The sequence below is a fragment of the Myotis yumanensis genome, unplaced genomic scaffold, assembly GCF_028538775.1.
Source record: "Myotis yumanensis isolate MYYU_CA2020_CCGP unplaced genomic scaffold, mMyoYum1.0.hap1 SCAF_6, whole genome shotgun sequence".
Lineage (NCBI taxonomy): Eukaryota > Metazoa > Chordata > Mammalia > Chiroptera > Vespertilionidae > Myotis > Myotis yumanensis.
Window position 1 is genome coordinate 79,437,140 of NW_027223757.1, and position 72,089 is coordinate 79,509,228.

Here is a 72,089-nt window from a genome sequence, read left to right on the forward strand (position 1 = left end):
TTGTGGAGAAGATAGGAGACATATTCAGCATTGCCCACTTACTAGTAGATATTTCTATTATGCCAGGCAGCGCTGATCATGCCATTTTACAAAAAGCAACACTATTATTTATCACTTTCTTTTAAAAACTAATTTATCATTGAGAGAGAGAGAGAGAGAGAGAGAGAAAGGGAGAGAGAGAGAAACATCGATTTGTTGTCCCACCCATCCATTAATTCATTGGTTGCTTCTTGTATGTGCCCTGACTGGGGATCAAACACGCAATTTTGATGTATTGGGATGATTTTCTAACTGAACTACCCACCCAGGGCTATCAATGACTTTTTTATGGCATTTTACAAGTCAGGAATATCCAAAAAGTGTTCAGGACACTCATGTGATATTCCCACATTCTTTACCTGAATATTAATTTCTAACAATTGAATCTTCTGATTCAAAGTCAACAGCAATGATCCTTGCCTTCATTTTGACTTTCCCCCTGTTATTTCATTGAAAATCGTTTCAGTTTATCTTGTGATGTACTGGTATGCAAGCCTTCATTCCACTTTTTGCTAACTCTTCTTCATAAGAGGTCCAATTTCATCAGTCTACCTGTGATGAGTGCCTATTCGATGAGCTAGAGCCTGACACTCTCTTCACATAGTGTCCATACCCCAAGAGCAGTGAAGAGTGAGTAAGAGATATATAGGCCCAGTAGGCCATAATGCTGGTACCCTCCCATGCAGGAGACCAGTGGCCAGGATAGTTTTCAATTAGGCCTCCTACTCTTGTGAATATAAAATGAAAGAATGAATCCAAGAGGAGGCATCAACCATGGTGCTGTGGATCACTATATTTATAAACTTGTAATATAGGTTATAGGATAAGAAGACAGAAAAATAGACAATGATTTTCTGAGAAGCAGAGCTAATAGGTTATGTTATAGGATCTTGATGACAGAGAAAGTATGCATTTTAAGATTTATTTAACTTATATATTTCTTCACTCATAACCATGCTATTCCACAAAGGATCTGAGGTAGCTTAAAGGAGGAAGACAATAAAATAAAAATATAAATTAAAAAAATAACTTAGAAAAATATTGACACATAGTAAGGCTGGATGAAGGAAAATTTAGAAAATAGAGCAATTTGTGTTCTTCACCATCCTGAAGTTATAGGGCAAGAAGAAAAGCGTTCTTTGGTTCTTGTTACAAAGACTTTCAAGGTGTTAATGGGAAACTGGTACTCTGGGGAAGTTTACTGTAATTCACTTTACTCTCCCTAGTAAACCCATTTAATATTTTATCTTTAAATAGATAGAGCTTTTTGTTGCCTCCTTGTTTATTATCCTTTTTACTTATACTATTGAACTTTCTGATTACTGCAAGTGATATTTTTTAGCATCCAATTAAAAGTTTAGACCACTAGGGACTTTGTAGAGCACAGTTCTAAATCAAACAACTGGGTGGACAATATTCACACTTTTCCCTGTCTTTGTAAAACAAGCACTGAATGTGAAAATATAAAAGAAAGTGTCAGTTTCTATAATGGCTTGTTTTCTATCCTATTTCTGCATGCATTGAACCCAAGTGAACTGGAATGGTTCGTTATTTTTCTAAAAGTAGTTTCTGTTTGATTTTCTAAAATATAAAAATAAATGGAATAGAGAAAAAAAATCCTTTTCAACTATCCACCAGTTCTCCCAGAAATTAGAGAAAATATATGTTATCTATTTATGAATCATAATAGTTACCTCATTAATTATATCTCACAAATCAAAGCCCATTATTATATTTTAGCAGTACAAAGTTCTGCTATTTTGTGGATAAATACAAAATTATCATTTCAGAAGTCCCACCAGTGTGAATGAAAAATTAAATTGAACCTTAAAATATGTAATTATAGTGCTACTCATTATGCAATGGTCTTTCAAGTTGTTGTTTTTTTATAACTCAGCAGTACCATTAAGATATATTGTTTTTTTTTCAAGCTAAAAAAGCATGTTTTAGAAAAATGTTTAAAATATAGTCTTTTATAATTTTAAGGAAAATAATATCTAAATACTCTCTAAGGACCTTTTATATGATATTTATTTTTAAATACATACTATTTACATATATATATATATATATATATATATAAAATTTTGAGTTTCATATTTTAAGAAACATTTGTTTCTCTCATGTTGTTTTGTGTTCTCCATATTTTCCATTTTAACGATTGCATGATATGTGACTGTTTAATAATCCCAAGGTCTATATTCCTGCATTTTTATCATTAGTTTTTTGTCTTTCCTTTTTTAAATATTTTTATTGATTTCAGAGAAGAAGAGAGAGTAAGAGAGAGATAGAAATATCAATGATGAGAGAGAATCATTGATCGGCTACCTCCTGCATGCCTCCTACTGGGGATCAAAGCCTGAAATCCTGGCATGTGCCCTGACTGGGAATCAAACTGTGACCTCCTGGCTCATAAGCCAATGCTCAACCACTGAGCCATGCTCACTGAGCTTTCCTTTTTTCTTGATATATACGCCTGGTAATTTTTGATTGAATATCAAAATACTGTAGAGGCTCTAGTAGAGTATTACCTTCCTCCAGAGAAGAGCAATCATCTTAATTCAGTCAGGGTTTAAAATGATTCTAAGCTTTATTTCTATTTCCACCTTACCTTAATTTAGGCCAAGTCCTTTTGAAGCCTTGGATTATTTATCAGCATCCTTCCCAATAAGCAGACACGTAACTCCAGTTTTTATTTCCTCAGCACAATGAGATTTCCAACAGTATTGCTGAGATTTTAAGCCTCTTACCAGGCACTCTTTGTTGACTATAGACATTAAGTTCACTTTTCTGAGTCTTTCTTCTCTACAGGATTTTGGTTGCTCAACTTCTGATTGCATTGGTAGCTCTAAACTTTAAATATATCTTTCCAGCCCTTGAGACTGCTGAAAATTATACTTAAAAATTCTCCTGTTATCCAGTTTTGCTCAACTTCTAAACTCCTTGACCACATTACTTATGAATTAGCAAATGCCTTGAAGAGCAAAGCAAAGAGGAATGTCAAACTGCCCTGGTGGTGTGTCTCAGATGGTTGAGCATTGTCTCATGCACTGGGAGTCCCTGGTTGATTCCAGGTCAGGGCACATGCCTGGGTTTCAGGGTCAATCCCCAGTAGGGCGCATGCAGGAGGCAACTGGTAGATGTTTCTCTATCCCTCTCCCTTCCTCTCTCTCCAAAAAAAAAAAAAATCAATAAAAACATATTTTTTCTAAAAAGAATGTCAAGCTCACCACTGTGATCTCAGCCTCTTATGTCCCGGCTGCCTTGGTAGCATTTTGATACTCTCATTTAGATTTTTTGTTTGTTTCTTTGTTTTGCATTTCACAACCCCCGCACCCCATTTTTTTTATTCTTAGTGGGAGAATTGGCTTTCTCCCAGTTAAACCTTTATAGCTGGAAGAAGGAATCTTTCTAATCCATAGAAACTAGAATTTACCGGAGATTTTCTTCTCTTAATTACATAAAGTATAAGTATTTGTTTTAGCAAATCTAGATAGAAGACCCAGAACACATTAAAAGAAGTCATTCATCTTTCTGATGACTTTTAACATTGATATATGCCATGGGCTAAACGTTTGTATCCATCCAACATTTATGTGCTGATGCCTTATTCCCAATGTGATAGTATTTGGAGATGGGGCCTTTGGGAGGTAATCAGGGCAGGGGGCTGATGGGCTGGAAGAACTGCATCATCTGAGGAAACGTTTTGCTGCATTGAGGGTGGAAGCAGCTGAGACTGTCAGGAGGTAGATAACAAATGAGACAGCCATCAGTGTTGGAGACTGACAGATCAGATGAAGAGGAGTTGGAAAGGGTCAATGAAGCAGGGTGAATCAGCGATGAAACAGACACTGGAAAGAGCCATCAAAGAACTGGAGGTAAAGAGCAGCATTGGTGGGAGTAGCATGGCAATGTGACAGGTGCTCCTGTAATTGGAAGCCTGAGAAATTGAGAGGTGAGAGAAATGCAGGCTTTATCCCTCTTGGTTTTTAGCCCAGGCTCTAGATCCCCCCCTTCCCCCATAAATAATGTAGCTGAGAGAATCATATGGGTTTTTGCTGTTACTCATTTTATTCCAATTAACTTATTTTCCTCCACTTGGAATAAACATATTAACCATCAAGAAAATAGGGCCTCTTGCAAATTAACCAAGGAATCAGATTGCTGAATCACGCTTCTGGAGCCTTCTCCTAGAGCAAAATGGCTGCCCCTAATCAGGAAAATGCACAAGCAAAAAGTAAAGCAAAACAGACTACAGTTCAGAAGAAAGTTTCAAAGGTTAGGGAAAACATCTCTACTTGGGGAAGCTGAATATACCTCATGACAAGTGGCTCTTGAAATGAGCCATGAGTGGCATGTATTATAAGACTAATAATGGAAAGAGCTCCAGACCAAAGTGCATTTGCCAAAGCTTAGAGGCACAGAACATGTTGGTGATTAGGCATCGGTGAGATAATGGTTAACTGGCCCATAGGTTTTCCATAGGAAGTAAGAATCCGTTAGAAAGCACATTTGAGGCCATATAGCATGCCAGGCTGGAAAAACTGCAATGAAGCAGGAACTAGGGAAATTGCTAAATAATATTGAGAAAAAATTACTTTCTTTGATTTCTCAGAATAATAGTCTAAAATCTCCATCCTCGTTTTTTTCTTTAGACATTTTTCTTTGGTTTAAAAATCAATAGCGGACTATAGAACATTTGGGTAGAGAATAAGAATAGAAAAAAACAACACCCATAATTTTACTACCTGGAATGAACTTTTGGATGTATTTTTTTTCCTACAAATATTTATTTTTTACATGTTTCTGACATATTTGCATTCATAAAGCTTTAAAAGTTTAATATATATATAATGTTGCACTATATAAGTATTTCTTTATGCTAGTATACATTTTCATAAATACCTATTAATGACCTCCAGTGTTCCATGATATTGATGTATCATAATTTAATTAATAATTTGCTTCCTGTTGGATTTATGGGTTACCCCCTTTTTTGGGAGGGTAGTAAGCTGGAAAAACAGTAAGTAAAAAGATATTTGCAGCTTAGAATAATAACTAGAAATAAGAAAATTTAATAAGGATATATGTATAATCCTTTTAATAAATTAATTTATAATTTTAGTTTCAAAAAAAATAAAAAGTACCTGTAAGATAGCAGAAAAACTAACATGAAAAGGACCCAGGTGGTTAATTTAATTGAACTCTCATTGAAATGATAGTTGTGACCTGTGACATTGTGATTTATAATAAATATCTATTTGGTCTTCCTCACTCTCTGGCACAAGGCTCATAAAACCCTTGGGATTTCCTAAGTGATGACAGCAATAAAGGAGTCTTTTGTTATGTTAGTGAGGTGACTTTTGGAAAACCTCTAAGTCAAGCATGTCAAACTCAAAGGCCAAATAAAAGAGGTTTAAGTTTATGTGGGCTGCAAAAACACAAAAGCTTCAATTTTCATAGAAACAGGTTTATTTCAATAGAGACATACTAAATACAAAGGGCTGAAATAAATGAGTGATTGTTAGCATAAAATAATAGGACATCTATAATAATAAAAGCATAATATACTAATTAGACTGGCTGTCCTTCCTTCCAGACAAAGCTGCAGTGGGCGGGGGCCAGGGCAGAGGCGGCAGAGGCCCCCAGCTGTGGCCCGGAGGCAGCGGGGGGGGGGGGGGGGGGGGGGCAGGGCCAAGGCCCTTGCATGCATTTTGTGCATGGGGCCTCTAGTTTTAATAAAACTTAATATTTTTTTCTTGAACATTAACTTACTAGACCCTGAATAACTGCACAAATTAATAAGCGTAATGCAAATAAACCTATTTTTCTTGTTCTCCGAAAGCAAAATATTTCCTGTTGTGCACACCAAGAAAGTCAGTTACAAGACTAATGACATAGCAATCTGCTGCTAAAATATTCACTGCTAGTGTTAGTGGAGAGAAATGGTGTGCCTGTGTGTAAGGCACGCAAAGGAAATGAATGCAACACAATTATAGTAATCAGTCATTAGTGAACATTGTAGTTCGTTATTAATAACTAGAGGCCCAGTGCATGAAATTCATGCACTCATGGGGGGCGGGGGGGTGTTCCTCAGCCCTGCCTGCACCCTCTTGCAGTCTGGGAGCCCTCAGGGGATGTCTGACTGCCATGGAGGTGGGAGAAGCTCCCGCCACTGGCACTGCGCTCGCCAGCCATAAGTTCGGCTTCTGGCTGAGAGGCACTCCCCCTGTGGGAGCACACTGACCACCAGGGGGCAGCTCCTGCATTGATTATTTGCCCCCTGGTGGTCAGTGTGCGTCATAGCGACCGATAGTTACATTGTTCAGTCAATTTGCATATTAGCTTTTTATTATATAGGATTATATATAACAGGATAGTGTAAAAATTAAGTTACAAAATATTTATTAAAACTTTTCTTACATACTGTGATATTGGCTGGTCCACAAAAATATTTGTTGTGGGCCACATGTGGCTTGTGGACCGCAAGTTTGACATGCTTGCTCTAAGTAAACTAAAGATGTGAGCTCTTTGCCAATGGAGCTATCCACCTGATTAGAGGGTTGGAACTTTCAGTCAGCCCCACCCACACCCCTAACCTCTGGGATGGGGATCAAGGATGGGGGCTGGAGAAATATAGTCTTCTTGACAAAGGTCATATTCTAGCTAGATAACAAGCTGTGCTTGAAAGTAGATAAATATACCTCAAAGGTCTTTTTAATAACCTGGTTGAAATACAGGAGGTTTTCTTCCTTTAGTTAGTCAGAAAATTATTAATAATTTTGCTGAACAGGGTGCATTATAGGCCGAATCTCCTTTATTCTTCACTGCAACCCTGTACCAACATAGGCATTATGTTGTATCCCATTTTGCTTCTGGTGAAATGAGATTTAGAGGGTTTCAGTATCTTCTTTAGCTCACCCAGCCTGACCTGGTATTTGAATCCATTTTCTCAACTGCTGTTTGTTTTCTAATCATTCACACTTATTTTTTTGAGATGTGTGTGGGTGGATGCATATATATAATGATTGCTTATTATTACCTGACCACATATTCATTAAGCCTCACTACTCTCCTATTTTAAATTTGACAGCAAACCTTTCTATGCACTATTCTAAACATTTTGCTTTTATTAACTCATTTCATCTTAAGTGACTTGCCCAAAGGCACAAAACTAGTAAGTACTTGAGCTGGGATTTGAACTTAGGATGTAGGACTCATTTTGTTTTTTATTTAAATATATTCATCTAACATATAATCCTATCTAATAAACTAGTAATATGCAAATTGACAGTCACTCCAACACACAAGATGGCCACCCCATGTGGTCAAATATGGCTGTCACAAGATGGCCGGCAGGGGAGGGCAGTTGTGGGAAATCAGGCCAGTAGGGGAGGGCAGTTTTGGGTGACTGGGCTGGCAGAGGAAGGCAGTTGTGGGCAACCAGGCTGGCAAGGGAAGACAGTTGGGGGTGACCAGGCCTGCAGGGGCGGGGGGGGGGGGGGGCAGTTAAGTGCAATCAGGTCTGCAGGGGAGTAGTTAGGCGTCGATCATCCTGGCAGGGGAGTGGTTAGGGGGTGATCAGTCTGGCAGGTAGAAGCAGTTAGGGGCAATCAGGCAGGCAGGCTGGTGAGCAGTTGGGAGCCAGCAGTCCTGGATTGTGAGAGGGATGTCCAACTGCCCGTTTAGGCCCGATCCCACCGGGCAGTCGGACATCCCTCGAGGGGTCCCAGATTGGAGAGGGTGCAGGCTAGGCTGAGGGACACCCCTGCCCCTGTGCACGAATTTTTTGCACAGGGTCTCTAGTTATGTATAACATAATATTAAGATATTTAAGTAGACTTCTATTTAAATCTTAGTAAATCCTTCAATTCCTTCTTGAAGTCATCTTGAGAGGATTTTAGAGACAGGAGAGGCAGTTAGGGAATAGGGGGGTGCATGGAAATGAATACATACAGACAGGCAGAGACAACTCCAAGCCGCCAGATTGTTTTCTCTACATACACAGAGGAGAGAAGAATGTTACAAGAAAAGGGGAATAAGAAGAGGAGGGCACCAGGTGAGCTTTGAAACTGATACCATGCAGGGAAAAGGGGGAAAGTGGCTGATTAGGAAAAGCACGGGGGATATGAAATGAGGAAGCGTCCAATTAGAAAATGGCATGAACAGACAAAGAAGCTGCCAGCATTTATAAACCCTTAGCCAAAGAGACTCCTGATTTTTTTTTCCATTTTGGGGACTTCTCCCCAGAGAAGAGTGTGTATATGCTTATAGTAAATTTCCATGCTTTTGCTTAAAATCTTGTAATCCATGAATTTATATCCTTCAAAGTTCATAGGACAAGAACCTGGGATAGAGTTCCAGCTTGCCATTCGGCGCATCAGTCTCACCTATTAAGCTGTCTCCTACGGTCTCAGGCTGAGCTCCCCAGCCTCATGTAGATATGTAACTTACAGCACTGCAACCTTTCTGCATTGTTGTGTAGCTATTGCACTACACATGTTCATTTCTTTGCTCTTACCAGACTAAAAGCCCCTAGAAGTGAGCATCTATCACTGACATCACCCTAAGCCACTTCTTCTCTCCCTTCAATGTTTGTCACCTGGAAAATACTTAAGAAACATTTGTGTACTGACTAAGTTTCAATCATAATTACGAATATCAATTCATTATTATATGGTGCTATAGAACACACTGATGCTCCCAGATGCTACAACCATATAGAGAGCTGCTTATCTTGACTCTCAGTATCTCTGCATTTTAATGAATTCACTATTTTGCTTAATATATATATATATATTTGAGTTTCCCTTGCTGGCTTGTGGCCTGCAATCCCCTCTTTTTAAATTAATAAACTATTTTTTAAAGCAGTTTTAGTTTCCCAGAAAAATTGAGAAGAAAGGAGAGGGAATTCTCATGTAACTCCTGTTCTCACACATGGACAACCTACTATCAACATCTGTCACCACTGATGAACCTACCTTAACACATCATTGTGGGAGGCAGCCCATTGTTTTCACTTTCATAGAAGTGCAAACAAGGATCCCAGAATGCTGGTGAACCTTGAACCCATGGCAAGGGCCTGAGTCATGCAACGATTGTCTAGTCCTGACATTGAGAGCTCAAGCTATTTCTTGATCAAATAGTCTCAGAGCAAATCCTTCTAATATTTACTGACCTTTAAGATAGCCTGTCTGTTACTGCAATTACCTGTCTGAATAAGGGCTTTATGTTTAACCAAAGTTGAATAAAAGACTAGTGAGGCCTGGGCACCGGTGGAGGTCCTTCCCCTTGAGTTGGACTTGCCTGCCTGGCCCCCCAGTATTTCCAAATTATCTCTTGTCTCTTCTCTTTCATTTGTGTGCGGCTCCTCTTCCAGATCCTGAACCCTGAACCACGCGGAACATGGGGGAATACAAAACACACATCATGATCATCTATCTTCCATAACTGACATTAGGGTTCATTCTTGGTGCTGTGCATGCTATGGGTTTTGACAAATGTATAAAGTTTTGGCTGCTTCCAAGTCACGGCAATTATGAATAAAGCCGTTATAATTCTGTATACAGGTTTTTGTGGGAATGTAAGTTTTAACTCATTTAATAAATACCAAGCAGTGTGATTACTGGATCTTATGGTAAGGGCATGTTTAATTTTGAAAGAACTGCCAAACTATCTTCCAAAGTGCCTATTGCTTTGCTTTTGAAATACATTTTCTCTGGTTATAGAATTCTAGGCAAGTGTCCACTCTACCACCCCATTTAGCGCTTTGGACACTCTGGTCCATTGCTTCTTGTTTCTGTCTGTGACATCTCCAGTTTTCCTCTGAACTTTGTTTTTTAATGAGGTAACACATAACACGAGATTATCCACTTACAATTTTAAGTGGACAGTACAGTATTGCTAACTATACACACTTTGTTGTACAGCAAATACCTAGAACTTTTCATCCTCTGACTATTTAAAGAACATATCCTTGGATAAGGATCTTAAAAATCTAATGAATAGAGCAATAAGAGTTATATAAAATAGGTAAATTAAATCTATTGTTCCAATATCATTAGGTAGAGGTCCCTCATGCCCGCTATCATTAGCTGACAAGCTGTCATATTTATGCCCTGTTGACATGAGAGAGGCTGGAAAAATTTTGTTTGCTGTTAAAATAAATTTTGAGGGTTGATGTATTTTTAAAATTTGGTCCTCATGTTATTATAATATTCTTCTCATTGCAAGAAAGTGTCACCTGAGTGGTTCTCAAATTATGTCTGAATGAAAATTTCAGTTGCTACTAAAAATAACTATTTCTTAAAATATCATCTACTTCACCTTATTCACTTTCCTCTCTCTTTGAAACTTCCTGTGAATGGAAGTATATCTGCACTTTGCTCCCTGTAAATCTCCAGAGTTAATTCAATGAAACCTTACATAAATTCCATTCAAAACACACCCACACAGCTGGTTTTTGAGTTTTCTTATCTGACAGGCTCTATGTTTCATTTGATCACAACATTCAGCATTTGCACACTTCCCAGGCTATTAGACTAGCGTTCATGAATGTGCCCAGTCATACTACAGCTGGTTTTGACTCCTTGTCTTCCTCACTACCTCAATGGGCAGGAAGCATTGCAGAATGAAGCACTGGGTCTCCAACTGATCACCCAACAGTAGTTCATGGGCTTGTATGGGTTCAAGCAAAGAATAATAACTTTTAATAACCTAAAATATGGTTGTGATGAGCTTTCTTGGCTTGTTGACCTAAGATGTGTATTTGTCAGTTACCAGAGTTGTGGTTTTTTTTAATAGCATGTGAACCTGACAATATTATACTTCTCTCTCTTCACTCCTAATTTTTGTAATGTTTTCATTTGCTTTGTTTTTATATACACTGTACATCCCATATGACATTTTATTATTTTGGCTTAAACAGTTGCATTTCCAGAAGATTTAAATAATGAAAAGAACATTTACATACTTACCCACATAATTATATTTCTGTTGCTCTCCAATCCTTGGTGCAGATTCATACTTTGTGCAGATTCAATGACTGGCATCATTTTTCTTCTGCCTTAAAGAATTGCTTGAACGTTTGTAGTGTGGTTCTGCTGCTGCTGAATTCTTTCGGCTTTTGTATGTTTTAAAATGTCTGTATTTACCTTTGCTTTTGAAATACATTTTCTCTGGTTATAGAATTCTATGGAAATGTCCACTCTACCACCCCATTTAGCACTTTAAACACTCTGGTCCATTGCTTTTTCTCTTGCATTGTTTCTGGTGAGAAATTTCCTGACACCCTGTATTTGTTCCTCTGTGTGTGATGTGTCTTTTATCCTCTGGCTCCTTTTAATTTTTTTTCTTAATTACTGGTGCTAAGCAAACCAATTATGATGCACCTTGATGTAGTTTTGTGTGTGTATGTGTGTGTGTGTGTGTGTGTGTGTCATAGTTGAAGTTTGTTGAATATCGTGCATCTATAGGTTTAGAGGGTTAGTTTATTTTAAAAAAATGTATTTTTATTCATTTCAGAGAGGAAGAGAGAAGGAGAGAGAGATAGAAACATCAATGATGACAGAGAATCATTAATCGGCTGCCTCCTGCATGCCCCCCACTGGGGATTGAGCCTGCAACAGGGCATGTGCCCTTGAAGGGAATCAAACCTGGGACCTTTCAGTCCACAGGCTGACACTGTATCCACTGAGCCAAACTGGCTAGGGCTAGGTTTAGAGTTTTAAACAAATCTGAAAAAAAATTCAGTTATTATTTGAATATTTTTATGCTAAAGCAATTGCACATATGGTGAACTATTTAAAGTTTTCCTGCAGCCTACTGATTCACTTATCAATTTTTTTTTAAAATTTTGTTTTCTCTGTATGCTTTATTTTTTGAGTTTTGATTATTTTTTTTTCAGGTTCATCAGTGTTTTGATCTAGTTTGTTTAATATGCTGTTACTCTCATCCAGAGTTGTTTTGTTTTAATTTTTATCTCAGACATTGTAGTTTTCATTTTTATCAGTGTGATTAGGGACACTTTTACCAGTATATTTTATATTTTTCATGTCTCTGGTTAACTTGTGAGCATGCATATGGAATACAGTCATAATAACTGCTTATATGCACTAGTCTGCTAATTCTAACATCCCCATCAGATCTGGATCAATTTTGATTGGTTGATTCATCTCCTCACTAGAGATAGAATTTCTCTCCTTCCTTCCTTCCTTCCTTCCTTCCTTCCTTCCTTCCTTCCTTCCTTCCTTCCTTTCTCTCTCTCTCTCTCTCTCTCTCTCTCTCTCTCTCTTTATTTCTTCATCCCCCAACTCCATCTCTTCAACTTAGTAATACATTTTGTCTGTCCCTTTCATTGTTGTATCCCCAGGACCTAGTACATTTCCTGACTCATAATGAACAAACTTATATATTTTTTTCATTTAAGTAGCTAATATTACCCCTATGGTCATATGGATATTATTATATTGCATAGAAAATGCCAACATCTTTCAGTCCCTTTATGGCTTCCTCCTCAAAATTTCAATGTTCGCGCCTTTTTTTTAAACAGTTACTTTTTGTGGCTATTAGTTATCTTTTCATATAGATTGTAAACTCAACTATCCTGGAACTTGGGTTTGCTAAATCTACAGCCAGAGATTTCATTCTGTGGCAAGCATGAATCCATGTACAAGGCATGATTGGACATGAGTAGAAAATCACATGCAAGCTAAGGAAGTTAATGTTCTTTGCATTGTCCTCCTCCTACCCCCCCCCACCGCCAACACACACACACTCCCCTTTAAGCATCTTTTCATTACTTTTCTCATTCCAGTATCTTTCTTTGGAGAGACATAGGATTTTTAAGGTTTAAAAAATAAATCATACACAGACAATCCAGGCTTTTGAAAAGAAGGTATCTATCTTATCTCCAGGTGGAGGATAGGTGAGTGAATGGGAGATGAATTGAGGCGTGATTTATGGTGAGAATCTTCAAAAATGGGGTCATATAGAGAGCCAAGATATGGAAAAATCTGTGTCCATCAAGGGAGGAAGGGATAAAGGTGAGGTGTTTTTGTACAATGGAATATTATTCAACCACAAGAAAGAAGGAAATTCTTTTAGGACAACACAGATGGACCTTGAGGGCATTATGCTAAGTGAAATAAGTCAGACAGAGACAAATACTGCATGGTTTCACTTATCTGGAGAATTTAAAAAAGAAACTCAAACTCATAGAAACAGAGTCAAAAAATGATTTCTGAGGTTCTCCTTCTATTTTAGTATTCTTTGTTTGTCAAGCATTTATATTAGGTAATTGAAGAGAGTACGTTTTGATAAAAATTAAGCTATGAACACAAATGATTAATAAAAGCTTTAGGATTAAATTCTTGATTATTTAAAGATTAACCTGAGACTTTGAAATCTGAAAAGAGAAAAGCAAGTATATGGTGTCTTAAAGTACATTCAGCAAACAGCACTGTTCTAGTTTCCGATCAATTTAAGAGCCCAGTGGCTGCTGCTGGGTTTTTAATCACCAATAAGTTAAGCTTCCAAAAATTGCATCTCTCCTCACAATTCAATAAGATGAGATTATATTTTCCAAGGATGTGATTGGTCCTTTCAATAGAGGGGTGGAGAAAAGAGGACAGTCTAGAAAATGAATACCTTTCACTTGATAATGTCTGGAAGCAGCTGGGTGCAGAGTAACTAGAGGGAAGAACCAATAGGAAGACATTACAAGATCTGAGCAATTCCAGCCCGAGCAGCCCAGGAAAAGAAACTTGGTGTTGGCAGGCCCTGAAACTGGTGAGTTGTAACAAGAGGATCACTAAGAAACAACAAATGCTAAGGTTTACTGCCTGGACAGCAGGAATTTGAATTGCATGGTCACTTAAAGGGAATTATGACGATAGCCAATGCATGATTCATGGGGCACAGAGACAATGGTGAATTAACTTTTAGGGGTTTCCCCTCTCTTTTTTGTGGTTATAAGAACTAAGATCATGTTAGAGCCTTTCTGTTAGACTCTTTATTCTGAATACCACTGTGTAATTGATGACATTAACTGGATTTTTTTTCTCCTGTTGAGTTTAAGCCGAAATCTATCAACTAATCTTTATCAACTTATGTTTGAAAGGTATCTCAGAAGCAGAAATTCAGATCATGAGTAAAACAAGGAATGCACCCAGCAGTAGAATAATGAAAGACTATAAAATTACAGTTTCTGAGCTGTCTGATGTTCTTGCCAAAGTAACTGTGTGTCTAACCTGTTTGTACCTCCTGGCTTGTATTTTTTTCAAACCTTGTGTGGTATTGTTCATTTGTTTTTGAGAAAGAAAGTATACATTCTATTGTTGACAATTCTGCATGTATTTTATGTTCACTGTTATGATTACTGAGGGCAACTTTAGAAGCATAAGTCACAGCTAACATGATCTGTAGAGATGTATGATCTCAAAGCAGGAGTATTAAACTTGGGGAGTAAAAAGGGGATTTCTGACTATGTTTTTCAAAGTTATTTTATTTTGCCTAAGTTTCCTTTCACAATAGAATTTTAGAGTTGGAGGAGGAAATACAAAGTCCGAGAAGAGTGCAGACTAAAAGTGTCCCAACTTGAGAGGGATTTGCAGATCCTGTGTTCTGTAATGATGCTGAGGGTACTCTGAGGTTCTAGTTTCATCCCTGGGGTTTAAAGTGTCCTGGATGTCCTTAAGCCAACCTCTAGGCCAGGTGTTACCTTCATTATTTTCAGAGGTTTGGGCTATTTGATTGTTTACTTAGAATGGGCTCTTGGGTGTATGGGAGATTCCCCCCAGAGAGGAATAGAAGAGTCCCCTGCCAGAGCTGGGCAACATTGTCTGGTACATGAGTTGAAGGGGCCTCATGTTATGAGATAGAAAAGTAATGAGAGCTGGTGATTAAAATAGTAATTATTATATGAAATGTGCCCTCATCCTTTTTGCCTTGGGAGAGTAGATTGGAGAGAATGTGGGATAAACTCATTTGAAATTTATTACTCACAAGTTCAGAAAGAGGAGAGGTGGTTGAAATAAGAGTTGCATGACAATTGACACTTTTAAAAATTAATATTAAAGTTTAAGACAATATTAAAGCAGACCTCTCTATTGCTCACAATTCTCCCATTACCTTAGACTTGTCAATTTGCATCAAGCTGAGCGCCTTAGGAAAAGTTGACACAAAGGTTAGTATTCTCTACAGACAACTCTGCCCCTTTTTTGAATGGCTTAGGTTAGGCGATATTGAGTTGAATTGATTGCTCTCTTGCTGGCTTTATTCTATAGAGGAAACTATTATTTTTTTCTCTCCTCGTTCACTTCTTTCCCCCTTTCCTTCCTCTTTTTCATTTCTGTTTCCTGCCATGTTTCTAGTTAAGTGGATCAAAAAAGATGACTATTTCATTTCTCCTCTAAGATCATATTGAACCATGGCAGGAAAGCCTAAAGGGCGTGCGTGCATTTCTGTTTGACAGCCAACCGCGGCTGATCACTAGTTTTCTTTGTGGCTGGGACAGTTCCCCTGCAGAGAAGGCAAGACTCTCATTAGCACTAACTAATAGATAAAGGTCACGGGGGGGGGGGGGGGGGGGGGGGGACTTCAGTCCCCAAATTATTTATTTTATTTCTTGATTGCCACTTTGGCAAAGTGCTTACAGCTTCCTTTATAATGTATATAAAATACGATATCTTTGCATACACAAACTAATCCAAATCCGTGCAGGAGGACACAGATTTGATCCATAACATATTAGCATGGGTGTTATTACTGCTTGGTGCACATTAAGCACCTGTAGCTGCTGACACAGAAAAAAAAAATCATTATGAAGTTCAGGCTTATGCTTATTGAATTTACAGAACACTCGGTGAGTAAGAAGAAGCACAATTACTGGGGATACACTCCCCAGTGACACCTGGGGCCACAACCTGCGGCTGACACACAGCCCAGACCGTGCTGGGCATGTGAGCAGGAGCACACGTGGGAGCTGCCACCTGTGTGGTGAGATTTCAGGGCCATGAAAGGAGTCCTTTGCTGAAAAATCCTCTATCTCAGCTCCTGGGAGGCACCCCATTAATGGCAAAGCCCCAAGAGAAGTAACTCATGGACTCAGGAGGGCCCTGCCACATGATCTGTGGTCACTAAATATTGACATAAATGGATGAATGAATAAAATGTCATTAATTTTATAAGTAACCTATAGCAAATCTTTCATTAAACTATAGATAATATAGATTATAAAAGTAACATAGCATTGCATAATTAGAAAATGGGTATGTCAAATAGCACCCCAATGAAGAGTAAAGAAAAATAGTATTCCTACCATCACTAACATAATAACTATACTATCACTATTCATAATTTAGAATTTTAATCCCTTGACATATATCTTTCTATATATTTTCACTATGCTTTCTCTATCTTAAAAAATGTTTTCTAACACCAATAATTGTATTTCTCCCACCAAGTATATTATGAACATGCTACCATGTCAATAAAATGTGTACTTTTCCAGGAGAATATGACAGGAAAGGAATGGGGGTGGGAGGAATGTCAGGAGACACCCCGGTGCTCAAATGGGGAAGACAGAGGTAGAAGTTGAAGAGAAGAGAGGCCAGAACAAAGAAGCCAAAGAAAACACCCCTTCCTGGTCTTTAGCGACATCCTTCCTGCACACAGAGTTGGACCCAGGCTGGCTGTCATCAAGGTTGAGGTGCATGGACGTTTGGTTCTGGGTTCTTGGCTCCTCACCATAGAACACCAGCCTAAGTCAGTGGCACAAATTTCTAAAGTTGATGTCAAAATGAATTTACACAGAAACCCTTTCTCCTGCAGGCTTCATGTGGGTAATTCTTAAAGACAGTGGTAAAAATGGGCACTCATTCCCTTGGCAAAGATCTATCTATACTTTAGGCCATCCATAAGCTTTCCAATTATTTTTTAAAACTGTGTTTCCTTGCTTACGTTTTATCAGGCTTAACACTAAGCTATTTTATCCCTAGAGGTTGAATATTTCAATTCTTGCTGCTCATCTTTTGTTGGCACCCTTTCCTAGTTCTTGGATGCTTCTTCGTTAACTTTCTGGATATTCATGGCCTTCCATGTACTTTCAAGGCTGCCCATGGATTACACTGTCCTCAGCTCCCTCTTCCATGTCATGATGGATATAACCTATGTCACACCCATTTTCAGCTCCACTGGCTGCTGCTACGTATCAAGTACTTAATCTCATTAATTCCTTCACGTTCAAGTTTTCATGGTGCTAATAGATTCAAATCTTATGTTCTCAGACAATATATACCTAGAAATAAATTTGGGGACAATGATGCCTTAAGACAAAAAATGGCAAAAGTTTCAGAGGCTAGAGCAGGCCAGTGGGAAAGCTCATTTTGAGCAGAACATATTCAGACACTTTGCAAACATAGCCATCCACAGTGTCCATGCTTTTTGCTAACTCCTCCCTTAAAACCAGTGAAAATGTAGCATGTCAAAAAAAATGTGTTGCCTAGCATTTTTGAAGTAATTCAAAGACTGGATAAAGTTGAACTGTATTACACTGTCATCCTTGATTCTAATTTATTGTCCTTATTTCCTCTTAGGAGGTGACACTTTGCCATTCTTTTTTTTTCAAACCAGCTAAATAGTGATTTTTTAAAAAGACTATTCAATTTAGGCATGTGAGGGCTTGGGTCTGGCCATGTCTCAAATTACCCCTTAATTTTTATTGTGGAATCATAGAGTTGTTTGTTGTTGTTGTTTTTTCAGGTTAATCCTAGTAACTCAAAAATATTTATAACTTTTATGGGTAGTGAGGGTGGGGATGTTTTCAGATTTTTCTGTAATAAGCTGTTATGAGAATAGTCTCAAATTTTCCATGGTCAAAAGACCCATTAATTAGCACATGTGAGGGTAGTAGAGTGTATTTTGTTGCTTAAAGGATTATGCTAATATGAGTAATGTGAATAATCACATATAATTTACTACAAGAGGTTTACTTTATATGTTTGCATAGAATCGTAAAAGCAGGAGGAATCTTGAGAAGCTGTTTATTTTATTCTCCACTTTTACACAGAATGCTTCTTTAGCAATGCCCTCAACATCTTTTCTGAAATATTAGACCCTTCAAAGAAATGCTTCCGGTGGTATGCAGAATTTTTCCAGCAACCAAAAACTTCATTCAGTTTAAAGTTATTTTCTCTTCATGCAATATGCTTTTCCAATTCCCAGTCACAAATAAGTTATTTAAAGTTTTACTAAGCAGCATTTCCCCATGTATGCTTTCTCTCTGAGCACTGGTACAAGGAGATACTATGAAAGAAGTTTCCATGGTTACAAAATTTGGCAGCTTCTGCATACTAAGGGACCCTGTTGGAAATGATCTTTGTGTAGTTATCACAGTCTCTGAAAATTGTCTCCAAACCACATAATCTAAAGAACAACTAGAACACAATCAACAACTAACATAAAAAGCAAACTACTAGTAAGTGCACAGGTATTCAGATGTACAGCTGGTTGAGAACCATTGTTGTCTGTTTAATTGTTTTGTTCATCCTCACCTGAGGATATTTTTTCCATTGCTTTTTAGAGAGAGTGGAAGGGAGGCAGAAAAAAGAGAGAGCAAGAGAGAAAAAGAGAGAGAAACATCCACGTCAGAGAAAGACATCGATTGGTTGCCTCCTGCATGCACCTTAACCAGGGCTGGGGATCTAACATACAACCCAGGTACGTGCCCTTGACCAGGAATTGAACCCATACACCACTCTAACCACTTAGCAACACTGGCCAGGGCAAGGGAACCATTGTATTTGATTGTAGGATGTCGTCCCAGGAACTGGGACATACAGTGATGAGGATCCTGAGCACCTGGAGAGGTAGAATGGGACTCTATGGGCCATAGACAGTCTTCAAACACAGGTGGTAAAACAGGGGAAAAAAATAAACAACCTTCTTTTCATTTACACCAGTGGTTCTCAACCTTCCTAATGCCGTGACCCTTTAATACAGTTCCTCATGTTGTGACCCAACCATAAAATTCTTTTCGTTGCTACTTCATAACTGTAATGTTGCTACTGTTATGAATTGTAATATAAATATCTGATATGCAGGATGTATTTTCATTGTTACAAGTTGAACATAATTAAAGCATAGTGATTAATCACAAAACAATATGTAATGATATATGTGTTTTCTGATGGTCTTAGGCAACTCCTGTGAAAGGGTCGTTCGCGACCCACAGGTCAGAACTGCTGATTTACACAGTGAGGTAACTCAGGTCCACTCAATAGTGAAAAAGGAAAATGACCAAACACAATCATGACTGTATGTTGTATTGATTATTTGAGGTAGTAGAGTTAGCATTGTTCTATAGATGCCCTTGTGATGGTCACTTTGCTTCCTCCTGCTTTAATACTACTCAGAGGATGAAAGAGCCCCACCATAAAGTAATGATAATGATAGCAGAGCCAATGCTCTTTCTCTATGCGTTGGTACCTCCTCCCTTTTTCTTTAAAAGCTATTCTGTGCCTGTGAAGGTAAACAAGAGGAAAAAGGAAGTAAATGAAGCATGAATAAGTACCCCTCAGAGTACTTTTGGGAGTGGAAAGAAGACAGGTTCTTTTCTCAAGTAACTATTGAAGGAGCAAAATTTATCTTCTGAAGGATGTGGACTTTGGACAGGGGTCTGAAGGTCAAGTAGAGTATGAATAGAGGAGGAAGAAAGGGAACAGACACTACATGGAAGGGGAACAACACTTGTAAAGTGTGGAGTTGAAAATGAGCCTTTATGGGGAAAAGTGAAGAGTCCCCAAATACCCTTAATATTTAGGGTTGTTTTTTTTTTTTACCAATTTCTCTGATTCTGCCGCAGGAAACTATCTAATTTTTGTTTTTGAAAAGAATCGGGAAATGCCTACCCTCAAATATGTTATTGACAAGTTATTTTTATAGCACAAATTTGGATCAGTAATTCTAGTGTGTGAGGGGAGGGAACCCCATATATGATTTGTCAAAAGCAACTCACATCAGGCATTCCAGGCCCCATGGGACAGAATCCCATTGTAGCAAGCCAAGGTGGCTGTCCCTCCTCCCATGGGGACTCTATCCCAGAGAAGCCAGCCTTCCATCCTTTACATGTTTTGTGTTCATTTTTGCCTCCAAACGTTTGCTCATGTTATTTCCCCACTGAAAATTCTCCCCACCATTCTCACTTCCCCTTAAAGCCCTTCACTTCCCCTGAAAGCCCCTCAAAACCAAGCCAAAGTTTTACAACATCATTAGCAATACCAACATACTGAGTCTTACTCTAGAAGTCCTGGGGGCCCTCCAGATATAGAAAGAAAAGTTTTTGATATTAAGACAAGCACACACACACACACACACACACACACACACACACAATCTACCTAATTTCTCAAACTATAAATATTTATGTTATGTATGTAACACACTTATTTTCTTGCTTTTAAAAAAATTACTATCTAAAGCAAAATAAGGCAGCATCTTATTGTTTTACATTTTTGTGTTATTATTTTCTGATCATTAGTTGTTTCTATCCAAAATGAAAATTATATTCCTTACGTCTAGATAGCATGCTACATATCTCTTATCGTATCTCATAGAGTTGGATTAAAAATAGGTGCTCAATGAATATTTTCATTGTCACACAAGCATACAATTATTTAGCTGAGGACCCTGAGGAAATTTGTTATACAATTGCTAGTCTTCATTGATGGGCAAGTTTGGGGAAAGCAAGTGTCCCAGCACATAATAACTAGACAGGATTCCCCATTTACAATGTGCTTTCAAATCCAATATCCTATTGTTTCTACAACAAGCATGAGTGGTGAGTAAAAATGTTAATACCCATTTTACAGATGAAATGATTGTGGTCCAGAGAATTGAAACAATCTGCTCCATGTTAGAGGGTGGGTGTCACAGCTGGATTCAAACCCTCATTTTATGATTGTGAATCTAAAGTAGAGGACAGGGCTGGACAGCCAGTGGACAGGGGGAATCTGTGGTGAGGAGAGAATTTATCAGAAGGAGGGTCAATCCATGGGGAATGAGTTCTGAAGATAAACTTGGACTTGGGGCAGGTCTTACAATGGGGTGGGATTGGTAACCAGATGTTCCTCCTGCAAGCTTCACTTCCTACAGCTCCTGGGAATAAGAATTTTAAATGGCCATTAATCACGTAATTGTCCTCCAGCTGTGTGTGTGGAAGTAGACGGGAGTTTCAGCTAACTTGGCACCAAGAGGGTTAAGAGTGGGTTAAGAAGTTGTATTTCAGCTGTAAATTGGCCATTAGCAAGTGGTTAAGCGGTGCCTTTTGTAGAAAGTGATTGGCATCTGCTAATCAGCCTGCCACCAATTATGAAGTATACATCTATCTCCAAGTTACACTTGTGGAGTGAGAGGTTCTACCCTACATCTCTTCCTACAGGGCTGAACAGTGGCATCTAGTGGTTTGTTTTGAAATAAGCAAGTCAAGTTCAAAACAGGTTGGAACATCCACCTTAGTATTTCTCCTCAGGACCTGCTCAGCAGTACGTTTTATCAAAGGAATAACACAGCACTCCAACTTTCAGTACGGGGGTTATTGTGTGATACATGCTTGCACAGGGCCAAAGACTTTTTGTAAACTTTTGAAAATCAAAATGTAATAGAAACACTACAGAGGCTAGTGTTTTTTTGGGAGTTACTCATTGCTCAAAGTTTCATCCAGGAATGAGCAAATTTAGAAAGTGAATTAGAAGGGGTTACAGTGGGAAATAAGGAAGTTGCTTTCTGCTTTGGAAAACTTGAAATCCAAATCTTCCTGTGGATGAATTGTGAGTTACAACCAAAATTGAATTCTTTTCCAAATGGCTCCTCAAAAATTCAGCTCTTAAAATTATTTAGTGAAGTTTCTAAGTTCCTTTGTATTTAATACCCTAATATCAACACTATTGATTCTCTTAAAATACACTAAACCTTATAGAGATTTTTTTGAACAATTTGTGTAATTTTAAAAAGCACCTGTAATCTAGAAATCTGTAAAATATTGTATCTATTTAAAATATTGATGGAGCTATCTATCTATCTATCTATCTATCATCTATTATCTACCTATCTATTGTAAACTCCATACAATATCTTCTCTTAGTTCAGACCTTTACAAAAATTGCTAAGAAGCAGTAAAATGGATAGGATTTGGCCTTCAACTTCATAGTCACTTCACCCAAGGGAGGAGAGAAGTAGCCCAAAGAGGGTAGCATGATGAAGAAATGAAATAATGTAGGCATGGATAATCAGCACACTGAATAATTAAAATATTGACATGTTTAGATCATGGAAAAGAATGTTAAAATGTTCTCTAGTTATTAATTAGACAACCAAACATGACTTTGGAACTTGTTTTTTATTTTACAAGTGACATGGTTATGAGATGGTTCAAGTTGCCTTATTCGGGTTTGTTGAGATCACTCCCAATTTGCTTTTCAGACTCTTGGTTGCCTGAGAACAGCATGGCGCTAAACCACACTGCCCTGCCCCAGGACGAGGGTCTGCCACACTACCTTCAAGACGGAGATCCCTTTGCTTCCAAACTTTCCTGGGAAGCGGATTTAGTGGCTGGATTTTACCTAACAATAATCGGTAAGCTTCATCTAGAAAAAAAAAAAAGCTGCATCTAGAAAATTCCTGGGCTGATATGTTGATTTTGCACAATGATTCCAACACTCATGTGGATATCTTGAATGGAGGTGGAAAGTGGGAGGAAGGCAGAAGATGGGGTGGATTCTCTATTATCTTTATTCTTTCAGATAAAAATTCCCTTGATGATGCAAAGAATTTTACAGCAAAAAAAAAAAAAAATTTACCTTGAGACTACACTTCATTTTTATTGTTTTGGTAGTAAGATTGTCTTCTGAATAAGAAAAGTAATGATAATGAGCTCTTATTTAAATACAGTGCTTTTGCTTGCTAAAAAATGCTTTGATATAATAAAAATATTATAAGCTTAGAATGGACCATGATAAAGTAATTTGGGTGAGAGTTGAAAAGATGGATTGATAATAAATGGGAGTCAGTCCAGGGCCGAAGGCTTTTGTGCATAATCCACATTGGCTTCCAGACTGTGCCATCCAATGCGGTGGCCGCATGGCTCCTGAGCACCCACCTGAGCTGTGACTTTTCCAAACTGAGATGCACTGTAGTGTAAATACACACCAGACACTGAAGACCCAGTACCAGAAAACCATGTAAAATCGCTCGTTCATCATTTTTACAAATGATGACATAGCCTACCCATACATTTTGGATATATTAGGTTAAGCAAATATTAAAATGAATTTAGTACTATTTTTACTTTGTTTAATGTGGCTACCAGAAAAAAATTAACTACATGTGTGTGTGGCTCACATTTCTGGTTTACATTATATTTCTATTGGGCAGCACTAGTCTAGGCACTCAGAATTCAACCATAATGCTTTTCTGAAATTTAAAATTGTTTCAAATTTGAGCAACCAGTGCACAGGTGGGTTATGTCTTTAGGTGTGTCTGCCTTTCATCTTTTCAGATGTTGGGTCAAGCTTTCTCTTTCTCTCTTTCACTCCCTCCCACCCTCCCTCTCACTGTCTCTCTCTCTCTTTCTCTCTCTCTCTCTTGTCTATTTATCACTGGATAAGAATTTTATTTAAACTCCTGAAATTAGCAAAACTCACTAGAAAAGTCTGGAGACCCCTCCATGGTCACTGCCTGAGTCAAAAGAAATCAAGAAATTCTGCTGCAAAGGGATTCCCTGGGTCCTTGGCTTTATTAGAAGTAACTATGAAACTGATTTAAATTCTATATTCTATGAATGGGCCTCCACATCCTTTCACACACAAATAGATACTGAATGCCCATTCTTCACTACAGTTTAAGTGACTTGGAAAACAGCAGTGAACAAAGTGGACAAACTCTCTGCCCACATGACAAACTCTCTGCCCACATGGGGACTATCTATCTGAAAATAAAATCCACATGGCATTTTTATTAAGCATAAGTACTTTCAATGATCAGAAAAGACAGAAAAATAGACATCATATAACTTGAATTTGTCTCAATTAGTTGCAAGGAATGAATTAAAAAGTAGCATCTTTAACCTGACCAATTTCCCTGAGAACACAAACTTAGGGAGGGAGAGCTGTCCATTCCCCACCCTGGCAGGAGGGATCCAGGGAGAAGAGGCAGCTAGGGTGGCTGTGGGTGGAGGAATCCAGAGAATTTCTCACTTGATGCACCCGGGGTTGGAGCTAGGAAAAAGAAGTCCAAAAAGAGTCCCCAAAGGGATCATTAAGTGACTTAGGGAGCTGGGGGTGGAGCCAAGACATGTTCCAGAACTTTCAGTTTAGTCAGAGGCACCTGGAGGGAGGTGGATTCATCCTAGACCCAGGTCTTGGGCTTGGTCCTGTGCCTGGTTTTCATACCCTCCTAAGATAGGATTACAGGATGTGTCCAGATTCCTTTTATGGAACCAGAGTAGAACGACATTCTTGGTGGGCTTTGTTAAGTACTGGAAGTCTTAGGGAAAACTGGGAGATGAACAGATAAAACTGGAATGGAGGAGAAATAAACTACAGACCCATTCCCATCTGTTAATATATGAGAGTTTATATTTTTATATTCATAGAAAAAGTCATGGTTTTCATCTTATAAAAATGTTCCCCCTTTAGCCTTTATTTTCTTAACCTGATTTCCCTTTAACTATCCTTTAAAATCAGTTTGCATTCTCTTGATCCCCCCGTGCAGCTAAGATTGCCTATGGAATAATCTAAATGCAACTCATAGTGAGTTGACTATATATGGATAATGCTTTGGGCACTGGGTGAAACCTTATGAATCAGAGGTAGTTAAGAAAGGAAAAGCAAGAAAATCAATATTCTCAAAAGAAACGTGGAAAGACAAAGGGTAATTAAATGAGCTTTGTGTTTTAAATGCATATGCATACTTATTTCAATCTCCTTGGATACCAAGTAGACGGCATCTGTTTATGATTTTTCGAGTCATGTTTCCACATTTTAATTTCCCAGTGTGCCTTGCTAGCTGATTTCCTTTCATGAGCTGTAGGTTTCACTGTAGTGGGTTTATTCTAGAATTCCACACTCTTTTCTATTTTTCACTCTTCTGCCCTAAGAAAGCTAAGGAGAGTTTAAGGGCCCGTTAAGCAGCCCTGTTCCGGGGATCAGAACTTCCTAAGAGCACAGGGCAGCCAGTTCCTGGTGGTTTCATACCATCAGCTGAAACGCACACTTTTCTCCTTGCCTCCCAAATGAATTGTAGTGGAGAGGTAGAAATTAAAATAGAAAACTCTGGGTTTCTCCTGTTAATACTCTCCTTATTCCTTACTACTAAAGGCAGCTGTACACAGCTACACTATGAAGCAAGAATTCCTGAAGAAATCTACTCTACATGTTAAGCTATGGAAGTAGGTGTATTCTTTTCTTAAATAAAGTCAGTAGGGATTGGGTCATTTTGGATTTAAACTGGGTTTGTAAGAACTTTGGAACAGTTTCATTGTAATGCCACAGTCAATTAGTCATTAATGAAAGGATATTAAAAAACAAGTGGGAACACGTTGATACCATTGTTGGTAGGTTGGTGGTTGAGGGTCACTTTCTCTCCCTTTGGTGGGAGGGGAGAGCCCATATTAAATTGTCACCCACTTCCCCTCTATACCTATTCCAGTAGCAGCTGCAGACACAAATGTCCACGTGTCCTCAGGATCCTGTGGTCCTGGGGTGTGTCCCTAGGAGGTGACGTTTCCTGGCCGAGTGCCATGCCAGCTTCATCTGGCCTCGGCCTCTCCTGAATCCCTCAGAGTCCGCAGCGATAGTGAAAGGAGCTAGTTTCGTTTGGGTCACTTTATCTTCAGGACTTACCAAGAGCCAAGGGTTTAACCCATCTTAGCAGAGGGAGGGAGTTCTAGAAAGTTAATACTCCATACAAATGCCTGAGGAAATATTTTGCCGGGGACCAGTACATGTACTGACTGTTAGGATGTCCACACCCTCCTAGGCTCACTGGGAAGTTATGGCTCCTTTTTCTGGGTAAGTTCAGTTTTATAATCCCTGGTTCCTATCCTTTTGGAGGCAACCATCCCTCACCTGTCACTCATGCTTTTTGTTTCATCTTCTTAATCTAAATTTTTATGTAGAGTCCTCTCACCACCCTCTAACCCTATGGTGTCCGTTTTTGAAACTGAGAAGTGTTTCGTGTTTGAGTGAACTCTAAATCCCAGTTTTAACGATGGGGATTTATATTTTTCTTTGTAGGGATTCTGTCTACAGTTGGAAATGGGTATGTCCTTTATATGTCCTCTAGACGAAAGAAGAAGCTGAGGCCGGCGGAAATAATGACTGTCAATTTGGCAGTCTGTGACCTGGGGATCTCAGGTAACACAATCATGCTGTTTCTTCTTTGGAGGGTTGAATTGTGTCCCATTCTAAAGTCCTCCCTGACTCCGACGTCACCCCCATTCCATCTTCTTTGCTCCCCCCTTCACAAATCATGTTTACATTTTGTGGTAAGTCAACAAAGTGTTGTCTGGCTAAAACAATCATTCCTTCAGCCTTTATTGAACTCTTTCCATGTGCCAGGCATGTTAGATGTTGAGGAGACTATCTGGAATAATGCAGGATACCTCAGACACCCCCATATGTAGTAGGGCTTACTGATTGAGAAAACAGAAACTTACCAGCAGGTTGTAGATCACCGTTTTGAGCTCCATTACACCCCTTTATTCCCATATGGAAATCTGTTAAAATAAGCACCTTTTATATCCAGCAACTTTCATTTAATTGGTTGAGACTGTCACCTGGATATCAGGATATTTAAAACTAGGGTTTTCAGATGCGTTTATTGTGAGCCCAAAATTGAAAACTGAAGGGCTGCTGGTAACCCATCAAGAATTTGGAATAAAGTTTCTCTTTAGCTGTAATTCATTTTTACAAATATGAATGACTTTGGGGAAAATAATCTCCCTTTGCTTTCATCTGTAAAATTCCCGAGTTGCCTAGATACATTCAAATGTGCCTCTGGAACCCACAGCCTGCTGATATTTAGCACATAGGGTCTTCAATCACTAGAGTTGGGGGTATGGAGTTAGAACAGCACACATCCATTCCTCTTTCTGCTGAAATCCTTTTAAAAGTCTCCCATCTAAAGCATCCCCTTGAAAAATATTTCCTGATATTTGTCTCTCTCTTCACATGGGGATCTTCCTGCCACTGCCAATCTCTGAAACAAGGCCCAATAATAAGCCTCCCCTACTGAGTACTTATCACACAGCAGTGAGGTGCTGCCCTCTTACTGAGAGTTGGATGGTGTAGGTTATTTGGAAAGGTTTTACTCAGCATGGACAGACTTAAATAGCATGAACTCTTACAGGGAATACACAGGCACATTAAGAGGAGCATAACATGTCAGGCCCCTCTCTGTGAAAATAGCCAAGATGAACTCTAGGGAATTTTCGAGGCTGCAAGATGACTGCCATTTTTGCTATTGCCACACGATGGCGCTGTAACAACATACATGACAGCTTTCCTAGTCAGCTAGCCCTGCTGACCCCTGATGGTTCTCTTCCTGGTACTGAAGGTAAAGAGCTTGAAGAGAGCATTCTATAAACTGGACACACATCTCCTCCAGAATGAAACCTGCTATTTCAGCCACCTCTTTCATCATTAAATCATACCCCACTGATGCTTACGGCTGAATTAGACTAGGCTTGAGTAAAATGGCCTTAAACGGTTGTTTACATTGAAAATGCACTCAACTAAGCAATTCTGCTCTAGAATTGCACAAACCACCTCATCAGTCTGCATATGTCTTTAGAGTAATTCCCCGGGAAATATTTTCTTCCATGTGATAGCTTTCTCTGGTTCTCAGATCATTTTTTCAACTTCTGAGGGATAACTCTAATACACTTTCCCTTTCCAATAAACCTTAAAATATGTTTATGTCTGTATTATTTTTGTACTAGTCAACGATATTCCATTATAAGAACCTTAAGCAAGCACATTCTAGAGACCAGGTGTCTATACTCTGTACAACTAGCATTTGTTATTTAAGTACCAATGGCTTGCAATCATGTATATGTATTAGAATCCCCTAGGGGAGTTTAAAAAAAAAGTATATTGAAGCCTGAACTCACTGCAGATCAATTAAATCGGACTATCTAGGGATTGGAGTCCTGGACATTAATATTCAAATACATCAATACAATGCAACCAAAACATAACAAAACAATTCCTTCAGCTATTCAGAACCAGATAGGTTCATTACCATTCCGCTAAGCGAAGAAGGGAGAGACATTCTACGTGACATTGCAAAGGTTCATCAAATGCTCTCGCTCCAGAAGGAATCTTAAAATAGCTTTTGTTAATGGGTGGAAGGCACAACTGACACCAATTACCCCATGCGAGTCACTTTCACTTGTCTTTTGTTGCCTTCAGCACCCACGGCAGGCACTTAGCTCAAGCTTTGAATTGGCTATTTCCTCTGCCTAGGACATTTTCCCTCAAGATATTCCCACTGATTTAGGCATCTGCCTCAATGTCATATCCTCAGAGAGGTCTTCCCTGGTCTCATTATGTAAACAACAATTTCTATCTATCCCCTTCCTCTGCTTTCTTTTTCTTCACAGCACAAATCACTACCGTATCTTTCACTACAAATGATTTGTTTCTTTTGTCTCCTCTCTCTGTTAAAACATGAATTGGTGAATCTTGTTCTCTAGCACCTTGCTCTGTTTGTGATAGAAGAGGCACTGAATAATTACTTGTTGGATACAAGCAATTCTTTTACACTCGGTTTCCATGCTGACACGGGTTAGGAAGCTCTCAGAATCTGAGGGTGCACAGTCTAGCAAGATGAGTGTGTCTAGCTGTCTAGACAACTGGAGGAGATGTGTGTCCAGCTAACAGAATGCACTCGAAACTATGTGTTAACTGACGGAACTAACAGGAACTTCTACATATCTTTGTATACCAAGGAAGGAGCACTCCAGGGAGGGGTGGGACAGACCAGCACCTGCAGGCAGTGAATATCGGTTGAATATTGGTTACTGGGTTTTCCTCATGCAGTAAGGTTCCAGAACCCTCTTGATAGATATGTCAGGTAAAGAGTTTGAAGAGCTTTGTGATCACATTCCCTTCAGGGAGGTGGAGATTGAGTATAAGGACTGAACAAGCTTGGAATGAAAGGACAGATGCTCCTCCACATGCAGCAGGATTACATCCCTATAAACCCATCCCACATTGAAAATATTGTAAGTCAAAAATGCATTTAATACACTAACCTAGTCCATCCAGCCTACCTTAAACATGCTCAGAACACTCACATTAGCCTACAGGCTGGCAAAATTATCTAACAAAGCCAATCTATAATAATAAAAGCGTAATACGCTAATTAGACTGGATGGCTGAACAACCTTCGGGGCTGAGCCCCTTGCATGAATTTTGTGCACCGGGCCTCTAGTTTTACAATAAAAGTGTTAAATATCTCATGTACTTTATTTATTACACATATCACTTTCACACCACTGTAAAGTCAAAAAATCATTACATTGAACCATCATTGGTTGGGGACCACCTGTAAAAGAATATTTTCTAGAAAATGAATAGCAACAACAACGTAACTAATGGACAGCAAAAGGAATAAAGAGTTTAAATCCCAGAAATCTGGGCCTGATTGGAAAGAAATTGAACCTAACATTTACTAAAATAGCTATCTCTTGTTGGATTAAGATGTAACTCAACAGTGAGTTGAGGTAGGTGGGTAAGTGTTAACTGGAGGGAACTTCCCTTCACAAACTGCTTGGCGCTCTAGTTGTAGGCAAACCGTTCACGATCATCTCTTGCTTCTGTCACCGCTGGGTGTTCGGCTGGATTGGCTGCCGCTGGTACGGATGGGCTGGATTCTTCTTTGGCTGTGGAAGTCTGATCACCATGACTGCTGTCAGCCTGGATCGATACCTGAAAATCTGCTATTTATCTTACGGTAAGTAGGAAGGTTTCTAACTCCCTGATAGCCAAAGCTAGATGGCTTGTCAGAACTGTCCGTATTTCACCCATAGGCAATAAACAAAGATAATTCATAAACTCATTAATACTCAAGCGTATGTGTATTTATAACCTATCTTATTCTAACATATGTTTAAAGGTTTGAACCAGTGTCAATGTGGCTTTCTTTTAATACTACATGTATAAGAATGTCTGGTGTTTGCTTTTAAAAGTATCCTTTCCTTGTGTAAAGTGTATAAGCTTCTCCCATGTTTTGCCATGCAGACAAAGGACACAAAATGCTTTGGAGGGATGTTAGGTCCATGATGCTTAGCTGGTTCCCACACAGTAAGTGTAAGTGTATGAGCTGTTTGTGATTCTCCTCAAGCACCCAGGCTCCCTGTGGTGGCAGAGATGAGGAATTCAACGGTCTGCCTCTAAGTTAGACAGCCGGGCAGCTGGGTCTGCAGGGAAGGACACACACAGAAACGTCACTCAACGTGCCTTTTGTGGTATTGGTACATAGGTAGAAAGAAGAGTTGATGCGCCAAGAATAACCAAGTTTCCAGGGGCTAGAGTTTTTGTTTTGTTTTGTTTATTTGTTTTTGGTTTTTTTAGTGACTAGAATATTCCACATGTTAGAATAACTTTTTATTACCTTTACTTCTCGGGGTTCTGAGAACTTATTGAACCCACAATAGATGCATTTGGGCTCGTGAGTTCAATATTGAGAACCAAGGGCAGCCAGGGAATAATATTGGCACCCTCTGGATTCAGTTGCTCAGTCTCTCAATCTGCCAATCAGAGTGACTGTGACCGTGGGTACAGAGTACAGTCTGGAGCCTGAGGTGGGAAAAGTTGAGTCGACTTGCCACTCTCAATGTAATGGGGTTTTCTTTTATATTTTAAAAGTTTACAGTCCCAAAACCCAAGGAAATCATGCACAGGAAAGGGGAGGGTCATGATCCACCATCTTCACAATCCAGCACTCATTCTTTTATTTTTTTCTAAACATTGCATCTCCTTTTGTAAACAGTTTAAAACTTCCAATAGAAATAGATTAAATTAAAATTCCCAATAAGATAAAATATACAATTATACATATTCTAAATGACTTCAGAGTCAAATTCTTTCTATAATCTTATATTTGGTCATATCAGTGATGGAAGAAGGCTTGATTTGGGGTGGTGAACACATAATGCAATATATAGATGATGTATTATAGAATTCTACACCGGAAACCTATAGGATTTTAGTAACCAATGTCACCCCAATCAAGTCAATAAAAAAGAAAAATGTGAACATGTATACACTGTACAGTGGTTCTCAACCTTCTGGCCCTTTAAATACAGTTCCTCATGTTGTGACCCAACCATAAAATTATTTTCATTCCTACTTCATAACTGTAATGTTGCTACTGTTATGAATCATAATGTAAATATCTGATATGCAGGATGGTCTTAGGCAACCCCTGTGAAAGGGTCATTCGACTGCCAAAGGGGTTGCGACCCACAGGTTGAGAACCGCTGCACTAGTATATTATATCTGATATAATATATAGTGTAATATGATATTTTTATATATTATAGACAAGAAGGCAAAACATTCAACTTCCTGGGAATATTGGAGGTATATGAAGCCTTAATGTCTCTGCTTTTTAAATATTTTCTTAAACATAGGCTTTGTGTCAATTAAAGAGGTGATCTTCTCCATCCCTAGAATGATTGCTGGGCATAACTCCTACGGGAACTGTGTATATTTATTTCCTAGCTTCTTCTAAGGTGGAACTGCCATAGGATGGTCTCATCATTTGATTTGACACACTATTGAACCCTCCACACAATGTCTTAGACTGTTGGAATTAGAAGATGGCTTGGGGATATGTAGACCTTTCTCCCATATAATGTGATAAATTGTTTTAAGACATCCCTGACAGACAGCCACTTGGCCTCTTCTTGAATAATTCCAGTGACCAGTGACGGGGAGCTTACTACTGCACAAGGCAGCCCATTCTCTGATTGGTCTGCTATCATTGTTACAATGTTATTCCTTATATTAAGACAAAACTGCCTCCCAGTAATCTCCACCCATTGGTCCTAGTTCTGACTTCTGGAGCAACACAGAACCAACCTACTAATCTACTCCCTCCTGTACTTGACAGCCTTTCACCATACTCAAATGTAAGTATAAAACACCTCACCAAGTAACCCTAACCATAAATGCTTGTAAGTATGCCTCTGCACATTCCGTAAATATATGGGATTTTCCATGCCCATGTTTTATCCATTATAATGGATAACCAAGAGTTGACATATATAGTTGTTATCCCTATCTGCTTGTGCTCAAAAATTTTTTTAAATGCCATGTACTTGAAAAAATAGAGACAATAGAGTATATGAACAATCTGTTCTATTTCTTGTTAGCATTAAATGAGACAAATCCCAGGAGTGAAAAATGTATGTTACTGTAGTTCTTTATAGCTTGCAAGAGAGGCTTTGCATTATTTCACTTAATCTTATTAAAACCTATAAGCAATATAGTCTTACTTCTTCCATTTAACTCATAAGAACACTAACATTGACAGGTCCCATGAAGGTCAAATACTAGAATTGAGAAGTAGGTCCTGCTGCCTTCCCACACCTCACAGGGCACTAAGTAGGGAGCAGACCTTGAGTCTATGCCCAAGAAGTCATTCTTTTTTTATTAATATATTTTGATATTTCTTTTCTGCTACTGTAAGACCAAGGCAGGAAGGGGTCACTTCTCAGGCCCTGTGGTTTGAGGTGATAGGCACAGTATGGAAATAATTTCCCATGGGCTGCAGCCAACCTGACCGTGGTGGTTGTGTTGAACTTTGGGAAATGCTCACCAGTGCCTTCCAGCTCTTCCAGATGATTGCACTGTTTTTTTCCTCCTGGAATTCTCTTTTAGTTAATAGACACTAGTGCTGACAAATGGAGCTCATTATGTTTTTTTCTTTTGTTTCATTTTCCTGAAAATATTTTCACAGAATATTTTGTAGAATGTGATACCATCTACCTAGATTTCCTCCCTCTTCCCCTAAGGCTGTGTGAGTGTGGCTCTTGTGTTCATAAGGTTGAAAGATTCAAAATCTGCCCTCACCAAGCAGAGTCAACCATTTCAATGTCACCTCAAACAGCCACGATAAATGGCCCACCAATTCCCACTCAACAAGTGTTTAGGAAGACAGGTGAAATGAGAGACACAAAAGCTTTTAGGGAGAAGGGTACACATGTAGAAAATATAAGCAATGTCTTGTCATTTGATTCTACCTTGGATGACCCACTAATACATGCCTTTTTTAGTTCAGTCTACCAGTTGGCCTCTTGCATTGAATAGGATCTCAAAGTTCATTCTGGATGCTTCCCCAAGATCCTCCACTGTCTTCAGCATCCTCTCATCTTTCTTTCTGTCCTCTTTCCCCAGCTTTTGTCATGTCCCTCTCCAAAGGCTCCCAGATGTCTAGAGCAAACTATCCCTGTGAAATCACTTCCAATTTTGTTCTCTTAGAAAAAGGTCCAGCTCTGGAACTTTCCTACCTTCCCTCCGCTCTCCCTCAGGCTTCAGTTATCTGACCACTTCTCCCAGAAGCTAATGGAATAACTCTTTGGATGTGGAATTTGACATATCGAGGGGAGGTATTTGGGTGGAGGGCAGATTATATCTTGGTAATGGTTTTCTTCCACCTCCAGGGGTTTGGCTGAAAAGGAAGCACACCTACATCTGCCTGGCATTCATCTGGGCCTATGCTTCCTTCTGGACCACCATGCCCTTGGTAGGTCTGGGGGACTACGTACCAGAGCCCTTCGGAACCTCCTGCACCCTGGACTGGTGGCTGGCCCAGGCCACAGTAGGGGGTCAGATTTTCATCCTGAACATCCTCTTCTTCTGCCTCTTACTCCCAACGGCTGTGATTGTGTTCTCCTACGTGAAGATCATTGCCAAGGTTAAGTCCTCCTCCAAAAAAGTAGCTCATTTTGACAGTCGGATCCATGGCAGCCACATGCTGGAAATGAAACTGACCAAGGTAACTGCGGTAATCCTTTACAGAGGTGTTTTCTAATCACTTAAAACTTCAAAGGGCAAAAAGGATAGGGAATGTTGGAGACTAAGAGATCTTAGAATCTCTACTGTTTATGTCCGTCTGAACTTTGTTATTATTTATCTAAACCTTGTGGTATATCTTTTCTCTGTCTCTGTCTCTCTCTCATTTATACACACACATGCATGCACACATACACACAATAATTCTAATATTTACCAAAATTATACAGTTGATCTATGGAGACTTATTCTCTCTGTTGAATAGAATATTAATGGTTCTTATACATTATTTTAGCATAAGAATCATAACTTTTATGAATTATAAAATGCCTCACAGAATTTACTGTTTTGTATGGACTTTGATTGGGGACATGATTAGAGACATTCTGCCCTCACACTTTATTTATAGAGTAAGAACTTAATACATCTGCTTTCCTATGGAAACTTAACACAGGAGCAATTTCTGCAGGTTTGAGTCCCCTGGTAAATGCTAGTTTTCAGAGTTGGCAGCAAATTAAATATTGTGACATAAGGAAAAGGGCAGATAATTTGCAAACAAACTAGGGTTTTAATTTTATCACCAACACTTGCCAGGTTTGTGACCCAAAGCTAGACACCTTTAAATCTCTATTTCTTCACGAATATAATCTATCACATTGGGTTATGGTGGAGATGTAATGAGGTAAAACATGTTATCCTGTCATCTGGTGCATAGAATATGTTAAATAAACCATAACTTCTTCTTTCTCTTTACACTTTCATCACATCTCATCCTCATGTGGAAAATACTTTTCAGCTCATACTATCACAATAAATGACATACAGATAATATCAAACTGTGTAATTAATATTAGTACACTGGACTTTCCATCTTATATTTTAAAGATAAAAGTAAATGTAGATGGAAATTCTAGTACTTCCTTCTGGTATCCCAATCAACCATGTTGATGGATAGCTCACCTGCAGGTGTCATCACCACCTACTTTAAGGACCAAGGTCTCAGGGACCTTACTAATTTCCTTACTAGTTCCTTCTTGACTGGAGATGGCTTCCTAGTAAGTCAGGGCCTTCATCTTAGTCATTCTTCTCTCCTAATTGCTGACTTTCAATTGTTCTAAGATCTCTTGGTTGCACAGTTGAGCTAAAGATTCTTTTTTTAAAAATTAACATATAGTTGACATCCAATATTAGATGTATAACCTAGTGATTCAACATTTACTAATTTATTCCTTATGAGGTCACCGAAATAGTATTGTAACTGTCACCATACAAAGTTACTATGATAATATTGACTGTTTCTTCTATACTATACTAGTACATTACATTCCCATGACTTATTATTATTATTATTATTATTATGTTTTTTAAAAATATATATTTTATTGATTTTTTTACAGAGAGGAAGGGAGAGGGATAGAGAGAAACATCGATGAGAGAGAAACATTGTTCAGCTGCCTCCTGCACAACCCTACTGGGGATGTGTCCGCAACCAAGGTACATGCCCTTGACTGGAATCGAACCCGGGACCCTTAAGTCCGCAGGCCAACACTCTATCCACTGAGCCAAACCAGTCAAGGCTATTATGTTTTTTATAACTGGAAGTTTGTACCTTTTCTTCTCCTTTCCCTTTTTTACCCATTCCCCACTTTACTTCCCTCTGGCTACCATCAGTTTGTTCCAGTTGACTTTTGCTCCCTAAACTCCACTTGCTAGGCAGGAGGAAGTTTGACGGAACTTTTCATCATTCAAAGTCTATACCAATAACCTAAATATAGAGCAGCTCTTCATAGACAAAAATGCAGAATTGGGAATCATGATCTCCTTCTATCTTATAACTGGCTAAAAGTAGGGAAAATTTTTTCATAAAATGTAGGATCATGAATTCATTCATTCATGTTCAGCTCTTCTTTGAGTTCCTATCTTTTAAAAAATAAATAACTTCAAGTTACATATGGGTTACATTTAATCCAAATTCTATTCTATATCAAGCACTGTTCTAGGAACTGGGTGAATGCAACGGTGATAGTGTTCCTTTCTGGTCATTGATGGAAGTTGGCCCAGGGAAACAACACGATGTCTATCACACTGCTGTGGATTTCAGTTGACCTTGCAGCCCTGTAATTTGACATACCATGAGCGTGCTGAGATGTCATATGACTTTCTCTCTTCCATCCCCCAGTGTCACTGGCTTTGAGACATTTTGATAGTCTTGCCTAGTGAATCTGGGTCCTCATATGCATGAGGCCCTTCTCTAGTTTCTTCAAGTCTGTTACTCATCATTCTCTCTCCTGTTTGTTTAATTGCTTGACTTGACCTACTCACAACTATGCATATGCCAGAATCTTGTTGTTTTCTTGTGTATTCTTAGAGGGTTGGTAACTTCTGAAGCTCATTATCCACATGAGGCGAAGCTCAGCACACACCATTTAATTTGATTTATGATCATTCTCCTTGTCCTGGACTGTATAGATTAAACAGGCTCACCCAGACCAGATTAACCAAACAGATGTTAAATGAAAAGTGTAGGTATATATGTGCATGATTTTATTTTATGTATATTTTCTAAAATATATAATGAATGATATTGTATTATATATTACTAGAGGCCTGGTGCATGAAATTCGTGCAGGGGGTGGTTCCCTCAGCCCAACCTGCACCCTCTCCAATCCAGGAGTCCTCAGGGGATGTCCTGCTAATGGATTAGGCCCGCTCCCCATGGTTCTCTGCTCTCTGCAGGGCCTGCCTGCTCAACGCCGCAGTGACATGCAAGCAGGCCCTGGTGTCTGCTGTCTGTAGGACCCGCTTGCTGGCTCGCCGCCGGCAGGACTGAAAGGACTAGAGGACTCCTGGGGGTGGGTCCAGCTGTGCTGACTGCCTGCCGCTCCCCCGGCAGGGCTGAAGGGACTGGGCGCCACCATCTTGTGGCTATGGGCGCCGCCATCTTTGTGATGGAGTGACGGTCAAATTGCATATTTCCTTTTTATTAGATAGGATTTCTATATTTCATTTACATATATAAAATCTATATTTAAATAACCAAACATATAATGTTTCTAATTATCATACTTGTGCAAAAACCTGAAGTCAAACTTGAACTCACAGTGAAAAATAAACACAACTTCCTATTGTGGCATATTCTGTACTAAATTAAAACTATTTTAAATTACTATTTAATTTTGACCTTGATTTTCTATACTGAGTGAAAATAAATAGGGAAAAAAGCCTCCTGCTGGGTCTTTTTCCTTCATTTAGCTACCTCTCAGGACTGGCAATTTGCCTGTTTGCTTGGAGCTTCTGATCTTCAGAACAGCCTGGTCTAAAAGCTTATTACTTAAAGGCCACCTCCGAGGATTCTGGGATCAAAATCATTTACTTTTTTGTGTACTCTAATTATTTCTAGATGGGTTATTACCTGGGCCTGCGTTTTGCCAGTCTGGGTTTGTCAACTTAAAAAATTGATGTTTTATTTATAACCCTTTCTCCACATTGTAGCTTCCCTCTAATTTATTTTAAAAAGTGGTTTTGCTAGGCTTTTGTAGCAGGCTGAAATTTCACAGACTACAGAAATTGCAGAGGTGTGCAAAGTAAAATAAAATAATGATAATCCTAAAGAAACCAAAAGGAAAAAAAAATATTTTCTTTATATCGATGTCTATGACTCAGCCTAACCTCATTTTTAGGTCTTCATTTGACCTTGTAAAACAATGTTAAACAATCAGGATAAATTCAGTTGAATCAAGAATTTTTGTCCTCTTCTCACGTCTTTATAATTCCACAGTGCCAATGGGCGGGGCTCCTGGTCTGCTGGTTGTTTATTGATCCTGGTATTGCTGAGATATTTAAGGTTCCCTCTGGTCTCAGTCATCACTTGTCATGGGTCACTTTGCATCTTTCTTGTCCAAACTATAAAGCCTCTTTAGATTCATTAACAATTCCAGCTACTTCCCCATCTTTTGACTGCAAATGTTGGGAGCTTGGTTAAAACCCTGAAAAGTGAGGCATACATTTTCTGCTCTTCTATCCCCAAAGCACTGAGGCTATATTGCTTCCAGAACCCCATCCCTGCCCCTTTGCTCTCCCGCTCCCCACCCCATGCTAGCTCAGTGGAGTAGCTTCAGAACAGTTTCTCCAGGTCAGCTACCAGCTCCTCTGCTGCCCTCCCTTGCCTTCTGGCTGTAAGCTCTTCACCCACGCTGCAGTGGGAACACTGGCTCCAACAGCACAGGCATCCCTTAAATTGTTCACATAATAAGCCTAATGCCCTGAGTCCTTCAAGTCTCTGGCTGCGGATACTCAAAGTCATTTTAATCCCACTCAAAACCCTCTTCTCTAATGTATGTTCTCTCTCGTAAATTTCCAGTTTCTTTTATGAAACTCAGACGCTGAGAAATGAATGTTTTACTTCTTTGGGTATGTTGGCTTCTAAAAACCTTCACACAAGGCAATGAAGGCCCTTGCTGCTACTTTACAGAGGGAGGTGGTGGAGTCACAGGAAGGAAATACCAGAAGCATAGATTAATTTTTCCAGGTATTATTAGGCAAATTCCATTAGAACTTCATATTTATTTATTTAACAGACGTAGATCAGCTATAGTGCCCCAGACCTATAGTTAGTATCTAGATCCTGTGGGTACCCAGCTTTCTCTTCATTTTCCTATTTCCTCTAAAGTCCCTGCCTAGTTTAACACCCTCTGTAGGCCATCAGAGCACTTGGCATGTTTACTTTACTGAATCTCATGTTTGTTGCTCTTTTTTGAAAGACAGTAGGTACGTGAGGGCAAGCACTGTTTGCTGCTGCCCCCCATCGCCTGGTGCCTGCTAGATGCTTAATCAAGATTGCTGTAATGAATACATAATTGAATAAATGAAGTTAGCCTAATTACGTTTGATGAGTGTTAAGCGGTCCCTTGACCCCTGGCTTCAGCCCCACTTTCCCTTTTATTCCTGAGGAGGTGTTTTGTTTTGCTTTGTTCTTTCACCATGATTGTGAATTGTTTTTAAAATTCATGAACATAAATGTCTGCTTCCCCCAAAGGATTCCTCTCCTTTGTTGCTCATCAAGTGTTATTTATCATTGATGATTCACATTCAGGGAACCCCATGTGAATTCTAAGGGTAGTCTGTAATAAAGCTGACTGCATTGTTTTATTTTTTCACCTAATGAATTGACTTATTTTCTCTGTTTCTTCTGAGCTTAAACATCACTTCCCAGAGAAACATTCCCTGATTGAATTAGTCTTCTTATTATAATATGAGATGCCCAGTGCACGAAATTCATGCACAGGGGTTGGGAGGGTCGGGGGGTGGTGGTTCCCTTAGCCCAGCCTGCACCCACTTCAATCAGGGGCCCCTTGGGGGATGTCTGACTGCCGATTTAGGCCCAATCCCTGTGGTAATCGGACACCCCTCTCACAATCTGGGACCACTGGCTCCTAACCACTAACCTGCCTGCCTGCCTGATTGCCCCTAACCCCTCTGCCTGCCTACCTGATCACCCCTAACTGCCCTCCCCTGCCAGCCTGATCTCACACCAACTGCCCTCCCCTGCCAGCCTGGTTGTCCCCAACTGCCCACCCCTGCCAATCTGATCTCACCCCCAACTGCCCTCTCCTGCCTGCCTGATCTTGCCCCTAACTGTTCTCTCCTGCTGGCCTGATCACTCCTAACTTTCTCTGCCTGCCTGATTACCCCTAATTGCCCTCCCCTGCTGGCCAATTTTATTCTGATTGGTCAGTTTCTATGCCAATCAGTGTCAAAAGCTCTGCCTCCTAGGGAGCCATTGGATCCTCACAGTTGATTCAGATTTAGTTCTGATTGATCAGTTTCTATGCCAGTCAGTGTCTCTGAGCCTATCAATGGGGCCTGATCAGAAAGGTGGGGCTAATCAGCAGCCCCAGTGGAGGCCTGGAGAGAAATGGAGGCCAGGCTGTTGGCCAGGCTGGGAGAGAAAGAGAGGCAAGTTCTGATCAACAGCTGCCACAGAGGCTATGGATCAGACCCTGCCTCTCTTTCTGCAGGCCTCTCTCCAGGCCTGACCTGCAGCTCCCTAGGCCAGTGATGGCGAACCTATGACACGCATGTTAGAGGTTACATGCAAACTAATTTTTTTGGTTGATTTTTCTTTGTTAAATGGTATTTAAATATATAAAATAAATATCAAAAATATAAACCTTTGTTTTACTATGGTTGCAAATATCAAAATATTTCTATATGTGACATGGCGCCAGAGTAAAGTTAGGGTTTTTCAAAATGCTGACACGCCAAGCTCAAAAGGTTTGCCATCACTGCCCTAGGCAGTCAGTGCTGGGTCAGGGGCCTGCAGCGGCCCCAGTCAGTGTTGGTTCACCAGGGCAACTCAGCACTGACTTCTGGTCTGGTCCAGCCTTCGGTGGTAACAACCCTGGCTCTTTTTTTTTTTTATATATATATTTTATTGATTTTTTACAGAGAAGAAGGTAGAGGACAGAGAGTTAGAAACATCAATGAGAGAGAAACATTGATCAGCTGCCTCCTGCACACCCCCTACTGGGTATGTGCCCGCAACCAAAGTACATGACCTTGACTGGAATCGAACCTGGGACCTTTGCAGGCTGACGCTCTATCCACTGAGCCAAACCAGTCAGGGCACAACCCTGGCTCTTTATTGTATAGATTTTCATGCTGCCTTTATATTTTCTTCTTAGAACATATCACAATATATAATTAATTTACAATTACATACTTATTTTTGTGATTATTTGCTCAATGTCTGGTTTTACCACTGGTAATAAGGCCCATGGGGTTAACAACCATATCATTTTGTTTACTTTATGGCTAGTTTTGTCACTAGCCCACCAAGAAATCTCACATAGGTGACATTTGTTAGTTATTTTGGCTGCCAGTGGCTGAGCCCCTTTCTATGACTGGAATTTTTGTGTTGAGGAATTTCCAACATTTTGTGTATTCTGAGGAGTGTGGGAAATCAGATCTGGCAAAGATCTCCTCTTAATTTAAAAGATACAGAAAAACCAGTTATTAATTTTCCAGGATTTCCTTGCAGCTAGAGCACAGCTACATCAGCCTGTCTCAGAAATTAGTGACACCAGATAAAGAGGCAGGGAGGTCTCTTCCCAGGCCATGGCTACAGCAGCAGTAGTTTCTGCATCAGAACCAGTTCAGGGCATAGTTTTGGGTATCATTTCTGCCTGCTTGGCCTCAATTCTAAGTCCAGCATTCGCAGTGAGGCGGTGTCTTCACCAACACGTTCCTTTTCTGTCTCACTCAGCCAAGGTCTATTTCTATCGCTTGAACTCAGAATCTTGACGGATTCACCTTGAGTCAAGATCTTTCCCTTTCTGGACTTTAGTTTTCTCACCTGTGAAAAAAAGCTGTGGGAGGGAATTAAGTGATAACTAAGTTACCTTCTAAAACTCTGAGGTTTGCTCTGCCAGCATGACTCAATGGTTGAGTATTGACCTATGAACCAGGATGGTTCGATTCCCAGTCAGGGCACATGCCTGGGTTTCAGGCTCCATCCCCAGTAGGGCGTGTGCATGAGGTAGCCGATCAATGATTCTCTCTCATCATTGATGTTTCTCTCTTCCTTTCTGAAATCAATAAAAATATATTAAAAAAATAAATAAATACAAATCTGAGATTCTGTGAAAATGGCTGGATTGGTTGGATTATTTAAAGGTCTGTGATGCCCTAGCCAGTTCAGCTCAATGGATAGAGCATCATGATGCCTGTGGACCAAAGGGTCCCAGGTTTGATTCAGGTCAAGGGCATGTACCTTGGTTGCAGGCTCCTCCCTGTCCCGGGTCCTAGTTGGGGTGCATGCAGGAGGCAACCAATCAATGTGTTTCTCTCACAGTGATATTTGTCTCTGTCTTTACCTCGCTTTTCCACTCTCTCTAAAAATCGATGGAAAATTATCCTCAGGTGAGGACTGTAAATTAAAAAACAAAGATCTGTGGTAATAGCTCTTATTTCTAAAACCACCTGGCCTCCCCACCTGAGTGCCTGAGTGTTTGCCCACCTCCAAATAGCTGTACCCTCATCTTGGTTCATCTGTAATGAATAGTGAACTCTCCCTTATTATGTTGAACCAGATACTTAATAAATGTACTAAAGGCCTGGAGCATGAAATTTGTGCACAGGCATGGTCCCTAGGCCTGGCCTGTGATCAGGGCCATCTTCCCTGGCTGCGGGCAGCCAACCCCGCCCCCAGCCCCACCACCCAACCCTAGTTCCCTGTTCCCCATCAGGCGATTGGAGCCTGCCAGCCAGGGGAAGGGACCTAGAGGTTGGCTGGCAGGTCCTGATCAGGCGATACCTGTGGGCTGGGGGCAGCTCCTGTATTGAGTGCCTGCCCCCTGGTTGTCAGTGCACATCATAGCAACCAGTTGTTCCACCATCTGGTCGATTTGCATATTATGTTTTTATATCTATAGATATTTTCTGTTCTGTATGCCAGCCACTACCTTGTTGGGGAATATTGTGTTTAGTTTTAGATAAAAACTCTAAAACACAGATGCATGGAGTGACATGACCTAATTTACACCCTCTCCTCTCAACAAGCTTTCACTTGTTTATAGAGTAGTGGTATTTTAAGATTTGAGAAAATTGCAACTGGGAAGTGAAGAATTCTTCTTCTGCTTCTTTTTTTTAAAAGTATGAACTGATGTTTTATACTTGGATCACAACCAGGGCTGACATATGGCAGACACACCAAAGCTCTCAAGAGTTTTTTCTAGAAAAGAGTTTGAAGGAGGGTTTGGGGCAGTTCGCTCTAGTTGTAATTCTGCTGGTATCATAGAAGGAAGGTAGAAACTCAAACCAGATATTGATAGAATTGTTGAATTACTTAATTTCTTAAAGGTTGTGTGAAAGGTTAATATCACCACCCTTGCTTTTATATAGATGAGGGGGTCTGGGGGCAAAAGGAGGGAGATCATGATGTCAAGTTCTCTGCCTTCCTCCATACCATTGGATGTATCACTCAATGAGAGGCTGGAGTCTTATAACTGGCATCTACTACTGCATTACTATCTTTTAATATCATTTTCCCACTCCAATTGGGAGGAAATCTATAAAATTTCTAACTAGACCCAAGACAAAAAAAAAATCAAAACCAAATCTTATTATTCCTATGCTCCTGTCAATTGTAGGACTCCCTAACCATTCTCACATTGCACAGATGTGGTGATGGCTCTTCTTGTGACCTTATCTCATCCCAAACACTGAAATATATTTCTTATTAGTGGTCTAGCTGCTTCTGCAATCTGATTCAGTCCCATTATTGGTGAGAAATTTCTTCCACCTCTTTGGTCTTTCTGTTAAACCTTTACTTCCACATCAATTCCATGTCCTCTTCACATCTATTTCATTGTTCAGAGGGCATGGGGCTTTAGATGCTAGCTGAAGTCTTACTCATATCAGGGCAAAGGAGCCTGATGGGAAGAACTGAAATAGTGGTTCTTAGAGGCTCGGGGATTCTGCCTCATTCACATTGGTCCTTGGAGCTGAACCAAGATGAGAATCCAAAGCCCAAAGTATCTCCAAATCAGTGACTGTCCCTCAATTCTACACCACCCACACGGAGAGGACAGGACCCCCCTTCTTGGAAATCTCCTCTGCTGGGAAGGTTCAGGTGTGTTGGGTCCAACAGCAGACACTATAATTGGAGACTTTACTTTCAATCCTATTGTTTTAATTGGCTAATTCACTGGACTTGATCCATACGGGAATATCAGTTACATGACACTTGATGCCAGCCTGCACTGGAGCTGAAACACAATGATATCCCTTGGTCTCTGCAGCAAGATGATTTTGAAAGGAACTGGCCTGCAGATGTGATTCTTTTGTAGAAGCTAAACACGTATTCTGTGATTTTTCTCCCACAAAAACTGCCCAATTTAAGAATTTAAAGTTCTACTGCTTTCCCAGTGAACCAAAAAGCAGTGATGAAAGAGCAGCAATTAAAAACTAAACAACTTAGAGAAAGCAGACAGGTGCCGGTGCCTATGTTATAGCGGGTTTAAGGATATCTGGGAGAAAAATTCTGGAAGACAGAAATGAGGTCATACTCAGAAATGAGGAGGGTGAAGAACAGACTACAGAAATGATTGAACATGTTGAGTAGAAAACTGAGTAGAAAGTTTTGGGAAAACTGAGCGCTACCTGAAAGTTTTGGAAGATTTTGTAGAATATCTTAAAACAGGTTGAATATTTTAATGTTTAATATTTTGTGGAATACATTTTAACATGAGAAGGTTGAAAATAATGAACATCCCTCATTTTAATTTTGTATTCACTTAAAAAAACATAAGTAACATTTTTTAATACCTTTTAAATCCAGGGTTCCTTCATTCTCTCTGCTTTAAACCTGCTTTCTAATCATTCACTTTAAAGTATTCAGCTTTATTCTAATCTCAGAAAAACCACACTGATTTATTTACTGTGTTTAAAAACTATAGTAGTTTAATTCTCTTATGCCCTTTTAAAAGGGATAACAAAATGAAAATGTGTTTGGTCCTTCCCGTCGCCCATTGCACACTTCCATGATAGTAGAAAATATGTAAAATGTGGAATGTACCATGGACTAAGTGCCGATCTATTTTTTGTCAATGACTCTGGCAGCAGTACAGAAAACAGCTTTTAATTAAGATATTGTGAAATAAAAACCTCACCAAAAGGAGAAAGGAGGGTGCTATGTTAAGTTCCCAGACATCTGCTAAAGCAAGTTTTATTTATATAGTTATTGTTTTTTGGGGGTTTGAAAAAAATAGACCCTCAGTGTGAGCCCGGAGGCCTCCATTACATTTACAAACAAAACTCATACAGAACAAACCAAATACAATCTCACCCGGGGAATCTTCTGCAGAAAAATGAGAAAGCAAGCAGGCAGGGGACCTGTGCGTGTGTGGTATGCCTGGTTTATAACTGTGAAGCACAGGTGAGAATTTTGGCTCAGGACCTTAACACAAGGGTGTAGAACAGGCTTCCGGACCCACGGGAGATCTGGGCTAATTTGATTCATCTCCTTGGGATCAGATTTTCTATTTGCAAAGTGGAGTGAAACAAAATATTGTTGAGGGGTTTTTGTTGTTGTTTTGCTGAACCTTGAACCTTTGGGGTGAAATTCTAGAACCTGAGACTTAAGGGTAGATTTGCTTGTTATTTGACACATCTCACACATGCAGGGTTCCTGGGGCGAATGCGCACTGCTGACAGGCTGTTCACAGGCCAAGCAGACTGAGGGGTATGGACCGTTCCTGCAAGCAGCACTCTGTTCTCACAAAGCACGTTGAAATGCGCATGCACACAAATTACTTTGCTGTAAAAAATACTTATCCAACTAGATTTTTATTATTATTATTTTTAATCCTCATTTGAGGATATGTTTTTATTGACTTTTAGAGAGGAAGAGAGAGAGAGAGAGAGAGAGAGAGATGGGAGAAATACATGGCTTGGTTGCCTTCAGCATTTGTGTACTGACCTGGGATAGAGCCCACATTCTTTTGATGTACAGGACGATGCCACAACAAACTGAGCCCCCTTCAAGGGCTCCAATTGGATTTCTAAAGCAAAAAAGGATGCATAAATATTGTTGCTTTAACTCTATTAATAAAATATTTTGTGTCTCATTACTCATTATTGATCCTCTACACCGTTCTTCACGACCTTGATGTTTGGAATTGTTATTTTATTTCTAAATAAGGGGATGGAAAAAGAAGTGGCCCCTGGCCTCAGATAGATCCATCCAGGGCTGTAGGGAACTCAAATGTAAAAGGAAGGCCCATTTCCCTAGAAATCCATGATGGGTTTAATTATACTCTTTCTAGTCATGTGCCCCTCCCTGTTCCTGCTACTGCAGCCAGGGGCATACAATCCTTGGTTCACCTGGTCATGTGATGCCTGGTCCATAAAACAGCCTAGGGGTAGGAAGGGAGGCTGGTAGTGCTAAGGTACAGGATATACTCAAAAGAGGAACATAAATCCTAACAAACAAAACCAGATATCCTCTACACAGCGGACTGATTTGAATATAGATAGTTTCATTATAGCAGGTCCTTGAATAATGTTTTGTTCAATGTTATTTTGTTCTATTGTTGATGAGATGAGATGTTGTAGGAACTTTACTCTTATTTATATCAACTAGCCTATGGTAAAGTTGGTTTTATTATAAGTTGTTTCACTTATCATTGCAGATCTATTGATGATGTTAAGTGGTTATCTAACAGAAAGACTATTCTAGTAGATAACAGTGTAAGAATACTTTGAAGTTAGTGTACTTTCCCCAATGAGGACCTGAAATAGCTCAAGTTTAAATAAAATTAAAACCAGCCCTAGTGGGTTTGGGTCAGTGGATGGAGCATCGGCCTGTGGACTGAAGGGTCCTGAGTTTGATTACGGTCAGGGCACATACCAGGTTGCAGGCTAGGCCCTGGTCTGGGCCTTTGTGGGAGGCAACCAATTGATGTGTATCTCTCTCACATCAATGTTTCTCTCTCTGTATCTCTCTCCCTCCCTTCCCCTCTCTCTAACAGTCAATGGAACAATATCCTTGAGTGAGAATTAACAAAACAAAACAAAAAAACCTGATAAGAGTAATAATTCTATGTGGGCAGAGATTGTGTCTGCTTCATTCATTGCTTTATTCTCAACACAAAACATACAAGAGATTCTCAATAATACTTTTGGATCGGACAGATAAACAATGACCTTTCTATCTCCTGGTTTCCTCTTCCTCATTTCATTTTACTGGTTAATCTTCCTAAGCACAGCTCTCATTATGTCTCCTGCTCAAAAACCTACTAGTGCCTCAGAGCGTATGGAATTAGGTGCAAGCTCAGTTATTTGTTATATAAAACCCTGCATACATGGATGTTATCTTCTTTCCAGCATTATCTTCCTTTGCTGCTTTCTCATATGCCAAAGTATATTGCTCACCAATTCCTGTATGAACGTCACACATACCTGTCTGTGCCTTTGCTCATGCTGGTCTCACTACTGTTCCATTATTTCCACTTGCCAACGTGAAGGTTATATGCTACATCCCTCATGAAACTCAGTGTGTCCCATAGCATGTAATTGTGTCCTCCTGGCACTTAACTCCTGTTCAGCCTTGTCCTGTAGTTATTTGTATTCTAGAGGGATACAGTCAGGCACAAGGTGTACAGGTACCTCCACAGCACTTGTTAGTGTCTCTTGCCCAAAGCACTTTTTAAAAAGCATTTGCTGAATTAAAGCGAGAGGATCTATTCTATAGGGCCAGGTAGATAGTTGCAGGACACTAATTAAGGCTACATTACTAAAGGAACTGAATTGCAGATTGTGAGAAACTAGAGAAGATGTTTTAAATCCTATTTCCTTTTATTGTTAATCCTCACCAGAGGAGGATCTTTATTCCATTGATTTTTTTTTTAAGAGAGTGGAAAGGAGAGGGAAGAGAGTGAGTGAGAGACAGACAGAAAGAGAGAGAGAGAGAGAGAGAGAGAGAGAGATGTGAGAGAGACACATCATTTAGTTGCTTCCTGAACACACATGACCAGAGTGGGGATTGAACCTGAAGCCCAGATACAGCCCTTGGGTTCTCAGGCTGTCACTCTAATCACTGCTCAAGGCTGAAATCCTATTTCTAATTATTCTTTGGCCTGAAAGTTTAGAGGCCTTTAATGTAAATATATTTTTGTGAGAGAGAACAGGGCTTTCTGTAAAAGTCTCATTTATACAACTGTGTCACTTTGGTTAAAGCTTGGTGATTCTTTTACTTTGTAGCTAGTGAATTTCCATGATCTGAGCCTCAGTAAGAAAGACTTGAACCAAAAGAAATAACATTTAATAGAAATCTCTGAAGAAGATTCATATTAGAATTTCAAACAAGGGCAGAGTCTCTAAGTTTCCTGAGGCAAATACGGGTGATGTAAAATTTCATCAAGGTGAACATATTTTCCATCTAGTTTTTAACTCAACGTGGGCTGAGAAGTCAAGAAATTGCAGAAGCAATGATGTCTTTTTTGCATGATTTCCAGCGCCATGTAGGCACTGTGGGACAGTGTTCATAGTGTTAAACTTTGGGCCTTTGGGTACATTCAAATTCTGGAGTGAAGAATAGATGAAATGTGGTAAGTGGGATAAAGAATTGTAATAACTTCTCCTAGCCTAGCATTTTAGAAGTTCATATGAGGTGATTTTTACAGACAGGAGAAATGGAAATAGAATAGATTTTATTGAGTATACATAAGCTTACCTGCCTTTCCCCCACACCAGTATTCCCAGCAGGTGTCTTGATTTTGTTGCCTGTTGCCTTCTCTCACCAGGTGGCCATGTTGATTTGTGCGGGCTTTCTGATTGCCTGGATTCCTTACGCAGTTGTCTCTGTGTGGTCAGCTTTTGGGAGGCCAGACTCCATCCCCATACAGCTCTCTGTGGTGCCAACCCTACTTGCAAAATCATCAGCAATGTACAACCCCATCATTTACCAGGTCATCGATTACAAACTTGCCTGTTGCCAAACTGGTGGTTTGAGAGCAACCAAGAAGAAATCTTTGGAAAACTTCAGGTAAAATTTCAGAAGCTGGAAATGAGTGACACTCCTTGGTTTCAGAATCCCATGGGGTTCAAGCCACTCCAATGTGCTTCCTACTTAGGGTTAGTGCTTATCACTTAGGAGTAGGATTGGCTTTATTTTCTTTTTTAAAAAAAATATACTTCATTGATTTTTACAGAGAGGAAAAGGGAGTTAAGAAACATCGATGAGAGAGAAACATTGTTCAGCTGCCTCCTGCACAACCCTACTGGGGATGTGTCTGCAATCAAGGTACATGCCCTTCACCGGAATCGAACCTGGGACCCTTCAGTCCATAGGCCGATGCTCTATCCACTAAGCCAAACCGGTTAGGGTGGGAAAGCTTTATTTGCTTCATCAAAATTCCTGAAATCAGATAATGAGATATGTAGGAGATGATGACATGAGAGTGAGAACAGTGATTCTATTTTTGATATTTTACTTATTTTTTAATTAAAGTTTACAATCAACATTACTCGGTGTTAGTTTCAGATGTACAACATAGTGCCTAGAAAATCATGTACTTTACAGAGCAGTCTCCCCAAATGTTTCAAGTACCCACATGGCCCCATTCATAGTTATTGCAATATTATTGGCTATATTTCCTATGTTCTAATCTCCATGGCTGTGACTATTCTGTAACTACCAATGTGTACTGCTTAATCCCTTTACCTTTTTCTGTTTTTGATTGTAGAGCAACTAAGATATGAAGCTGTGTTCATTTGAACAACCATTATGTATCACTCTTCCTTATCTGGGACCAAACCCATTGAACTCCAAGACTACAGTTCCACATGACACTGATCCAAAATTAAGTTCTCACAACGGGAAAGATTCTCCTGTTTGGGACATTTCTATCACTAGCTAAGAGTATAAGATTTGGGCAGGCAAAGTAGGAGAGAAGGGGATGACATTGTCACTCTGCCAGGTTCTTTATTTTATTTTCACAAAAGCCCCATGTTATCCCTTCTCTTATCTTTTTCAGATAAGGAAAACTGAGGTTAAGTGAGCTGCCCAAGTTTACCTAGGCAGGATGTAGCAGAACAGGGATTTAAATTCAGGTCTATTGAGTTTCAAAATTCATTCTCGTTGATCTCTGCTGATTCTACTTCACAAGGAACAAGTGAGTTTGGGGGATCCAGTACCATTTTCCCTAAAGGCTCAGGGTAGGTAAAGAGTTGAGGATTATAGGTGGTCTTCTGTGTCCAGTCAGGGCCAATCTCAGCAGTAGATTGTGGAATAGGTACCTGAATTTATGATCTAAAGTGAGGGCTATTGAGAAGGCCCAGGTTCTCTGAGCCCACTTTTTTCTTACTCACTTGAGGTCTAGTTATTTTTCAAAACTATTTTCTGCAAATAAGTAGGAAACAGAAGTGGGGGTGGTATAGAACTAGCTATGAGAAGATGTGGGTTTTTTTCTTGTTCTCTCGCTGTGCTTAAGTGACCCATCTCTTGACCTTTTGTTTCCTCACCATGTAGGTACAGGATCAAATGAAAAAGAAAAAAATGAAAGTACAAATAAAAGGAGGTGTTGTCATTTTTTGCTATGGTACAGGGGAACAAACTCACAATATGGAGGTAGAAGATCAGCCTTTGAGATCAATTTTGCTATTTACAATAGGTCTAACATTTGGGGGCAAATTAACAACTTAGAGCCCAGGATTGGAATGAGCTGATAGCCCTACTCATGTTCCTAAATTGTAAGAATTATACAAAATGTACATGTGAAAAGGGCTAAGTAACAACTGTTAACCCCTCTATACACACACAGTCACACACACACACACACACACACACATTGTTGGTTTTAATGCCTTCTCTGTTGAATTGAAAAAAAAAAAAATCAAATACTAAACCAACATGCATCTATTTTGGAAGTAATAACACTTTGTCCTTATCAACTATTGATATTCCATTATGAATAAGGTAGAGAGAATACTTTTAATAGAGCAGTTATGAGATAAAATAATGGGACACTTCTTCTGAAGGACATGGGAATTTGACAGGAAGGGCTGAAGGCAAATTTCATCCACCTCATAATTTTGCCGCAGATTGACTCTGTGTTCTGCACATTCACTCACAAGTGTGAGCAGCACATACATATTCAACACTCAACAATGAAAAGACAGGAATTTATGTGGAATAAAGTGGCTTAAGGCTACAAACCTTTAGAGAAATCAACCAGGAGAGAGACAGTTCAGCACACCTGCTCCCGTGAGTCATTTATAGGAAATATGGCCATTGCTTTGCCAGAGGAAGACAAGGGCAGTTTCCTTACTCCAGAGTGTCAGCTTTCAGGGGAAACAGCAGGCAGTCAGGCTGAAGCAAGGAGGAGCCCTTAGGTTCTAGGGGCTGAAGCATCTCCAGGGGAGGTATGCTGAAGAGTATGATGAATTGCAGATTTTAGAAGGATCTGCTTCAGACCAGAGCAGAAGGGTGAGAAGTGGCCACCAGAGGTTTCATTATAACTTTCCAAAGGGAAAAACAAACAAACAAATAAACAAAAACTTGTTTGTCTTTGTTGTTATTAAGGAGCCAAGAAAGTACATGACATGGAGTTCCCACCACACACCCTGTAGAGTGAGGTGATATGAAGCCAGTCTAGAATCGGTATTGTTTTACCAGAACAATTCAATCAAATTACTCTGAATTAATTGATATCTGTGTTCTTTCCTTTTCTGAGTCTGAAATGTATTTGCTTTTAATGGAAGACCCTCTAGACTTGAGAAATAGTTTGATTTCAAAGAAAAGAGCTAATGTGTTGAATATGAGTAACTGTAACAGTTCATTGAGTTAATTCATCCCCCACCCCAGCCCCAAAATTAAGCTGATAAAGGAAAAAATACATCCAAGACCCATTTTTTATATGGTATTTATTCACCCTTCCCAGCCCCCCCCCCCCCCCCACACACACACACACATAGGGTGTCCAAGTATAGCTCCTATATTTTGGAAATTGTTTTTCTCCACCTTGTTGCATGTCCTAGTAAGAGACACTGAGGAAATTGTGAAAAATTACTGCAGCCGGACTTCACCTGCAGAGATTCAGTTTTAACCGGTCTTGACTGGGGCTGAGCTTCAGTTGTTTGATTGTTTAACTCTCCCAGGTGATTCTCATTTACAGGCACTTGCCAGCCAGCAAACCAGAGCCTTGGAAAGGAAAGCATTAGTGCAGCTCATGGAATCATAGGCCTTTCACCCATGGTCACCGACTGTCAGTAACAGATGACCCAGACAGCAGATGCTAAGCCAATCTTAGATGGAATAGAAAAGTTCAAAAGACACTGGGGGTACATGGTGAAGAACAAAAACATTTTACTTACTTAGGATTTTCGTAAATATAAAGAAGAACAGAGCCCTAAATTCCGCATTGTTATTGTAATCAAACTTCTCCTGACCACCTTAGTTTTACTAGTAATGCTGTCTTCAATAACAATGCTCTTTCCGTAGGTGAGTCATAGGGTGCAAATGAATGGTAGACAGGTATACAGTGATTATTTTTTTTCTCCTAGAGGACAGCAAAATCACTAGAGCACAGGAAATGTGGCATGAACAAGTGGCATGTTTTTGAAAAGCTTTATCCAAGGGATTACTTTTATTTTGAGAATTCTAAATTAAATTATTACTTTTTATCTTTTTGAAAAATATGTTTTTATTGATTTTAGAAAGCAAGGAAGGGAGAGAGAGAGAGAGAGAGAGAGAGAGAGAGAGAGAGAGAAATATATATAGAGAGAATCGCTGATGAGAAACATAGATCAGCTGCCTTCTGCATACTGGGGATAGAGCCCTCAACCTGGGTATATGCCCTGACCTGGAATAAAGCCCAAGATCTCTCAATGCACAGGTTGATGCTCAACCAACTGAGCCACATCAGCCAGGGTTCTTTTTATCTTTTTAATTCAACTCTTGTGCATATAATATTCATGCTAGTCAATGTTGACATGACGTGCATATATATATATATATATATATATATATATGCATGTATATATGCAAATAAAATACATACTAAATTGCATTATTCTTCTCTATCTAGGCTGCACACTATAACTACGGTCAGGGAGGCTTCTGCTGTGCTGGAAATCCATCAGGAGGTGTGAAGATGGACACAGCATCACATGGACACCAATAGTCACGTCTTTGCCTCTTCACTGCTGTTAATGTTTAATTGCAAACACACTTTTCTCTGTGTTATATTTTTATATTTTGTACACTTTCCCTCTTTCTCCTTAAGCCAGGATTTACTAGGAAATATTCCAATGGTCAAAAGGAATCTAGATTATAAGATGCTGCTTAAGTAATATTACTAGGAAGAGACTCCTTGGAATTCTCTTTTTATTACTATTTTAAAACCTATTGTGATGCCAAACAGTGTTAAGTCTGAGATATGAAGAAAAATGTATAAAAGTTTTATTTATTAGGGTATTATTTAATTCCATTGCCTCATCATTGTTATTTCTTAAGGTGGGCAGTTTCTGGGGTTCAGGGAGGTGGGTGATCACTGGGATCCTGTGCTGGAGCGTGGCTTTGACTGGTCGATGTTTGGATTCTCACATCCACTCTCTTCTCATGCAGACAGAGGTTCCAAGTCTAATGGTAGAGATTCTACAAAGTCGTCCTCTGGGGAAATCAATTTTGCCTTAATTCCCCCAAAGCTCTCTTGTATCTCAGAATTTGAGGACTGAAATAATTTGAGGAGTGATGATAATTTTACCAGTGTGGGTTTTTCTCATTAAATTCTACATGTTAATATAGTGGGTGTAATAGGCCATTAGCAACTATAATTATTCCAGAAACAAATTTAGAGAAAAATAATGTTATATGTGTCATTTCATTGTTTGTTACCTTTATTCTTTCTTGTGTCTGTCTTTTGTTTTCAATAAATATCTTGTAAGGTTTATAGGTAATGAGCTACAGATAAAAATGAGAGAGAATTTCAAAGGCTGATAGATCCATGTCATTTAAGAGTTAATGAAAGGGCAGGCATGTAAATACTAGGTCCAAATTAGTCTTCAATTCACTGTCTATACTTGATCTTCTTTCCTAATCTAAGGAGTAGGGCCACCTATTTTAACTCAAGCCCTAGGCAGGTATTCTCCAGGTTCTCCTGCCCAATCCACCTCCTCCTTCTGCTTGAATCTAAGCCCTGCTCACCAATTCTGATCCTACCTTTCTGATCATATCTGGTGAGATAAGTGAGAAAGGAAAGAGAGAGACCCCTCTAGAGCCACTGATAATCTCTCCATTCTTTGCATTCAAGTATTTATAGAGAACTAGAGGCCTGGTGCACAAATTTGTGTACCAGTGGGGTCCCTTGGCTTGGCCTTCAAGATTGGGCCAAAACAGGCTTTCTGACATCGCCCGAGGGGTCCTGGATTTTGAAAGGGCATAGGCCAGGCAGAGGGTCTCCACCAGTGCAAAATCAGGCCTGGGGAGGGACCGAGGGAGGGCTCCAGGGTATGTCCAGCCTGTCTTGTTCAGTCCAGATCGTCTGGACCCCAGCAGCAAGCTCACCTACTGGTCGGAACATCTTCCCCCTAGTGGTCAGTGCACACCATAGCGACTGGTTGATTGGTTGGCTGTCTGCCCCCTGGTGATCAGTGCACATCATAGCAAGCAGTTAAGCAGCCTTAACTTATCATTAGCATATTATGCTTTGATTGGTTGAACAGCCGACTGGACGACCAGACACTTAGCATATTGAGTTTTTATTATATAGGATGGGACCTTCCTCCAATGTTCAGCCCTGGTACATGGCACCTTCAATTTCTTTGTTTTTTTTTTCATTTTCTCTAGAGTTGGGGTGAAGGTGAGGAATGAGCTGATGTGGAGCAGTAGTTTGACATTAGTACTGAATAGATGTGTGTATAAAACAGACTTTATGATTACAGCAAGAGAAGGGTCAATTCTGCCTGGGGCTTGGGACTGCTTACCAAGTCTGGAGAAAAGAGGCAGAATTGTCATGAGAATAGAGAGGCAAGGGACTTTTAGGCAGAGTGTAAAGTACAGAGGTGTGAAAGCGTGTGGGGCCACAGGTGGATGGGACACAGATGCAGAGCACAGAGTCTCTGCCTATGTCTACACCCAAACTCAGTGCCCTTTGTAAGCCTGTGAAATGGGAATAGTAACAACTGCTCATTTACAGAATTGTGAGGCTTAAATGCTATAAAAACACCATGACTGAGGAAGTACCCCCCTACATATCAGCAACTGCTATAAATATTATTAAGGTGGGTGCTGGTGGTCAGAGGTGGGGCTGGAAATGGTAGTTAGGCAAGGCCAGACCAGACAAAAGGGGCTTTGTTTATGCTATTATATGAATTTTACCTTGAACATAATGGAGAGACCCTGAGGGATTTTAGGCAGGAGAAGGAAGTGATGAGATTTATAATTTTGAGAAAGATCAGTCTTATAGCAGTGTAAAGGATGGATGGTCCTGAGTGGGGGTGGGGTTCAAGATTAGAGGTTGGGAGATCAGTTAGGTAGCTTCATCAAGAAATTACAATTTATGAGAGTTTGAATTAAGGAATAATAGAAATGGAGATGAGAATGTAGGTTTACAGTATTTTCAGAAGTAGGAAATCTTGGTCATTGATTCCATGTGAGATGAAGGAGTCAAGGATGACAAGGGGCCTCTGTTTAGGAAATAGTGAGGATAAGGGTGTCCACAGAAGGGAGAATGCAGGCAAGGGAGTGGGATGGGGCAGACAGTTCCTTACCTTTGAGATTTGTTGAACACAGAGTTTCCACAACACAGGTGAAGCTATTTAAAATAGGAGTTAAAAATAATCTAAAGTCATACCCTATGATAGAGGGAGTATAGAGTTCCGGAGTAAAGCAGGTAGGACAAGACTGTGAAGGGAGACTTTGCCATTTCAGCCGATCTGAAGGAAATTAAGTGAATGCATTTTTGTTTGTTTGGGGTTTGTTTTTTTGTTTTTGTTTTTGAGGAAGTGTTAATGGAAGTGAATGATGGAAGGAAGAAGAAGAGGGGACATTCAGAGTAATGTTGCTTTGTTTATAAGGTAGAATTTAACAGACATTGCATAGAAGTACCTGAAGATAGACCATATGCTGTTCTTTATTAGCTCTTTAACTGGAATGTGTTCTTTAACATAACTTTAAAAATCAAGCTTAAGAAAGGATTAGCATAGTTATGGGATGTTGGGTGTGTCTGTGTGTGTGTGTGTGGGGGGGGGGGGGGGTGGCGGGGAGTTAAATACTAGGAGTCTTAGGAGGGGAAATCCAAAAATTAATTTCTGTTTCCAATTTGAAAAACATGATTTTAAAAGTGATCTTCCTTGCTCTTGTTTCTTTTATTTATTTATTTTGTAATATTCTGAGAGCTGGGAGGTACCAGAATTATTATCAGAATTGATAGGGAAGGAGGGAGCTGGTTCTATGGGTAGATGGAGAAAAAAAGATTGGTCCTTGAGGGTGGCTTGCATACACCACGCTGTCCTTATCCAGGGGCTTCTGATGATTTCAGAAAGTTCTGTGTAGTCCCCAAACACTTCTACAAATTCAATTTAAGTTTAATTTAGTTTAAAAGAAGGTATATTACCTTGGTGTGCTGGTGCGTTTGTCTGTGACATAGGCTTTAAAACCTTGAACAGGCACTATGTTCTCCTTTAGGGTCTCATAAAAGGCCCAGTGTCTGGCATGGGAAGAGTATGATTCAGGAAGTACTTAGAAGCATTTGATAAAATATTAAATAGGGAATGTAAAATCCTAGATCTTTGATTTATTCTGTATTTTAAATTCACTCGCTTCTACCGACCTCCATTTAAATATGACCTGTCTCATTAATGAAAGAATGAATATATAAATTTGTGAAATGGGAATTAAGAATAGAAATGCCGTATTGATTTGAAAGGTTGGATTTCAAAGTCATAATAAAATTTAAATATATTTTTATTTTTCCAAGTTAAGTGAAGCAATCTATAATAATAAAAGTGTAATATGCAAATGGACCGAACAGCAGAACGACCATCAGGACAACCTTCCAGATGACCTTTTGGACAAAGCCAGGGCTGCGAGGGCTGAGGCAGCCAGGGATGTGAGGGCCGACCCTTGCACAAATTTTGTGCATTGGGCCTCTAGTAGAGATATATTACATAGTAAAACCTAGTTATTTGAGTCTTAGAAATGCATTTATCTCAGGATTCAAGGATCATACTTATTTGTTCTAAAATGGTAATTAATTTTTTGTCTCATTTATTTTTCCCTTGTAAAACACATTGACACCTTTAATGAGCTTTAGAAATATGAACCCCAAAGCCACCAATGGGAATGTTTCTCCATTAAGTTAGGGCAAATGAGGGAGGAAGGAGGAGGAGAGGGTGAGAGGAAGAGAATGGGAGTAAGCTGATGAATACTGAAGGGATCACTGATGCCTGTGTAACAAAATGTCTTAAAGACTACAGAAATGTGCCAGGATGTTTTCTACAGAGTGAAGATGTATGTGTGTCATTATAGAAAAAAAAAGTTAGTGAAAGTAGTATCAACTTTGATTTAATAACTAATTCTGTAGAGAGAGAGAGGCAGGCCTTATGCCCAGAAGACCAAAGAGTTAACCATTCTGCACTCCTCTTGTGAAAAGGGGCCAGATAAAAATCAATGTGAGAGCTATAGGGGATATGGTGAGAAAATACATTGGAGGACATCCCCAATCTCAAGCTATTAGCTTCCACCACATAGTAAAACCACTGGTCACCACTGTGACCTTGAATGATTTTTTAAAGATTATACAACGTTCAACATATATCTTTTTTTTTCTATAATGACACACATACATCTTCACTCTGTAGAAAACATCCTGGCACATTTCTGTAGTCTTTAAGACATTTTGTTACACAGGCATCAGTGATCCCTTCAGTATTCATCAGCTTACTCCCATTCTCTTCCTCTCACCCTCTCCTCCTCCTTCCTCCCTTTATTTATGAAACTTTGTGGAGTATATTCTGAAAATAATTTTATCCAATAGATTTAAATCAAAATAAGCACTGGATTTTAAAGTACTTTTCTCAGTTCTTTGAATGTTCTTTTCTTAATGCCAGATGAATGAGATACTATAGCAATCATGTGTAGGGACCAGTTTGATTATAGACTACTAGTGACCCAGTGCACAGATTTGTGCACATTCAAAGGAAATTAATTAGAAGGTGGCCATCAGGGCAGGACTGGGTGAGATGGGCTGGACACACCCTGGAGTCAACCTTCCAAGGCCCCTTCCTGGCGTCTGCAGAATGAGCAGGGTCCCTCTCGCAGGTGGAGTCCCTCGGTCTGGCCTGGGGTGATCAGGCCAAAACCAGCTCTATGACATCCCCCAAGGGGTACCAGAGTGTGAGAGGGCACTCTGCAAAGTTGCTGTCGTACAGGGTGTGAAACACAAACGCAAGTGTGCAGTAAACCAGATTCAGGACCGACAGTGCCCCAGCAACAACATAACCCACGGCCCAAGGTGGAATCATGTCACCCCATGAGGAATTGGGCTCCTTCCTCTCTGTTTTCAGGGTATGTCACCCGAGAACTGCCGCTGCCAAGTCACAGCAGCTCGGTAGCTCCTGCATTGAGCATCTGTCCGCTGGTGGTCAGTGTGCATCATAGTGACTGGTTGGGCAGTCGGACACTTAGCATATTAGCCTTTTATATATATAGATATGTATATATACAGTTTATACATATACTTCATATATATAAAACCCTCATATATATGACAGGCTCTAAAATAGACAGACATGTTATATACATTACATGAAACATATTTGAGAGCAAAAATCAATCCAGACTGTATTTTGTTATACGTACATATATGTGCATTATTATTGGTTTTGGTTACAACAGTCAAATATACATAGGCAAATATTGCATACACTCATTCCATTTTGAACTCAGGAAGCTTTTATTAAGTGTCTGTAGTATACCCTATTATTGGGAGATATAAAAGGATGGGAGGATGTGCTTCCAGTTTTTTAAGAATTTGGGGATTTGGGCAGTCTTGACCTTTATCTATAGTGTGAATGGCTTTAATGGTAGTAATTTTTATTTTTATTTATTAATTTTTTTATTGATTTTAGTGAGGAAGGGAGAGAATGAGAAACCAGTGATGAGAGAGAAACATCGATCAGCTGCCTCCTGCATGTCCCCTACTGGGGATCAAGCCGGCAACCCAGGCATGTGCCCTGACTTGGAATCAAACTGTGACCTCCTGGCTCATAGGTTGACTCTCAACCACTGAGCCACACTGGCCGGGCAATGGAGTAATTTTTAGATGGGGCTCTTTAGACACCAATAGGTTTACTTTGATGGGATACTTTGAGAAACTGCAAAATGTCAGGACAGATCTTGGGAACTGATTTGCATATTTGTCTCTGTGCCGGGATGAGGAAGGAAATATGGGGCTCCCGCCAAATCCTCCAGAGCAGAATTCATTCAGGGGCAATGCTTAGTTTGAGCATAAGAAAAGTCCAAGAGTCCATATTCTTTTCCAGGATACAACAAGTTTTGGCTGGCTACATGATTTAGGGCACCGTGAACTACACATTTTCACCCAAACCAAGACAAGGACATCAGGGAGGCAGTGCAGTATGGAAATACAGATTAGTTGCTGAGTTAGCCAGTCCTGATCTCAAACTCAGGCTCTGTCATTGACCAGTGATGCTGGTGTGGATAAATCACTTGATCACTCAGTTGTCCTGGCTGTGGAACAGCAACAGCCTTACCTCATTAAGATTGGGTGTGAGCAATCTGAATAAAATTTGTAAGTATCATAGGACAGTCTGAGCTCATTGAAAGTATACCATCAAAGAAAGTATAGCATACAGCTATCATTATCGTCTTATTAGAAGAACCATAGGATTATTCCCAATGGGTTCTGTGAACTCTTTCCTAAAGGTGGTAGGAGAGTGTTCTCCAAGAAGCCTGGCCACTGTAGACCTGGCAGATGGCCCAACTATTTAAGAAGTTGAGAAGCATAACACCGAGCTCCTGTGGGAGTGGTCACTGGTGACTCTGCCACAGGGAGCTGTCAGTGTCAGGGACTGCCACCTTGGAAAAGGCCTGCCCTTTTGAGCCACAGCTGGGAACAGCTGGAAGTGCATGAGGCCAAGAGAGTAGAGGTTTGCTGTATGCCAATGGGACTTTCCCTGGGAATAGAAGGGAGCCAGAGTACCTTGTCTATTTAGCTCAAATTGAAGGGTCAAGATCATCAGCCTTTTGTAGACACTTGGCTGAGAATCCTATAATTTCCCACCATCAATCTCGGTAGGGAAAGAGGCAGAATCATAAATTATCTTTGGGGTTTAAGCTAGTTACAGAAATTCTCCAATAGTTACCTGGCCCTATTGTTCCTAGATAGAGACTATAATTAAAGCAGAGAAGATTCCATTTTGAAGGCTTGTCTTGGATTTTTAACTACTCTCTATGTTTGGTGCTGTGTACATTGTGGCCCAGATCCTTGTTGGCCAGAATGTAGTTTTTGGACCTAGAGCCTGGCTATTTCTTCGAAGCTGGTTGGGTACACAGAACTTGGGCTTCAACCCTGACCTACTGAACAGAATCTGCAGTTTACAAGGGATTTGCATGTCCATTAAATTTGATTAAGTCAATGGATGTTAAAACTAATGTGGTTACGAGTCTTTCCCCAATTGGATGTGGTAACAAGCAGAACTTGTCTGAATAATAGTGATCCAGCCAATGGGCAGCTGGCATAAGAGCAGGGAATTGGTCACTTGAAAGTACCCCTGGGAATATATGGGTAAAATGCACATACATTTTATGAACAAACTAGGAGGGTCCCTATATGCAATGACTATAGTGTCTCATTTCTCTGGCATGGTTAAGGGAATCAGGTTCAAAGTAACTGAGAAAAGTGCTTCAAAATATGAGTTTTCTCAGAGAAGAACATTCTCTAAGCTGTGTGCCACCCTCAGGACAAAGGTACAGTATGACACCAGATGTCTCGAGGAGAGACTTCTGATAAGACTGGCTCCTATGGAATTCTGGGGACAAGGGTCCATCCTTCTCCCCAGGAAACCAGAGGAGGGCATGGAAGCCTGTTGGGTAAAGCAGCATATTCCTCACACACACCAGTATTGGTAGGGACTGACAGCTCAGAGCTAACTTGCTCAGAAAGGAGGATATTTTTCCTTGATACTAAGAGTTACACTCTTATAAGTATTTCCCATCTTGAAAGAGTCTTTCACTTGTAACACCCACCCTCCCCACATAACACACAGACCCAAATGAACAAAATCTAATTTTGTGACAGGAAAAAAAAAGCATCTGATCCGTTTTTGAAAAATGAGCCAATTTGTGCGATTTCTCCAAACTGCCTAGGATTAAATTTGAAGCTACAAATTTTGACATTTCATCCATGTTGAAGCAAAGCCAAGTGTAAGCCCAGACTTATAAAAAGCTTTAAAGCATTGGAAGTGAGGAATTACAGCCTGAAGGCTGCAAGTCAGCCTCAGCACTCCCAGGGAGTGGGGAAACTGGCACCCTTCTCTCAATAGAGGACCAGGCCTGAACACTGTACAAACACTTCCAAGCTAGCATTTTGCAGTCACTTGCTGCTGGTGGAAACTGGCAAGGCCTTCATCCAAAAGAGAACCTAACTCTGTCATTGAACCTGAATGTGGGGCATGGAGGAGGTTTAGTTTAGGGTGGAGATGAAACCAGATAGTCTCCAAAGATGCTACCTCTTCAAAGAAGGGAAGATGCCTCAAGGTGAGAGAATTCCCCCCATCCATTTCTTTTGAGACTTGTCCTTTTATTGTTAGCTGAGACATCTGGCCAGATACCCATGAGGAGCCTGCAATGGAAGATGTGAGCTGGGAGTATGTCAGTCTGGAAATCAGCATTCAGGTCAGCCTGGGAGTCAGGAGACCTGGTAAGTGCTGGAAGAAGCAACCAACTCAAAGTAGTTCGTTGCAAGAGTCAAAGCCTGGGGAGTGTATTCTTTAGACCTAAATCCTGGGTATTTCTTTGGAGCTGGTTAGGTACACAGAACTTGGGCCTCAACCCTGACCTACTGAATCAGAATCTGCAATTTTACAAGATGATTTGTATGTCCATCAAATTTGGCCAAGTCAGTGGTTAAGATTGATGTGGTAACGAAATCGGATGTGGTAACCATTAGTACCCCAGCCAACAGGCAGCTGGGTAAGAGCAAGGAGCTGGGATCAAGTGGGTAAGGTAGAAATGAGAGGGAGATTGGAGCTACACTGAGAGAGTGAAAGAGCAAGAGAATTTCCTGTCTCATGCTGAGTTGAAGCAGCCACTTCTGGTCCAGGCCCTGCAGGTAGACACAGCCGCTGAGGGGATGAGCAGAGGAGATAATGACTTCTTTTGGAGAAACTCTACAAAATATATTTGCTTGAAAAAGTGGATATAAAAAGGAGGCAGACATTCATTTAAGAATGTATTTATTGATAGTCAGCTCCTGGAAAAAATACTGGAGGTAGTTAAATCATTGTACTAACAATTTAGCAGCACAAGCACCATGGCCAGAACACATAGCTATTGCCTCACTCCTTGGGCACCCTTAATTTCCTAGTTTGTGGTATGAATGCCATGACTAGCTAATCAGATATACTTGAATAATTCTTAGTATATACCAATACTAAGTACCAATTAAGTACCAATATGATCCCGGAGGGAAGAAGGGATTGATTTATTCCATATTCAGCAGTTTAGTGCCTTGGTTTCATTTGATGTCATCTTAATTTAATTTAACAAGATTATTAATTAACAGAACTTATCATTCAACATCAATGATTTTCCAATGAACAAAATCATTCATATCAGTCAGGCAACTTCTATTGGCTCGTGTTTCCCATTGTAGTATCTTTAGCAGTTTTTCAAACTAGGTTTTGTGTTTCAGAATGATTGGAATTATAGAGGGAGCTATATTATTCCTGAAAGTACTATATTGGTTTTACTTCTGATGATGAATGTAAATGAGGAGTGGTGGGAAATCATTTGAGATCATGAGTCTCAGACTCTAGCCCATTTTATATTGATTCCAATTAATACAAATAGGTGAGATGTATTCTTGTTATAGGGGGAGCTACATGATTGAAAGGTTGTATGAAAGGTCAAAACTTGAATCACGTGCCAGGTAGTAAATTTCTCCAAGGAAAGTAATAACAGCTGCAATAATATTAAGCTTAACCTCTGCAAGCATTGTTCTGGTGCAGAGGCCAGCAAACTCCAGTCCTCAGGTCAAATCAGACCCACTGCCTCTTTTTGTAAATAAAGTTTTATTGGGACACAACCACACTCATTGGTTTACGTACTGTCTATGGCTGCTTCACCAACCTGCTCAAAATCACACAGTTTGTCAGTGGAAGAGCTGGGATTCCATTTCTCTCTGGCTGCCTTCAAAGCCTGTGCCTCTGACTACTGTAGGGGCTGACAGAGATTTATTCTGCGTTTAGATTTTCTCCCTTTCTCCTGCTTGCTTTAGCATCCTGCTCTAGGTTTCTTATAGTCATTCTACTCCCTTGCCTACTTTACAAGTGGAATGTGAAATAAGAAATAATTTCTAGTCCATTTTTATTATAGGGGGACAAGTTGTATGGGCATATGTTGAGGTGATGCAGGTGAGAGCAAATTCAAGTAAACATTATTTAACAAGTGCTTCCTATAGAGAAGACTAGGCAAAAAACGAGCCCTGCTATTTATATGAAAAGAGGTTACGGTCTGGTGGAAAACAAGATGAGTAAGCAGATGATTTCTATACATCGTGAGGAGTGCTATGATAGAGGTGGCTCAGGGAGCTGTAAGAGCATATAAGGCTACTGCTAAACCAGAATTATACATAAAGGAGATGGGGCCCCTGCCATTCCTGGAAGAGGAAATCCGCGTGAGGAGTTGGGTGGAAGGAATTGCTGGGAGGCTCTCTAAAACCTGACAGGGCTTTGTGCGGAAGCACACACCATATGTCATGGCACAGTGTGTTGTGAAGTCTCTGAGAACTATTGGGAACAGATGACCTCCACCAGGTAGGAGAAAGTTAGACTGTGCAGATGAACAGGAAGCAGATCCAAGAGGGCCTTCCAGGTTAGTCTTAGGAGGTTGCACTTCTTTCTAGGAAATACGTAGGCGTACTGACAAAGACATGGGTTGAGAAAGTGTTGCAGATACGATAGATAAGATAGGAGTTCTGAACTAGAATAGTGCCCATTAGAATAACTGGGAAGGAACAGGATGAGATACATTCGGAAAGTTCAAATTTGCAGAACTAATTACATCTGGGAAAAGGGAGAAAGGAATTCACAGAGAAACTTTATAATGTTCATCCCAATTCTTAATCCCTGTCCTTCTGGCACAGGTTTGTGTGGTATGATTAGGATCTAAATGTAGTTTTGGAATCTTTCCATTTATAGGAAGTTTGCTTCTTCCTGAAGCTCATTTTTTTCTTCTTTACAATGTGAATAACAAACTTATGGGTTGAGAAGAGTGCCTCTAAATTGCTCACGTAGTGTCTGGCACATACTGGAAAGGTAGCTTACAAAAATTAGTTTTCTGACCTCACTTCCCACCCTCACCCTATTAGGAGAAAACTAATTAGCAAAGAATATCAAAATAATGATGCATCCTAGGCATATTGAAGTCAATTATGTTAGCTAAGTATCCCATTCTAGTATAATGGTAGAGTTACCAACTACAGTGGGGCCGTGACTTACAAGTGTCCCAACTAACGAGTTTTTCGAGATACGAGCTGTCTCTCAGCCAAATTTTTGCTTTGAGTTGCGAGCTAAACTTCGGGTTACAAGCCAGCTTCAGATACCCCACGGCTAGTTGGCGCAGCGAACGTCACAGTGAACGCCACAACATCAGCCCAGCATCACGTGTCTCACTTGTTCACTTTTGATTTGACATATGAGTAATTTGAGTTACGAGCTTCATCACGGAACGAATTAAACTCGTAAGTCAAGGCCCCACTGCATAGTGTTAGAAATCTGGGCTTTTAACATCCTCCAATGCACACCTCAGTCTAATGAGCAAGGGACTCACTTATTACAGAACTTGGGCTTGTGAAAGCTGGTCTGGATGTAGTGCTGGCTAAAGGAGGTCAGACTGCATCTCAATTTGGGGCAACTGCACCCCACATCTGTAATTAGACTTATTCTCTTATAGGTGAAGTGCTGAGCAGAGGTGAGTGTGGGTTGGTGAAAATATATTTTTCTATAACTGACAAAGCAATGCAAAAGATTCTTCTACTAATAGGAAGGGTCACCTGATTAGGGAGGCAGGGTTTGGTCCTGATGCCTTTACTACAGTATCTGAGCACCTCTCTGGGGTTTCAGGCCAATTCCAATTTCAGTGAGGATAGTGTGGGCTTTCTATGCCCAGAAGACGCCCGCTCCTTACAATTCATGTGTAGGTGCTTGCCCCGTCCCAGGCTCAGGTTCCCAGATGTAGGTCTCATGTAGTCAGAAACTGCCCAATTCTTGCAATTGAATTACTTCCTCCTCTTTTTTTTCTTGCTTAAGGATCTTGGGAACACCCTTATTAAAAGTCTAAGGGGAATAAGAAGTCAAAGCAGGGCAACCTGAATCAACATTTTATAAAAAGAAGACTGGAAACCCATTATTACTGTAATTCAATGGAATAGATTTTCTTCCTTTTTTCTTACTTGGACTACACAATAGAAACAAATAAGAAGTGTTACTTTAATTTCAAGGCTAACTCTGAGGTGAAGAAGGTCATTATGCATGATCAGATAGAGAGTGGAAACAAGAAATGTAGAGGATGGAAACAAACTTAAGCACCTTATAAATGTTGAGTGGATTGTAAACACATAAGAGATTAATAAAATCAGTCCACTAGGAGACTATGAAATGTTCTCCTTGGGAAATGACTAATGCATGAACACAAATCTTGGTGACAGGTGGGTTAGCTATATGTGAACTTTCTAAAGGTTAAGTGAACAATAATGGGATTTTGTTACTGCTTCCGAGTGAGTTTGAATCATTAAATATGTGATGCAAATATGCAAGTACCTTTAATTGGGCATAATTAAAAGTAAGGAGGTATGCTTAAAATAATGACATTTAAAACAAGAGAGCTGTTAGGAAGAAGTTGCCTATACAGCCAGAAAGTAATATTTGACTTCATTGTTATCAGTAAAGATAAATCTCTTAATATAATAAATTGGGCCCTCTCGCAAGAAAAATAGGTTCTAGGCCAATGGTTCTCAACCTTCTGGCCCTTTAGATACAGTTCCTTATGTTGTGACCCAACCATAAAATTATTTTCTTTGCTACTTCATAACTGTAATGTTGCTACTGTTATCAATTGTAATGTAAATATCTGGAATGTAGGATGGTCTTAGGCGACCACTGTGAAAGGGTCATTCGACCACCGAAGGGGTCGCGACCCACAGGTTGAGAACCACTGTTCTAGGCCAACTGCAAGTCCCTTGGATCCCCTGGCAGCTAGAAACCTTAGTATTCCTGCTGAAAGGAAAGATGTGCATGAGTCTTCAAGTCCAGCCTATTACTAGTATTTATTGCAGCAGCTCCATTGAATGTTTGATGTGTTCAGTTCTCTGTTACCCTGAGGCTGATTCTGTTTTTCTTCCTGCCCAACCTTTGATTGGTTTGGACTGTAGCGGCATATCTCGTAGCATATGAAAAAATGAAGCCAGCCAGGTTCTCACTGACTGCTGTCACTACAGGTGACCTCTTCAGGTGTGTGAAGACCTTCATGTCCAAGTTAATGAGGGAAGCAGTTAATTTGCCTTTGCTTGCATGGGTTTGTGAACCTTAGGAGATTAACCATTCCTCTTAGACTTTGTGTGTGTGTGTGTGTGTGTGTGTGTGTGTGTGTGTGTGTTCTGGTTTGCTTAATATATTTTCAAAAATGTTTATGGAATTTTCAAACATATACAAAGGAGAAAGAATGAAGTCCTATGTATCCATTACCCAATATGATCTACACATGGCTTATTTTACTACATATATATCTACTTCCTTCTCTCCCTTCCCTGCTCATTATTTTGAAATGAATAATACCCTGTGATTTCACCAAAATTTTATGAATGTCTCATTTGTGAGAACAAGATTTTCCAAAATATAATCCACAGAAACAGTGTTCTGCAAAACTACTGCAATTAGAAAGCATTCTAAACAAATACTTTGAGCAAATGCTCGACACCATTTCTCTTGTGAAGAGCTGTCCTGTTCACACATGAATGGTTCTGAGAAGTCTGCTTCTTAGAACTCATTTAAACCAGTATTCTTTAAACTGAACTGGATCTGGGACTCTTTATTTTCAGGAGATCCTATTTACATCATATGGAAAAAATACTGAGATAATATTTACAACATTTATTAGGCACTCAGCATGTGCCAGTTTTTCTGTAAACTACAGTTTATATGCATTAATCCTTATGATAATCCATTGAGATGAATATATTACCTCATTTTCAGATGAAGAAGTAGAAGCTCAGAAATATGAAATAACTTGATAAAGGTTACACAGCATTTAAGAGACAGGGCCAAGATTTACACCCACATCTGTGTGACACCAGAACCTGAGATCTCCACCACCGTGCTATACATTTGGAGAGGAGGGGTAGCTATACCTGATGAAATGAGCATCGTCTAGTGGCCTTGATATACTCCCATTTTATTGTGACAAGGGAAACAAAGGTACAATACACTTTATAAGTCACCCTGCTAATGATTTTGTATAATAATATTTGTCTATTTCTATTGTGCTGTGTACTTTTTAGATTATTCTCATATCAATTATTCTAGATAAACTTCCCAAAGCCTTAGGGAAAGTATAGGGTCAATATTATTTCTACTGAGACAACAAGGCACAGAGAAGGTACAGATCTTGCCCAAGGTCACAAGTTCATTACAAAGCAGGAATTAGAACCTAGGTATTGATGTCTGGTACATTCTCTTTTGACTGCATTGACGAATGGGGTGTGCCCCTGACTCCTGGCTTGTTCTGGTTGAGGTAAACTGGGAGGCAAAGCAAAGGAAGGTGGAGAGACTGCCTTAATCCACAATTACTCAGGAGTAGAGTGTCCACAAGTGGTAATGCTTTTTAAAAAATATTCTAGAGGCAAAGTCTGGTGATTCCTTCAGCATCTAAATCATGCTTCTCATTTGTTAGGGTAGGTAGGGAGGTATATAAAGATTTAGTTTTCATAGGACAATCTGTGCATACCATCATATCCCTTTGCTCCTTTAGATCAGGGAAAACTCTGCCAATGCTCATTGTGATTCCAGCCCAACCCCCACCCCCAACCTGTTTTGGATGCTCTTGTCCATGTCCCATCAGTGATGGGAGGAGCTCTGTGGACCACACAGTGGTTCCTTGGAGGAGGTGTCCATGAGTTAGCCTGGAAAAGCAATGAGCATCTATTTAACATCCATATCACTTTTCTTGTCAAGGTCAAAATATTGCTTCCTAGAATACATGTTTGGTGCATTCTCCCTGGTACAAATTTATACAGAAAACTAAAAATTCTGCAGTTATCTTCAAATATATCATGGGAAGAAAGACAGTTGTGTAATAAGTACACAGAATTAAGCACCAGTATTATTAGAGCTTTACTGAGACAAAGCACCTCTGATTAACAGGGCATTTATTCTGGCTCAGACACTCTTGCATGGAGATAGGGAGCATTTGCATGTGCAGCTGCTAATAATGAACATTATCACTTCATTAAGGTAGGTCAAGATAAGCAAATGTGATAGGTTTTTTCCCCCCACAGGCTATAATTACCAAGGGCAATTCAGTAGTTTTAGTCCTGTATCTGGACCATAAAATTATATAATAAATAATCATTCATTGCAGGTGATTAAAATACATGTCTCTGGATAGATTACAAGGGGAGAAATTATAGAGTAAAGAACCATGATCTCACTATATATTATATTCCTCTCATAAGTAAGGAAGGTATAAATTTAAAACATATTTAAAATGTGGAGGAACCATGATATACAAAAAGAGCTTTGGTCCTTAGATTAAAAAACCAGGGTTAGGAAATTAATTGTACTTTTGACAATGTGGCATTGGGAAAATAATTTAATTTCTTTGAGCCTTGGCTTGCTTGTTTGAAAATGAAGATGATAATAAACCTTTGAAATGTTTTTCTGGGGATAATAATATGATATATGAACCTGAATTGTCCTAAACAAGTTATTAATAATAATGGTTTTTAAACTGGGTGCAATAAAGCCAGAGCAGGAAGGCAGCAATAAACAATAACAGAGTCCCCTGTAAGGGGTGGTGTATGTGTGTGTGCAAACAGGAGTGTGTCAGGCGACCTCTGGGCTCAGCCATGAGAAAGAGATCACCCAGCCCAAGAGCAGTGATCAGGGAGGAACAGAAGAGCCAATCACACACTAAGCATCAGCCTGAGAGATACAGTAAGTAATGGCCTTGAGATCTGTGACACTAGAAAGGAAGGGTTTTTTGTTGTTTTTTTTCCTGCTTTGGCCACCTTTTTCCTTATCCAAGTATGTGCCATGCTAGTCAATGATTATGAGATGTGAGAGCGAATATCTTGTTTATTTTCTGGTTAGTTTATTTAGGTTGTGATAATCCAGAATGAAAAATGCCCATTTCATGCTCCTAGGGAGTTCCCACTAACTCCAAACTTCCAAATCAATGCACGTTTAAAACACTCACTTGCCCTAGGAAGTCAGTCAGCCTTCTGAGTTTCACTTCTGGAGGTGTTAGATGCAGAGAGCCAGCCCGAGGTGCGGAAAACGCACAGTGTGAGGAGCCTGTGTGGTTCAAGGCTCTTCCTCCTGCTTTATCTGCTGGAAGTTACAAGAGTGTTTTGTAAAATATCCTGAGCATGTCTGTTACTTCACAAAGAGAGTGTCATTAAGAAAACACATAGTGCCCTAGCCGATTTGGCTCAGTGGATACAGCATGGCCAAGGGCACATACCAGGATTTCGGCTTGATCCCCAGTGTAGGGCATGCAGGAGGCAGCCAATCAATGATTCTCTCTCATCATTGATGTTTCTATTTCTCTCTCCCTCTCCCTTTCTTTCTGAAATCAATAAAAACAAAACGAAACAAAAAAACATAGCAAGGGTGGGTAGAAGTTTCTGGGATATGCTGAGGATAACTTTCAGAGGGATTTGTGGAGATCTGGTAAAAGAACAGAGAAGGTCTGTGGTAATTGTTTCCTAAATAAGCAGGTGGGATATATAATTTTTCCAAATTAAAAAGAAATGATGCCTCACTGGAAAGCCCAGGGAGCACACAAGGTTAGCAGTGGGAAAATGCATCTTAACTTGGTGGGGAGGTGAAAAGGGTAGGAGGTGGAAGGTGAGTTAGTGGCACTGTGGGGAATTGCATTTTAAGTTAGGGCTGAAAGGAGACCTTTGTGGTCTTAGAATAGGCTCCAGCATTTCCATTGCCGGTAACTGTCCTTTTGTTATACTCATACTATTCAGGGTGAATTTGCCATTTGAGACTCCATTGCTAAATCCCCAAAGGGAAAAGTTCCAGTTATTTTTTCAGATCAAGCCTTTTATAGATTACAAATATTTTGAGTGGCAAGTTGAATTATTGGGAGAAAATTATTTCCTCTGTAATAATGTTATGTTATAATGTCTCTTATGTTATGATGTCAAAATGACAGAAAATGTAGACAGATTTCAGTTCATTTTAAAGAGACCACAGGGGGGAAAAAAACTAAAAAGAATTAAAATATTTTAAAATATTTTTTGTATTTAAAAATTAAAATAGTAAATACAATCTCATTGGAACAATTGACAAAGATTGCATAAAGATGAATAAAAGCAAAGATAATGGATCACCTTCCCTCCAATGTTAACACTGAGGTGTTAATGGTGTGATAGCCATCCTTATTCATGGCTATTCAAAGACTGTTTATATAGACAACATCTTAGCACTAGATAATCTCAAAGAGCTTGAGACTTTTCAGCAAAATCAGAGACAACCAGACTATCTTTTGTGGGGTTGAATCTTTTTATGAAAGATGCTAGACTGGAGGCTTTGGGTCTAGAATCAGGCAGAGGCCATAAAAGGGCACTGAGAGAAGCAAACCCAGAAGTTATTTCTAGAGCAGTGATGGCGAACCTTTTGAGCTCGGTGTGTCAGCATTTTGAAAAACCCTAACTTAACTCTGGTGCCGTGTCACATATAGAAATTTTTTGATATTTGCAACCATAGTAAAACAAAGACTTATATTTTTGATATTTATTTTATGTATTTAAATGCCATTTAACAAAGAAAAATCAACCAAAAAATGAGTTCACGTGTCACCTCTGACACGCGTGTCATAGGTTTGCCATCACTGTTCTAGAGCATTAGCCCTGAGTAGAATCCTAGATACTAGACTCCTCCCCTCAACCCTTATCCCCCATTTCCTTCAGTAAGCTTCACAGTAAGAAGTATATGATGACATGGCAATTGGTGACTGTCACATATCCTTAGAAGAGCTCTCATCACCAAATGCATTTAACATGCATTTTTGTGGGCAGGGTAGTTGGGTGTGAAGGTTAGAAAATATGCCTGAAGAGACATGATCCTGGCTTTTAGAGCCCAGAAAGAGAAACCAAAGGCCTAGAAAGAGGTGAACAAGTAAAGTAAGTAGAAGAATGAGCCAAGGACTTGATACAGTTGCTGTGTGTGGAATGGTGAGTGAGGAGGATCTGGAGTAGGTACATATTTGGACAAATGGGTCTGGAGAGGAGTAGCTGCCTCAGTTCCAGACATGCAGCTACTTTTGCCCAGTGACTATAACATGGGGAACTGCTGGAATGAAAGGTATTATTATTACACAGAGATAAAACTTCAATCTGAATCTAATGGGGCATAATCCCATTATACCTGTTATCTCTGTGGGGCCGTTGACTTGCAGTTTGTTATCCCAATTGTAAGATAATAAATACCATTATAGTTACATAATATTTTTGTCTACTCCATTTGAGGAAACAAACCATCTGTCTGTCTGTCAATCTATCTATAATCCTATTTGTGTTTGTGTGGACATCTTTATATACTTATATGTATGCCTGCATACAATAGGCCTATTTCTCACCCAAAAGTTTTTGTAAAGATTGTAATGAGTAATAATTGAACTATTTCTAGGATTCTTTGAAATAGGAAAATTGTGTATTTCTTACTCTTGCGACAATTGGTTTTATTTACAGGAAGCTTAGCAGTAATTTCGTAGTTTAGAAATTGTACACATTTCTTAGTGGGACACAATACAATGGGCCATTCTCTGTATAAGTCCAACTGTGTTTGGACACTACCCTTGGAGCTCTGTCTGTTTTTCATCTTGGGATTTATCTGAAGATACTGAAGGCAAGCAGTAAATGTGCTGCTTTATAAAAAAAATCAAACAGCTCTTCATCTCCATCCCAGTGTCCATGACTGACATGTGTGTAAATAAATAGA

General features: G+C 39.7%; 1 protein-coding gene across 1 annotated transcript; it reads left to right on the plus strand.

The window, feature by feature from the left end:
• The first annotated feature begins 22,538 nt into the window (after positions 1-22,538).
• OPN5 (opsin 5) lies at positions 22,539-52,769 on the plus strand. Its single transcript, XM_070419365.1, has 6 exons — positions 22,539-22,668; positions 26,328-26,447; positions 29,881-30,051; positions 33,767-34,101; positions 48,422-48,663; positions 52,706-52,769. The coding sequence occupies exons 1-6, from the start codon at positions 22,539-22,541 to the stop codon at positions 52,767-52,769; spliced, it is 1,062 nt and encodes a 353-aa protein (XP_070275466.1).
• The last annotated feature ends 19,320 nt before the right edge of the window (positions 52,770-72,089 follow it).

Bases quoted from the DNA above. Each gene is read 5' to 3' on its own strand.
- OPN5 (XM_070419365.1), top strand. From the start codon at position 22,539: ATGGCGCTAAACCACACTGCCCTGCCCCAGGACGAGGGTCTGCCACAC. The intron at 34,102-48,421 runs GTAACTGCGGTA...TTCTCTCACCAG, and splicing joins TGGAAATGAAACTGACCAAG to GTGGCCATGTTGATTTGTGC. The intron at 48,664-52,705 runs GTAAAATTTCAG...TTCTCTATCTAG, and splicing joins AAATCTTTGGAAAACTTCAG to GCTGCACACTATAACTACGG.